The sequence below is a fragment of the Hippichthys cyanospilos genome, chromosome 15 (assembly GCF_059441005.1).
Source record: "Hippichthys cyanospilos isolate Australia breed blue-spotted pipefish chromosome 15, RoL_Hcya_1.0, whole genome shotgun sequence".
NCBI classification, from domain to species: Eukaryota; Metazoa; Chordata; class Actinopteri; order Syngnathiformes; family Syngnathidae; genus Hippichthys; species Hippichthys cyanospilos.
Genome location: NC_142383.1, coordinates 4,693,110 through 4,764,127, shown reverse-complemented (window position 1 = coordinate 4,764,127; position 71,018 = coordinate 4,693,110). Strand labels below are relative to the sequence as shown.

Below are 71,018 nucleotides of genomic sequence, written 5' to 3'. Positions count from 1 at the left end.
TGTGTTTTGCATGCTCTCCCAGTGCCTATGTGGGTTTTCTGTGGTTAATTCCGTTTCCATCTAGAGTCCAAAAGCATACAAGGTATACAAGCTACGTGTATCTAAACCCACATAATTCTCAAACCCTGAACCTGTAATATTCTATGAGCATACGTACATACATCTTAATTAGGCATGTGACTTTTTTCGACACACTCAATAGTTGAGGTAATATGGGGAAAGCAACCAGCAAACCAGTGCTTGACTTCTTGGTTTACTGTAGTGCAGATATTCCATAAGGAAAGAATTCAGAAAAAAAAAAATGGCAGTGGGTGTTTGGCAGTGGATGATAGTCAGATTTTAGTGCTTTTGGCACAGTTGATCTGATAACTGTGAAGTTTGTCATGGTGACGATGTGAAAGAGGTAGTGAATGAAAAAAAAGCGTTTGATGAAACGAAGAATTTATTCATCATTTAGGCAGACTGAGTGGCAGCCTGTGGAATTTTACAGTGGAGTAAGAGTTTGATAAGTGTGTACGTGTATGTCTGTGTGACACAACTGTGTTACTGCAGTTGTGAAGTCACAGCTGAAAGGTTTCTTTTCCTGTTACTTCAGCGTGAATCATAAAGAGGATGTGTCATTAAAGAACTTTCAAAAGACACCGATTTACATCAATTAGTGGCTCATGAGGATAAGCAGCTAAAGAAAATGGATGGATGGTTGGGGGCATTCTGCATTGGTTCATGTTATTGGTCAGACTATTGGACAATATTAAAGCCTCATATTCATAACCTCCAGTTAACAGTCAATCTTGAAAAAAATACAGATTTTTTTAATGTAAAAGCAGCCCTTAAAAATATATAAATATTGTTGTATTTCCTTTTTAGCTGCTGCAATAATTAGTTCATCTGTCTTCCAGTAACTCCAGATAATATAGGATATTTGAAACGTATATCAGTCTATAGCTGTGAAAAGATTTTAAATTTCAGATTAATATGATACTTTAGTGATTATTTGATGAAACCAAATTAAAAGAAGGGTTTGATTGTTTTATTATTTGGTTCAAAAACAGCAGGTGGAAATCCGATTTATTTTTTTACTCTTAAGTTGTTGAAATGATAATTATTTCGTGAATTTTATGTTAGACAAGATCTTTAAATAATTCATCGATGATGAAAACGATTAGCTGGCGAGTAACCTTTGCACGTCTATCTTATCCCAATGTATAGATTGTCATCCAAATAAAATGACTGTAACCCCTCAAATATAAGACACACCTGTGTATAAGACACACACATCATTTTGGGGACAAATTCTGGCATTTTTGGTGTTGCCATGTATGAGAAGCACCAACACTTTGGCAACAATGTCAAAACTATAGCATAACTAAACTCTTCCTATTTTCTCGTGTCCATATTCATAATTTATTTATTTGTTGAGCGTAAAGTTAAGTGTGTTTCAGATTCCTCACATTGTGAGCGGTCATTGAACGCCTCGCCAGTGTAACTGAATGCGCTGAAGCAGTTTTCTATTTAGGACACATCAGATAATAAAACACAGAATAAAAGCTACAGTAATGGCTGGGGCTGCCTTATGCATCCACTAGAACTAGATAACTCTGCGCTAAAGGGAATGTCGTTGGATAAAATACCTCTTGATAACTTTAAAAGACTGTTTAAAGTCTTTTTTTCTCAATTCCAGGATGAATCAAGAGCTTAAAAGAGCATAATTATGATTCTATTAAATATTAAACTTCTTTTAATTAAATTGCAGCCAAAAGTCTTCAAGTATACTGTTTTGTTTATTTAAATATATTTTCTGGATTTATTTTATTAAATTGCACTTTCTTTTAAAATAACACACAGTTTTTGCACCTTGTCCCCAAATAAATTACTTCTAAATTGGAGCATATACAGCATCAACATTTCAAAATTTCAAACAGGGTGTTATGAAAACTGTCATTGCAAAAAACATGTATAACTGAAATGCAGAGGGGAAAATGGAAGAATTTGTATGGCGATTAAGTCATGTACTTTTTTTTGCCTCCCAAAAATGAAAACCTGCAGTTTATGCGCATTACATTAGAAAATTGAATACTTGTAGATGTGCTTTTTAGTGCTGAAAATATGGTATACACTGTACATACTGGTGAATGTGTGGTAATCACACTTCTGCTTTAATATTGAGTAATATAATTTTTGTTAGATTATTTTTTTTATGTCTTTGGTTGATTGCAGTGAATTATTCAAACAGCTATAATCATAAAATTGTGGAAGGCATTCCAGAGGCTGCTCATCATCTTCAGCTCCTTTTTATATATATATATATATATATATATATATATATATATATATATATATATATATATATATATATATATATATATATATATATATACATATATATATATATATATATATATATATATATATATATATATATATATATATATATATATATATATATATATATATATATATATATATATATATATATATATATATATATATATATATATATATATATATTGTTTGGCTGTTTACATGAACATGTGTGATCGTCATTATCACCCAGACATCCTGTCCTCATCATATTTTGAACAAAACCACTTCCTCGTGTCAAAAAAATCACCTTGAGCCACATGTCACACTTCCTGTTACAAATGTCACATATGAGTCAGTGGTACAGTACAACTGCAATCTTGAATTTGATTATAATGTATCTGTTGACGGTAGGTACTTTGATGGTTAATGGTTCTTCTGATAAAAGACAACCACACAGTGGTCACAGAAATAAATTGACCAATTTACCCCTATTACAGTTGCAAACCTATGATAGTAACATTGGCATGGTTATATCTCACAAATAAATCCATGCCATAATCTTGTATTCTTAAATATATATGCCATTAAATTTGATGATGAGCTAAATCTTTGGATCTTTGGAATACACAAATACATGTGACACATTAATTAATTGTGCCACGCAATGCATTCAATGCAATGGAAAGAAATGTTATTTGTTTTAACTATATATTTACTATTGACACCTACAATTTGTTTGCGATTACATTAAGTGTCTTTTTTTTGTTTTGTTTTTTTTAATTAATCGTCTGATGAATCATTATCAGAACAGTAGTTTCTTTTACGAAAATTTTAAATCAGCCTAAAATAATCCGTATCGTTAGGGGCCTAAAAATAAGTCATTGCTTTTGAATTGTAGTTCAAGAAAATTGATTCAAACTCATGAAACTGGCCAGGACAAAAAATGATTTCTATTATTTTTCCTTGAAAGCAAATAGGATGAAATCTAAACGTGTCAGAGGTAGACAGCATCCAGATGGATTCAATTGGACTAATAATAACAAAAACAATAATAGTATCCAAGACCAGGCACGGCTCCATGATTTTTTCTCTCCCAGTGCAAAAAGGGGGCTTGACCAATACATAGTAGGGCTGAGAAAATAATGTATAAATATATTTTAAAATATTAAATCAAAGATTGGAGGATTTTTTTCTGTAGGCTACAGATATCCTCTAATCTTTGATTGAATTTGATTAATTTGTGACGTGGCTTTAGCCCTAGTGTAGCGCCACATCTGTCAAGAAAATATTGGAGCTCTTGTTTCAAAAAGGTTGTTGACGCCTGCATCGCAATAAATTGGTGATTAGTGACATCTAGTGGCATGCAAAACTTGTAGTCATGCCCATCACACGCGCTGCTGTTCAATCGTAGTACTTGTAGTCATGCCCATCACACGCGCTGCAGTTCAATCGTGGTGCATATTCAGTGATAAACAATATCAAGCCTACTCGGTGATGTGCTTATGTTAGTTAATGAACGTTAATGAAGTTAATGACATATTTTTATGCTCTGAACAATTAGCTCAACAGTCTTAAATTTCAATAAACTGTTTATATGTAAAACCATTTTTTTTCAAATTATGAAAATAGTATTTCACGAGGTGATGCAAAAAAGAGTAGTATCACTGAAAAACAGGGACAGCAAACCAAAAAAAAAAAAAAAAAACCCAAAAAACGACTGGCTGTTTTATACTTTATTGAGATGATAATATTAGCCAGAAGAGAGCAGCACACCCTTTAAAAGCATAAAATTGCAAATCGGCCTGCAACTGTAAGACCCTGTCGTATTTATTGTATAGATACAACACAACGTAAATCCTATTAAGTTTTACATTAGGCATAAATGTTGCGGTTGTAGAACTGCGCATCATAACGGCGTCTAATAATTAGATCGAAGTGAGTGACGTCACACTGACTTCAATCGTCTTGGAAATTATTTGAAACTTTCATAATATATTAAATAACTTGTACACGTGGCAGAAAGTATTTACTTTTATTTTGAAAATTAAACATTTTCGTGAGGTAAGAACTAAGGAGCGTTTGACACGGTTGGTAACATCCAATTGCTACGAATTGTAAACAAAAACAAATCTAAAAACAAAATTATTAAGTGTTGACCTATGAACGGAATTTTAAAGCCCCTTCATTGGCATTTTACAATATTTGATTTTGAACCTTTAACGTAACCTACTACCTGAACTGTATCATGTTTATAGTGACACGCCGTTAATTGCAATTTTTAAGTCATTATAATCATCTTTGACTAAGCGCTCTGGCTACTAAAAGCTCAGAATTTGTTGACAAGAATGAATAAGAATTGAGGTACATTCTTAAGATTTGTCTCTGCTGTCTATGGGGGATATACTGCACAGCTGGTGAACACTTGTACAAAACACTCAAACTCAAATCTAAGCGAAGTAAAACTTTATTTTACTCAAGATTGACTCTGGCACAGTGGGATGAGTTTTGTTATGTTGTTTTTTTTCCCCCTTTGTAGATTATTAGAAAACCTTGTTACATGATGCAGCTTCAAACAATAAAAAGGATTTTTAATGCAGTCCTTGAGAACCCTTACTGATCCTGTTTTTGTGGTTATCTGCCTCCAGTACACCTTTTTCAAATGATCAGAATTGCAGTCAGGCTTCTGCAATGCTTGCTGATGAGATGATCATTTGGATCAGGCGTGTTGGTAAGAGTAACCATCAAAAAGAGGCTGGATAGGATAGGTCATTGATCTCAATGACCAGGAATCAATGCCTTAAAAAAAAGAATAATAATGAGAATAATAATAATCAAATCATGTTGTTATTATTATTATTATTATTATTATTATTATTATTATTATTATTATTATTATTATTATTATTATTATTATTATTATTATTATTATTATTATTATTACGAGCATTTTGATTATTATTATTATTGTTGTTGTTGTTGTCCTCATTATTATTATTATTATTATTATTATTATTATTATTATTATTATTATTATTATTATTATTATCCCTCACCCATTTTCTAGAGCTGCTTATCCAGGGTTGCAGGCTTGCTTGCTCAGCTGGCTTCGGGCAGTAGGGACACCATGAACTGGTTGCCAGCCAATCGCAGTTTTATTATTTTTATTAATATTATTATTAGTATTATTATTATTATTATTATTATTATTATTATCCCTCACCCATTTTCTAGAGCTGCTTATCCAGGGTTGCAGGCTTGCTTGCTCAGCTGGCTTCGGGCAGTAGGGACACCATGAACTGGTTGCCAGCCAATCGCAGTTTTATTATTTTTATTAATATTATTATTAGTATTATTATTATTATTATTATTATTATTATTATTATTATTATTATTATTATTATTATTATTATTATTATTATTGTTGTTGTTGTTTATTCCTATTACTATAATTATTATGTATTTATTTGAATACTAAACTGTTTACATTTACTGTTTAGATCAAGTCTGATAATCAACCCAATTTATCTAGAAAGCAGGGGTGTCAAAACCCGGTCCTTGAAGGCTGCCACCCTGCATATGTTTTTGATGTTTCTGTCCTCCAAGACATCTGATTAAAATGTTGAGTTCATCATCAAGCTCAGGGGAAGTCTGTTAACGATCCTGATCATTTGAATTATGCATGTTGGAGGCAAAAAAAATTAAAAAGATGACGCAACCCTCCTGAACTGGGTTTGGAGATTGCTCTAGATAATTCAGTGTACACAAGTACAAGATTTATTTTGAGCATTATCATCGTCAACATGTCATTGCATTCATTTCACATTGATGACTCAGACCCGCGGTTTACTTGATTCTCTCATGGACAAACAAGAATACAAAATTTCAGCTGTCTTCAGACATCACAGCTCGTGCGGGGCGCTATCCGAAATGACAATGATTATGGCAAATCCTTTAAGGATTTGAACTCAATCAAAGGTGATACAGAAGGCCATATCAGTGCTGACGAGATGCCTTCTCAAGTCCCCCTCTTCCTCCTTCTGCTGATTGCAGCTATCAGCGTCTGTGTGGGCAAGACGTCTGCTGATAACGCTCCTCGCTACTCTTTCAAATGAGTGCATTTTCCACATGAACGAGATATGATGTCCCTAAGTAGTCATTGCAAAATGCGGTGAGGTTTGAACACATATTGCTGTAGAAATTTAAATTTTGGGTAGTGTCATGTCATATGTACTTTGACGTTACCATTGTGCATCTCCATTTGTTCCTATAATTTTTGTATACAAATGTTCTCATTTTTATTTTCAAAAAATACACTTGAGCATTCTACATACCCGTTGTTTTGAGTGCATGTTTACGGAAACAAAGTTTATATAAATTCTCTAATTGTGCTTGTTGTTTTTAATCGAACCTTATTTAATTTTGTCTATAGAACTTAGCAAAATCTTCTTTTAATTTTGTGTGTGTGCCAGGACGATTCTTTACAGAGGATATGGTTTCGGCTGCAGCTACTGAGTATTTTTGTTATACAGATATCCATCCATCCAATTTCTATAGCCGCTTTTCTTCATGCTGGTCGCAGGCTTGCTGGTGCCTATCCCAGCTGACTTTGGGCAGTAGGCGGGGAACACCCAAAACTGGTTGCCAGCCAATTGCAGGGCACACAGATATGAACAATCATTAATCCACACAATCACACCTAAAAGATCAATTAAAGTTTCAAATAGACCTGTCATGCATGTTTTTGGAGTGTGGGAGGAAGCCGGAGTGCCTCAGAGAGAACTCACACAGGCTCGGGGAGAACATGAAAACTCCACACAGTAAGGCTGGGGCCAGGTGGATTTGAACTTGGGTCCCTGAACTGTAAAGAGGACGTGCTAACCATTGCACCACAGAGTCACCCGTCATTCAGATATCCTACAAAAAGAACATGATGTATTCAGATAAAAATGAAAGGTTTTTTTTTTTTTGGGCTTGGTTATATTATAAACAGAGAAGACCGTACAGCACATCTCCTCTTAATTATCATTGAACTTTTACAAATATTTGATGATCAACATTTTTTACTTGAATTTGAACTGTGCTAAGCAGCACACTAAGAGGCACGGTGGAAGACTGTTTGGCATGTCTGCCTTGCATGCACAGGTTGTGATTACGGCTGGCCTTCCCGTGTGGTGTTTGCATCTCTTTGTGCCCTGAGACTCGCTGGCAACCATTTCAGGGAGGGCTTCGCCTAGTGCCCTTAGACACTGGGGATAAAGGCTACAATAGCACATTTCAGTCAGCATGGTTTGCTGAAAAGTGATCAGTAGAAAAAGCTACTGTGACGTGCAATATGCATCGAAGTGTACAGACTCATTCACAACTATCATGTCAGCCTATATGGAACATTCAAGCAAAGCTAGCTTGGGACTAATTAATGCCAGATGCAGCTATAACAGAGCTTAAGCCATCATCGGTAAACACTGGTTAGATGTGCCGCAAGTTCATGTCAGTGTAAGCGTGACTGAATAGTTCGTTGCACTTTCTTTTGGCCATTGAACACAATTTCAGAAAAACATTGGGAGTAACAGTGGCAGGAGAAGGAATAGTCAACCTGGCACCCATGGTACACTGTTGTAAAGGATTTCAAAATAAAAGCTGTCAAGGCATTCATGTCCTTATGTTATTTGGTAAGCTGATGTTTATTTTGTTAAGTTGGCCTTCAGCACGCATTCCCAGTTTGTTTTAGTGTCATGCAGCAGATCTACAACATGCTACTAGGCTACAAGTTCACAGTTGACATGCCTGGCTTTTTTTTCTTTTTCAAAGTTATTAAGCAATTAGTGTTTATTGTATAGGCATCAATCCATTTGTGTATTCCAAACTACACATCTGGTTTCAAAGCATTTTTTGTTTTGCACTAAAGTCTAGTGATGAGACTTCAACTCTTGTGTAGCATTTTGACCATTTTTGGATCATTTTCTTCCACATTATTCTCACAGTATTTTAGCTAGGAGAAGACACGCTCTGGTAGTGTGATAACTAAGTTAAACAACATTAAATAACGAGTTGGACATCTCTGACATATAAAAATGTATCCGATTCTAAGTTCGAAAGCAATGATAATGTAGCATTCGGACTACACCACACACACAGTCCAATGCCGCAAACTATCAATAGCAAGGTCTATTTAGGGATACAGTATTCCCATATATAGAGCACATGGGGTTATACGGTAAACGTGTTCATAAGGTGCATAACCACACATTAGGGGGGAACAAACAAGTACAGCAAATAAGTCAAACTTTGTTCCACTTCAGTTCAATCATTCATTCAGAAGGAGCACCTGATTATAAGGCACAATGTCAATTTTTGAAAAATCAAAAGGAATTTAAGTGCATCTAATCATCCCAAAAATAGGTTGTGTTGTAGTTTGTGTTGAAATTATTCTTCTTTCTTTCTACTAAAGTTGTTTTGAAAGAAGTAATACAAAGATAACACCGGAGAAATGTAATACATCACTATTCAGAGACAGCAATATTGTGATATACTGTAATTACTTGAAGCAATTAACAATTTGAAAAAGAAGAAGGAAATCAGAGTTGATGATGAACTGCATGCTCAGGTCAGAGAGATGAGTGTTCAAAAAGAATGACCTTTGAATGGCTAGATAGGCTGGAGAGCCTGGAGGGCCTGTAAGCTCCAATTCGAGAGTACACATCGACATCCGAGCAGGCACCCCATGACAGGTGGGGGCTCGGTGCAGCGGTGGGGATCACGGAAAGAGGAGGAGTCACAGAAGGAGGCGTCATCTGGAGTGGCATCGAGGCCTGGAGGGGTACTGGAAGGGGTGGCAGTGGGGTGGCGGCAACGGGTGTTGCTATGGCAACATTTGGAACAGGTGGAATGTTGTGCGAAACTTTGCCATTCGAAAGCCGTTCATATGAAGATGGCTGTTTGAAGGTGTACGTGGCCGTGTGGTAGAAGCTGTAATACTCCAGAGCGTGTCTTGCACTCGCCATTCTCAGCCTGCGGAACACAACATAGTTTAACGTGACCCATCCATTTTCTTGGACTCTTATTCCCACTAGGGTTAACTAACCCAGTTGTCTCAGTGGGCGAGGTACACACTGAGCTGGTTGTCAGCCCATTGAACACAAAGACAAGCAATCATTCACAGAGAATGGTTAATCTGTGTTCTGGTGCCCAATACATTTTAGCTACCAATAATGTTTTTGGGAATGTGGGAAGAAACTGGAGAAAACCCACACGGGCACGGAGAGAACATGCAAACTCCACAAACCTCAAAACTGTGAGGCACACAGACATACTAACTACTCTGTCACTTTACCATCCTAAATGTGACCCAATGTTTATTCATATTATTATTAGTAGAGGGAGTATGAAAGGAGTAAGTTCTATTATATATTTTATTGACACAAAATACATTGTTTTTATATAATCATTGGTCTAGTTAACCATATTACATAGGTCGCGCCACTCGCGGCATCCTTAGCAGGTGGCTAAAATGTTTTGTCGCCATTTTTCTGCTTCGGATACTTTGGTGAACAATATGTAGTGGTAGAAGGTGTGCCAAGCGTGGTTCATCACTAGAGGGCATCTACCCGCTGTCACTTAAATGTCACTTAAAAAAATCATAAAGAGACATAAGATAAGCACTTTTTCTTGTGCTATTAACAGACCTGGGAAATCCGTTGCCAAATCCATAAGTCATTGACGGAACACTTCTGCTCTTTCGGCATGTGCTTTATGATGCTTAATAAAAAAACATGAACTTAGATGGACAGTGTGGGCTGACGCCGATCGACGGATGTGAACCCACTTCAGCGGTGCTCAGTCTATGTATTTTTTTTCAAGGCTTCATGTTATAAAGTAGTATGTAAAATGCAGGCGTGCCTGCCGAACATGTGTGTTCTGTCAGCGACTTGTAGATTTGGTAACAGATTGCCAAGCTCTGGCAATTAGTACCTTTAGAAACAAGTTACATGCTCTCAACTGAAAATAACATCATGTGCTCTGTACATGGACTGTGCTCATGTGACATTAGCAGTCGTGATTCTTTGTTACCTGAGCCCAGAGAATATGTGATGTCATTGTCTGTCAACAGCATGAGCCAAAAATTGTTTAGGTATCATCTACATGAAACAATATTGTACATGAAACAATACTTTTTTTTACTTCTGAAAATGGCAAAATAAGTAGAATATGCCTTTACATCTTGTCTTTTGTTTCAACCTGCTCACATCAGCTCAGTCCCTTCTCGACTAATCTGCTAATATAGTCTCTCTTGTCTTTTTCAGGTGTTCCTTAATGACTTGTCAGTTTGCTTGTATTTTGTTCCCTGGTTTCTTTGTTTCTGTTCATTGATGATTTTTCTATTGTTGTCAGTTTTCCAGATATTATATTTTTTTTGTCATGAATTCACTACCAATTTTATTTATTTATTTATTTGTTTATTTATTCATGCATTGAATCGAGTCTCGTTGAATTTTGTTTTTTGCATTTTGATTCCTCCACACGTCTTGCTTTCCTTTTTTTTTTTAATTTATGAAAAAGTACTGGTTCGCACGTCCACCTCACAGTGAAGGGACCCCGGCTTGAATCCGGCTGGCTCCGACCTTCCTGTTTGGCGTGTGCCTGTTCTCCCCGAGGCACTTTGACTTCCTCCCACACTCCAAAAACATGCATTTCAGGTGTATTGGACATACCAAATACTCCTTAGGTATTGTAGGTGGTTGTTTTTTTCTGTGTGCCCTGCAATTGGGTGGCAACCAGTTCAGGGTGCCCCCTGCCTAATGCCCTAAATCAACTGGGATGGGCACCAGCAAGCCTGCGACCCTTGTGAGAATAAGCAACTATAAATAATGGATGGATGGAAGTACTGCAATTACTAATCCTCTTTGCTTTCCTGCACTTGGCTTCTCCAACACCATGAAAACCAGTTTGTGACAGAGAATGGTTCACAGGAGGCTAATCCAGTTTGTAGTCCACATTTCGCTCACCCAGCTCTAATGGGCTCCAGCTCTCCATGACCAATAACAGGATAAGTAGTACATGAAGAAAAAAGGACTGATGGTAGTTTTTGTTCAACTGTACTTATATTATTGTTGAATGGCTCATTTAGACATGACAAATTAGGCAATGAAGATTTGGCTCTAAATGATGTATACATACCTGTGTCGTGTTTGTAATAGTCTGTACAGAAGCAACAAGATGACAGCTCCAGCTAGCGTCACCAGAAGCATCACTACTCTGGCATCCAAACTCCAGCAGGATTTCCCAGCTGCTTCAGATGAGCTACAGGTCCTGGGGGGTTGTGCCGAATCCATCTCTTGTTTGGCACTGACAACTTCTTGGACTTGGGCAGGCTGGCTGGTGGTCAGCACAGCTGTTTTAGGATGGGGGACGATCTTGGAAGAAGTGCTGTTGGCGACATCAGCTCGAACCTGCATCACTACCAAGATTCATCAACAGAGTCAAGGGAGTGGAGTGGTACTCAGTTATAAATCATCCTGCCTGCAATGGTTAGCTTCATATGAGCAGTCAAATGAAATGTAAAACTTATTGCTAATGCCAATGACATCAAATAAAGGGAGGCGCAGATGCAACACCTGAAATGATTAAACAATTCACAAGAGATAAAAGGACATTTTGGGGTTAGTGCGCTCAAGAGATAAAGAAATATTAAAGATTCAAGATCTGTATTGAATTGATCTGACCTCTTTTTAATCCCACCTAAAATTCCTGATGATGTAAAAGCACATCAAAATGGCTTCAGTCAGTTTTTCCATCCCCAAACAACTCAACCCCCGTATATATATAAAATCATACAGAAAACATTTGACTAAGACACATGATCACTATTAGTCTCCTTATCTGACATCGACATATAGGGGTTTTGGCTTTTTTATTTTTTGTCATCTCCAAACCAATGTTAACCATAAAGTTTTACCCTTATGCATGACATTGAACCAGTGATGCTTAAATTATGCTAATCATAAAAAAAAAATAAAAAGGACAAATGAACAAATTGTACAAAAACACATCTTACCTTGGACACAAGAGCACACGGGTTGTGTGGGAGTGCAGTTTTCCAGTACTAAATACAGAATTCCAGGCATGTACAATTGGAGGGAAGCTAGTAAAAACAACAGGAAACGGTACACTTCCTTGACGGAGCACTGTGATGATTTCCTATCACCATGGTTACAGGAAACTACAGAAGGGTGTCTTTTTTCCTACAATATTTCTTTAGAGATTAATGTGCATATCATGTTAGTTAGTTAGATATTTTTATTAGATAACCAACATAGAGAGTAAACATGCTGTTACATGTATATTCCTAAATTATTACCGAAAATAAAGTAGAAAAGGCTGTTATAAGAGAAATACATATGCAGAAAATTCCATTTCAAAGGTCATTTGAATTAGGGGACAGCACACCAGATGCAGAGATCGAACACACAGTCTGACCTTTGTGATATTGCTTTATCTGGACCAAAGACCAAAACTAAACATATGTTCTTTCAAAGAGGAAGTAAACATCTGTTTTTATGCCACCAAAGCTCACAGTAACTGTGCCAATGCTAGTGTAGGTCAACAGATGCAAACAGATGGCAGGCGCTTTGAAAGGTTTGCCACTATCTGATTTAGCCAGTATTCAGGGAACAAATAAATGACACACTGGCACTAAAAAGGCCTGCTTCAATGCAAGTCCAGCTTTCATTTATCAGTCTAATAAGTTTTGACTCTGGACCAAGCCAAAAGGGAGCTACTCTTAGCTCGCACTCAATATCCCTGCTCACTACTTTCACAATCGTTTGATATCAAAGAGAGTAATATTAAAAGATCCGTTATCACAAGTCCAATTGTGGTTGAGGGGAGAGGTGACCCGCCCAGACAACCCAGCAGAAAATGGAGCAAGGAACAATGCTCGATCCTAAAACCATACACAAGAAAAATAAAGGATGTAATTTTGATCCTTATGATGCAAATTAGATCACATTTTGAGTAACATCCATTTCCATTTTTTTAAATAATTAGGTTATATCTCAAGGTGAAGTTTTTCAAGTGTAATTATGTGGGTCATTATTGCCAAGAAGTCTTTGTAACTGTCACATTTTGTCACATTAGTGTGTTTTCTGTTCAAATCCAAATTGATCTAGCAGGCAGCCAGTTCACATCCGGCTAATTCATATCAAATCGCAGAGAGGATTTTCCAAGGTAAATTTGACATCGTTCTTAATAATGATGAGAATATCTATTAGAACTAGATAATCGTTGTTTATTAAGAGAGAGGCTGTACAGTTGATGTCCAATGCTGATGAAAGAGATGTCTTTTACAAGAGCTGGAACTTCCATCCCAGTGCGAAACTGAAAAGGCTTTTCTTGATCCTTTGGCAGGAGACTCCGGTTTAAACCCTTGATGGTTTGATTTACTTCTGAGCACTTGATGGTGTCATCATGATCGCTCATTAGCTGTTGTGAAGGACCCTTTTGTTATGGTTTCCTGATGCTTCGCACTCATGATTGAATCAGTTTAATGTCCGTCACAATATCCAATCAGTGCAATGGTACATCCAGTGGCAATGATGGTCAATTATACTCACAACTGCTCATAAGGATGCACTAGAGGTTCCCTCAGATGGTGGTGAAAATGAGCATGGTGATGACGGTAATGATGGCTTGCATATGAGCGCAAAGGTAATGCTAATAGAGGAAAAAGAAAGGTGAGGAATAGAGTCACAATAAGAAGGATGATGATGGCAAACATTTCACTGGTGCACTAATGACCGTAGCTTCTTATGAGGATGCTGATGAGAATGGCTATAAAATATTTTAGGAATCCACATGACGAAGAGCCAAGAAAGCCGAAGTAGATGACTTGCTGTGGTGCGATGGCTGGAAGATGATAGCATACAAAAGATGCCAGAAAGACTTCCCCAACGACTTCAGATATGGAAATCTATTTATCAGCTTTTAATATGTAGAGTAAGCGTGGTCATTTTCAGATGTGGTAGTGAGCCGGTCTGGGAGGCTGGCTGAGACAGAACAGTATTGAAGGAGTTTCATGCGTACATTTTAAGCAGAATACTTTGTAAGGTGTTGGGCAAGTTACTTCAAACTTGTAATGCATTATTTATTACTTATTAGTGTCATTTAAAAGTAATTAGTTAAATTACAATATTACTCTATTTCAAAGATCAGTGATTCTAAATACAATAGGTTCTATGGTATTTAGGATGAATATTCTATTGAATATTCTATTGAATATTCATCGAACCATCTATTTTCTACTGTCGCTTAGCTTCACAGACTTGCTCATGCCCATCCCAGCTGGCTTCGGGCAGTAGGCGGGGGTACACTGTAAACTGCCAGCCAATTGCAGGCCACACATAGACAAAGAACCATTCACACACCCAATCACACTTAAGGACAATTTAGCATGTCCAATACACCTGCCATGCGTGTTTTTGGAGCGTGGGAGGAAGTGTGTCCGGAGAGAACCCACGCAGGCTTGGGGAGAACATGCAAACACAGAACCGACTTAGAACAGAACAACTTTATTGTCGTTGTACAGCAGGTATACAATGAAATTAGAAACATAAACATTTCTTTTGTGTCTTCAAATCGCCAACACTGATTGACTGACAGTATTTGTGTTTTTATAATTACAGAAAATCCAACCATGAACATGTTTGGTCCGGACAATTTCTTTGTTCACGGGGAACATTAACATATATTAAATAGGGAGAACTATTTTCAGTTACATGTATTCAAGTGTCTCAATGAGCTCGTAATTACTTAAACTGAATTGGAGCTGAAAACAGAAACTACACTGCTGACTGGTTGTCATTCGATCACAGGATAAATTGAGATACAAAGCTTCACATTTACATGTCACTAAGTGTAAAGTAAATCCACACTGCTTGTAAATAAATAAGATATGTGTATCATTTAATTACACGACATATATTTTTATTGGAGCACCTCTTTCAAAATATTTTGAAACACTATCAAATAAGAGCAATTGAAAAAATACTCCGTTGTTGAAGATGCCGAGTCAAATATTTTGTTATTTTTTTGAACAAGCATGCTGAACAATCGGTACAAAAACCACAGAATTGGTTTTACTATTCATTTCAAACTGCTTCTCTAACCACGTCTGTCAAAAAGACATGCCTTTTGGTTGGTATATAAAGGTAGAAGAGATCTCATTTATAAGCTATAGTTTATTTTACTTTTTTGTCTGAACAAAGTACACTCAGACCAAGTTGTCATAACATGCTGTTATCAGCCTGGAATGTTTGAACACTGTAACCACCTCAAACGCCTAAATGCAGATCACTAATGGTTTAATTGATGCACAGTCACTAATGGTTTAATTGATGCACAGAGTACACAAAGCCTTCCCTTCATTCTGGGCCGACGGACAATATCTGCCACCTCCATCAAGTGTGTTTTCGGATTGGTGATGTGCACATCCACGTGTATGTCTCCAGCCTTAGGCTTCGTACTGTCAGATTGACTTTCCACAGCAGACAGCACAAGGTCATCAGATGATGACCAGCTGCCGGGGCTGCCCTGCAGTCACTCCGCTGTCCATATTCATCCTCAGTGAGGTGCGCAGCCCTCACTCACCATTTTGGGATATCCAGTGCTCGGCTGCCAACCAGATGGATATCAGTTTCACAATGAACCGATTTTTTCGTCTTAGATCACTGTTCATTTCCCAATTACTTTAGCCTTACCTTCAAAAGCACTGGCTTGCTCTTAAGCCTCACCAATCAATCACAAACACATAAGATCAAGGGGTTGATTTACTTTCCGGCATTATTTTGTTTGGTTATCATTTTAACAATTATGCAATCGAACATTCATGGGAGTCAAGAACATAGTCAATCGTCAAAGTGGTTTGTTTATATTTGAGATATCTCTCAAAGTTCCCCGGTGCCGATCACGCTATGACCCTCTCCCCCTCTACTCTGTCAACAGAACTGAGCTTGAATGCTTAATAGAAAAGTCGAGGACAGAACGTCAGCAGACTCTTGATGGCAATCATCGGGTTGCTAGAGCGGAAATTGGTGCTGCTGTTTAATGCGTCTGTTTCAGAGAAAACACTCTCAAGCAATGACAAGCACCATCAGCTCACACTGAGTACAGATATACCCTCAGTCTTCCACATTTGCACAGAAGACTGCTTGCTGTTAGTAATTTCATGACACGTACAGAATCCTCTAAATGATGCCAGTATTTGTTATGTCTACCGAATCGTCTAAAATTAATGCCTGTGCTTTTGTTATATCCTCCAGGGTGTGGTACTAGCTCACCTCATTGATGGAGTGACATATTGAGAACCACGAACCATGAACCTTCTTCTTGCTTTTATGCTTAGTTTATCTACTTTAGTTTTCAACTAATGTATTCTTTAGCAATGTATATATCAGACAAAAATAACCCAAGCAAATAAAAAATGGATTTTAAATTGTGACTATTTATTAAAGAAGAAAATAAAAGAACAACCTGACCCTGTTAACTTGCCTCCTTTGTTAAATCGCTAAATGCGACTAATCTTACAATTAAAAGCTGAATCTCATACATTATATCATATATCATATATCATATCATATCATATATCATATCATATTATATCATATCATATATAATATGCATCAAAATGAACAAAATCAAATTGTTCCACTTTCAAGTTCATCAATGATGAAAGTTAACCCAGCAGAAAACCCATGTAGACAGTGTGTATAGACCATGAATTAAAATTGAATACCACGACTAATCTCCAATTCTCACTTGCATGATTTTCTTTTGTGTCTATGCTTGCTTGATTTTCCTTTCGGTGTGTGGCAGTGACTCGAGAAAGATGAGCTGTTGAAACTTGGGTCATTCCTCGCTCTGGCTTGTCCTTTCATAAACTCACAGAATAAGGAGAATGGTGGGAATGTAACAGCACTCTCTTCCTTATATTTGGACCCGACCATAATCCATTTTTCTTGAAGATAGAAGGGCAATTTCTCCACAATTTGACTCACTCCCCTAGCTGTCTCAAGGTAAGCTAAACCAGGTAAGTGTCCATCTTGCTTGGCAGCTTCTAATTCATTGAGGAGGTCTGAAAGCTCCTGGAGCCTGTGAGCATCTTTGCGGGAAATTTTGGGGAATTTTTCTATTCTGGAAAGCAAGGAGTTTTCAATAGCCTCTGGTACGCCGTAGACTTCTTCAAGTCTCGTCCATATCATTCCCAAACCAACAGAAGGGTGCTTTAGGTGGGCTGCATTTACTCTTGTTGCGTGTTGAGAAGATTCGGGGCCCAGCCACTTGATAAGGAGGTTGATTTCTTCATTTGGTGTTAGGCCAACGTCAGCGATGGTATTCTGGAATGTGACCTTCCAGCTAAGATAATTCTCTGGTTTATCATCAAATTTGGTCAGGCCTCCATTCACCAGCTGAATTTTCGCAAGGAACCTGGCAAGATCACTGGTTGCACTGTCAACAGTGTAGTGTTTTGGTTGGGGCAGGGCATGGAAAGCATCTTGCTGCATTACATTTTTTTGCAGTACCTGCCCTCTGTCTTGTGGCAAATGGTGAAATTGAGCGGGTTCTTGTTGGACATGAAGAAGTAATGGAGGGCTAGCTTGTTCCTCCTGGTATGGTGTGACATCATACCGCTGGGAAAAGGAATCACTTTCATTATGGTTAGGTTCCACTTCGCCATGTTTATTTATATATTCACTCACTTTCTGCTCTGGGGTGGTCTGAATAGGAAGGAACCCCAATACTTCTTCAGCTTGTTCTTCCATACTAAACAGGGCAACAACAGACTCCATAACATCCGCTTTGGCAGTAGCTGCATCAGCTTCTTTTTTCTGATGGAGAACACCGAGGCTCGCTTCCAAGCGGGCTTTTTCTATCTTAATGTTCATTTCTTCCTCAGCGTAGGCTAATCGAGCTCTCGCAGCTATGGCCTCAGCCTTAGCGAGTGCTGCTTCCATCCTGGCTCTGGATGAGGCAGATGACCTACTCAAAGAACCTGTTGAGGAGCTAACCGTCAGCTTTGTTGGGGATCTGGAGGATTTAGTTGGGTGGGAGAAGAGCGACCCGGTCTCCCCGTTGCTTTCACCACCGGCATCCATTTTCTCCATTTTGATTACAGAGTAAGGCTGCTGAAATTGAAATGTTTGCGTAATTGGCTTTCCTTGGTTTTATGCACTCACTCGAATTCCTGTTTTGTATTAGGAGTCACTGCCAGCTAAACTACCACTTGTTTTCCAAGGATCAGGCAATTGATCTATTTGGCTGGATTTATCATCAAAAAGTGTCAAACTGCAATTAAAGCACACAGAGGCATGTGGTAAGCATCAAAGCAAATTAACCAAACCAATACATGCACATGCAAACAATTTGTTAACATTCTTGTGAATTAACATTTAAAGTGACTAGTCATGTAACAACATGAAAATAATCTAAAATAGGTCATATTAAAGCTGCAAGATGTGTAAACTTACTCTTATGGACTCTTACCATACTCAAACAAAGGACCAAAGGAACAATGAACACAAATGCAATTAGAGGTTACATTTACCTTTAGTCTGTCATGAACACTCTCCAGATATTCAACTCTAATTATGGGTTGTCATGAAATTTCTTTCAATAACCTCAGGCAAAGCAATTTGCTCATAGAGGCGCCTGAAGTCCAATTCTTTGTGACATTGCCTTGAAATTGGGCTAATAAAGCTTTGTGACATGAAAATGTTTACCTCAGAATACGTGTCATTTACACTTGTGCTGTAAACAGATGTTTTGACAAAGGGCACTGGGTTTCCTCAGTGCAGTACAGTTCAAATTTCAATCCACTAGTATTGTGTGAGTGAAGACAACAGCGGCACAAAAATTAAAAAGAAAATATACTGTATATAGCATATATACCAGTAGTAGTGATAGTCCATCCATCCATACCATGTTGCCTAATTCGAGTTGTGTGTATCTTGAGCTGTTCCCAGCTGACGTGCAAGAGTGGGGGCACCCTTGATGCTTACCAGCTTGCTAATGTCCAGTTGTTATTTTAATACATAGCAATTGTGTTAAAGTCATTGAAATAAACTCACAGTCTTCTGAAATTTCTGCAGGTCCTTGGAATTATTCTCTACAACTATACAATTAACCTGATGGGAAAAAAAATGCACTGCAAAAACAAATCAATTTCGAGCTTAGCTTTTATACTTGTGTGCGTGTATGCGTGTGCTTGTGTGTGTCTGCGTGTGTGTGTGTGTGAGTGTGCCCTTGATTTTTGCCACAAGGTGGGAACCAAATCCTATATATGTTTGCATATATGTGCTATATTTGTTTTTAGTGCTGTTATGGTTTATTTTATTGAAACACTTTGTTTCTCAAAAAAACAATCTTTACCATTCTCACTTGCAAATGAAGTGTGGAGAAAGCAAATGGTAATTGTTGTTATTGCCCGCCAAGTTGTCTTCTCTGCAGGATATCGCAACAATCCTTTCAAACTTTGGGATGCAAATGTGCAATTAGTGTTGATCACTTTGTCAGTCAAGCTAAAAGATCAAGACAGCACAGAGAAACTACATCTGAATGTATAAACAAGAAGAGCTGGAAAAGAACAGGCACCATTCTTTCAAATGGCTTGTAAAATGATCTTTCAAGCTTGTCAACTTGGTCACAACTGGCAATAATATTCATTGATTAAACATATTTGTCATCATTGTATCTGAAAAAAGTGTCCCCCACATCACAGCATCCAAACTTATAGCTCTCTCAAATCTTACAATTTGATGACAGAAAGTAAAGTGTGCTTGGCAAAACATATACAGTGGTTTGAGTTTTGTTGCGTTTGCTTGTCCATGTCAGCGTCTCCTTTAGTTTGATTTAGTCTAGTAATGCTTCTGTACCGGGTCTCTTGTTGACACAATCAGCTCTAACCCCCGTGTCTTAACCAGGTGTTCCTTTTTGTCTCGTTAGTCTGCTTGTATTTAGTCCCCAGTTTCCCTTCAGTCTTTGAGGGCTTTTTTTTTTGTTTGTTTTCTTTTTCTTTCCAGCATACAGTGTATTTGAGTTCCTAGTTTTTGTTGCTGCTTTGTGTTTTCATTCTAAATGCCTAGTTTGCCTTTTTGTTTTATTTTTTGTGAGTAAATATACATTGTTTGAATTTATCCTTCACTTCTGCCTGGTGTTCCAGTTTCCTTGCATTTGGGTCCCCCACCCCCAGGCCAACCTGACTGTATGGGGGTGAATGACAACCTTTAAGCGAATATAATTCAATTTTTTCTATTTTAATAATGTTTTCAGCCGTTAACATTGCACTGAGAAAGATAACAAACAATTTCCAACATTTTAAATTGATCAGTGATAATGTGATTTATCAGGTTTAGACTCAATGTCAGCAATAATACACTGTGTATATATGAAGGATGAATGAACATATTTAAGAATCAGAAAAACTAAAAGAGATGGCAAGATGCAAAGTTAAAGAAGCACATTTGTCCCAGTGTAGAAATATTGCTTTGTGTTGGACAGACATTGACACTTCTCATACAAGATGCTTAAAAGTTTTCACACATTCCTTGTGTGTGTTTGTGTGTGTGTGTGTGTGTGTATGTGTGTGCGTGTGCGTGCGTGTGTGTGCGTGTGTGTGTGTGCGTGTGTGTGTGTGTATGTGTGTGGTTGTGAAAGGCCATAAAACAACTGGGTGCCTACATTGCCTCTGCAGGGCAAGTTTGACTGAACAATTCTAGTCTGGTGTTCGAAGTTCCGTTCAGCCAACCATTTACCAACACATGTATCCCAGTCAGAGAAATGGAAAGTTGAGCACTCTCAATCTGATTTAGTTTGAGAGACAGATTCCAACATAGGCTTCGTCCATTCCCTAACGGATTTACTCATATTAATTCTATTTAAATGAATTCAAAGCGAATACATTTCCAGATGCCATCACTGATTGTGATTCTTAAAAGAGGATCCCGATTCATGCCAGGGCACTGAGAAAGGAGTCCAAAGAGTTGAATAAGTTTGATTTGATGCCTAAATATTAGAAAATAATAACAGTAACTGATCAACAACAAGGGTTTTTTCGCTAATCATTTCTTCATGCCTTCTTCTTCTCGGTTTTGTTCGTCTTAAATCAGGCATTCGTATAAAATAAATAAGTGGGGTCAAGTTGCAAAAACCAAAAGCTCACAAGAAAAACTTTGTTTCAGACACTGCTGGTGATGAAAAATAACAACGAAAAATAAATTTAAAAAAATAATCAAAAATAAATAATACCTGTTCATTTTGTGTGATAGGTGCCAGCTGCGGTCCTCTCAAATACACCTCCGTATTCTTGTGTTTCACAAGGCCTTTGATCAGGTAATTGCCCCTCCGGCTCCCAGAGTTTGCATCTCCCATATGTTTCTATGGCAACCACCTCTCCAGCATCCATTTGGGTGTCCCCTCCACTGCCTTTCAAGATATGTTGTTTGTATAAAACTGAGAGTGACAGAGGGAAAGGGCATTTGGAGACACACCCTCACCCCTGTAAAAACAGCTTTTTAGATGGACTGGTGATATGCATGACATCATAAATAAAATAAATAAAATAAATAAAATAAATAAAATAAATAAATGAAATTGCCATTTTTTCCACAATCCATGCACACATAACATGATCATACTTACAATTTGCACCATGATCTCGTGTCACTGTCCTATATGTTCGTTTATTCCCCCTGCCTCTCATGAGCATAATCAAAATTTATCATTTGCATTTACATGCATTTACCTCTTTAGGAGTAATGAACCATACAATTATTTTCTACCACTTATGGGCATTTTGCAGGACAGAAACCATCCTTTGTGTGTTTTGAAAATTCACACGCATGGCTTTCCAAGGGAGAGTTTTTACAGGAGAAAATAAAAGGTACATATTTTCAGACCCATCTCTTTCATGCTGTGAATAAATGAGTATTGTAGATAAAAAAAAAACAAACAACAATAAAAACTCGTGGTCGCTATCTCAATAGAGATTTGAATGAAGGTATTCAGCCAAACTCAAAGTACATTTGATCATGTCAATTTTGAATCTGGCAACTAATATTTGGAAAAAAAAAAGTCAATATAACCCATGACCTATATAAAAAAAAATCTCAAAAAATCAATAAATACCCATATTATTTTTAATGCCTGTTTAATTAGAGTCTCACAGATGAACCCAGTACAACAAGTTTTCATAGGTTTAGTCTTAATATGATAGCTGCAGAATTAATAATGGTGACCTGATTTTTACAATGATTGTAGATTGCAGAGAAGTGCAGCTTGAATTGGACATTACAGAACAATATGAGGACCGTATAGCTTTATCAATGAACATACCTTATTTTATACCGGTTTGCATGGTGATGATGTCATATAGGCAATATAATTTTTTGTTTTAGGATCAGTCGCTGTCGAGGAATGGGGGATTTACGGTCTGCAGAAATGACACTTGATGATTTTCTTAAAAGCCCCCTGAAAGTCTTTGTTGAAGTAGGCGTAAATGATGGGATTGAGCAGTGAGTTGGAGTAGCCCAGCCAGTTGATGACGCCCGCCAGCCAGCGGGGCATGTAACACGATTCCTGGCAGAAAGGCATGACTAGGGCGACGATGAAGAAGGGCAGCCAGCACAGGATGAACGTGCCCATGATAATGCCCAGCGTCTTTACAGTCTTGCGCTCCCGAGCCAAGGCGATTTTCCTCTTGGCCTCGGTTGCCTTCTCGTGCCTGCTCTCGAACAACGGCACGGCGCTCGGAGTGTTTGGGAGCGGGAGGTTTCCTTTGAGGCCGCTGTGAACCTCGATGATCTCCAGAGATTCTCCGTCTTCGGCGTGCTTCACCGCGCCGTTGACGCACGGCACCGGCCGCGGCTCCACGCTTCTTTTCCAGCTTTTAGTCTGCGCCTCTCTAGGGGTCTTTTTGTGGAAGAGCGCCGGGGATACAGCCGAGCTGGAATCGGCCACTTTCTTTTTTTCGCTCTTCCGCACAGTTCTCCTAATGCGGAACCTGGCCGCCTTAAATATCCGCCCGTAGAGAACCAGCATGAGAATGAGCGGGATATAGAATGCACCGAAGGTGGAGTAAATGGTGTACCAGAGGTCTTGCCTGATTTTACACTGCTTTGGGTTCTTCCTGTCTTCCTCCACGCTATTCGGCTGAGAGCGCATGATCAGCATAGGAGGCACCGAAATGGAGAACCCAACCAACCAAGTGACGCTGATCAAGACCGCTGCTCTCCGAGGCGTCCTCTTCTTCATGTAGTCTATAGGTTCGGTAATGGCCCAGTATCGGTCCAGCGCGATGGCGCACAGATGCAATATGGACGAGGTGCAGCATAAAACATCCAAAGAGATGAAGATGTCGCAAGGAATTTGTCCGAGAGTCCACCTGTTTAAGACTTGGTAAAGCGCCGCCATGGGCAGAACCAGCACCGAAACCATCAAGTCGGTGACGGCGAGAGAACCGATCAAATAGTTGGCCACATTCTGCAAAGAGCGCTCCAAGGCGATGGCCGCCACGACGCACGCGTTCCCAAAAATTGCGCACAAGATGAGCGCGCAAAGGAGAAAGGAGGTGAGTACTTGATAACTAAATATCACCTCATCGTCCTCGCCTGCTTTGGTGGTTTTGTTAAAAGGGAGCTCTAATTGAGACAGGACTGTCGTGTTGTTTGCGTCCTCCATGCCGGTTTGACATCTATTTAGTGATGCTCCCGGTTGGCACAGAGCGCACTGTCCCACTTTGAAGCGCACATAGCGGACGACTCCACTGATTGAGGCTCACGGCTTAGCGAGATGGCGCTTATTTATACCAGTGCGTCACTGTGGGTGAGGGTGCAAAGAGAAAGCTTAGACCCCTGAATATACTTGCTTTTGTACATATCAGTAGTGATAGTTTGCAGGGATTATGTTGTCCATTAAGAAGTTCTTGTCTTCCTAATTATTACTAAAAAAAGAGGTAAAATATTATGATTGGATTGAATGCAAATATTTACACAAAGTACCTGATTATCCCTGTATGTCTGTGTCTTTCGTCTAAACATAAAATGCCTCCAAATCTCAAAATGGATAGATAGACAGATAGATAGACAGATAGATAGATAGATAGATAGATAGATAGATAGATAGATAGATAGATAGATAGATAGATAGATAGATAGATAGATAGATAGATAGATAGATAGATAGATAGATAGATAGATAGATAGATAGATAGATGATAAATAAAATATATGACACGTATTACGTGTTTATAAGTCTAGGATGTTGGTAAATTAGTTTAAAAAAATCTCACTGGGCTTTTTTGTCCCATTGGTATTTTATAATAATAATAATAATAATAATAATAATAATAATAATAATAATAATAATAATAATAATAATAATAATATAAACGTGCAAGGGAAGTGAAAATGATCTCCAAACGTCTACAATACATATAGAAATCAGTGTAATTTAGCATGCATATACAGCACATATTAATAGAATTCTGCAGTACTAGATGGTTAATTCACGAGAAATTGTACAACGCAACCTACCTAGTTGACAATTGGTCCAGCACTGGCTTGTTGTGAATGGAAAGTGTAAAAATGAAACTAGATGGGCTATAATCTATAGATAATTGTGTAATGAACCGCTGGGATGCCATTTCATCTTTTTGCTACCATTCCTATACCCACAGCCATATTTCTTACAAGCTGTGGGCTGCAATGTCGCAACAGGGGTGTAAGGGTTGGTATTATTTTTAAAAACAATTTTTAACAATTATCCATTGACGTGACTGTTTATACGCTAATTATATATTTTGTCTTATTCGTGTTGCCGTAGCGCGTTGCGCTTTACAGGAAGTGTTCCTAGTGTTTTTGTGGCACAATTTTTGCTTTACATTTTCTTTTTGTACGAACGAGGCGAGGAAACGTCTTCATGTATCGACACATTTTACTAACGATGCCAGTTTTGTGGACATTACTTTTCCTCCCACGCCATCTGGGTAAAACTTTTTTTTTTTTTTTTTTTACTGTAATGGAGTATGCTGTTATTTAATTATTTATTTATGTATTTATTTATTAATTTATTTTAGCTTTGAGTTGATAAGTTGAAGTTACCTCCTACAAAGCAACTCAAGAGATTTAATACAGGGTAGTTGCTAAAATGTGACTTCAATTGCACATTTGTAATGTTTTTCAGCACTGACATAACTGGTAGGAAACAAAGTGAGAAAAAACAGCAATGCTTCGCTGCAGGAAATGCCGGAAGGTTGTCATCGAATGTTTACAAGAGGTAATACATAACTTAAACTTTGTATATTAAGTTCTCGATGCATCTCTACTAGTTGTACAACGCAGAATGGCGCTATGATAAATCTAAAATCGAAACACGGTACAATGACTCACAAACGATTAATTGCAGTCTAAAATGTGTCTACTGCATTAAAAATAATACACTCAAAGATTGCCATTATCTTGCTTGGAATAAAGACTGGTGTTGTGACTGATAATGGCATCGAGAATTGCAGGGAATTGTAATTGGACAATTTAGAGTAATTCAAATGTGTTTCTGTAATTTAGAATAATGTTGACATCACAAAAATCGGGTCACGTTAAAAATGTCCTACTTATTGTATGTTTCCAGATTGAGTTCACAGATGAAAGTTCAAAGGCAGCTTGCAGCATTTGGCACATGGATGTTGACACACTTCCAGAGTGGATATTGAACTCATTGCACCTGGTACAATGCACAAGTCAACGTGGCGAAGACTGATTATTAACTGACGTGAACATAAAACGCCAGAACTCCTTAAATTGTGTTTCTCCAAGTTATTGTTTTCTTCTTAGGCCCAGTGGACTGCAGGGAGGCTGAACTGTAGGAACTGCGGGTTTCGTCTGGGAGGCTTCAATTTCATCCGTCGAAATGACTGTCCTTGTGGCCGGGATGCCACTGTCCACTTCAGCAAATGTCGTGTAGACCTTGACCACAAGCAGAACCATCTCATAGTCCAGCCAAGATGGTCGAGGCCAGACATGAGACTGCTACTGACAGAGAGCTCTCAGGATAAACGAGAGAGGCCCAAATTGAATAGAAAAGACAGTTTACAGCTCAACACTGTTGCTGACATGTACCTGCTCGATCCCGGTGAAGCCTCACAAGTCACACCCAAAGGTGAAATGCACAGTTCTTTATTTCATCTCATAGGAGGAAGTACTGCTTGGAGGAAGACTCTTATTTGTTTCTGGTTTACAGAAGACTTTACATTCAGGTCTGCAGTCCTTCCTGTGTTGTATCCTATTGACCAAGACGTTGAAACCACCATCAATGCTGTCACTGGTTGCTCATCTGTCTCTGCTGCAAGACCGGTACCTCTGGAATGTCAGATGGTGCAAAGTGAGGAAGATGAAGATTCCTCTGCTGAAAATGCCCAAGAGGAGATTTCACCATCCCTCAGAGGAGCTCCCATTCCTTATAATACTGCTGAGGAGGAAGAGGAGATTATGGTATGTTACCATTACTTGTGAATTATCAAATTATTTACCATGCAAGAAGCTTGGCTTACACTGATTTTGTTGCCCACTAAATCCTGTGGGGGAAATAACAAGCTATCAAAACAATTGCAAAGAAAAACAAAAAAAATAACATTTTGTGACTTGTCATACGCACGACTTGTCATATACAGTAGGTCAAAGCAATCACCCACTAATATTTATATTATTAGAATATTATAATACAATTTATAATAAATATACTATTGTATATATATTAATATTTATTATATCTTGGTTGGACTGGTTGTGGCTCGTTTCTTTTTATGACAAAGAAAACAGCAACACCATTTATTCATTTAAAGGGGAAGTCAAACCCAATGTTTTTTTTTTTTTTTTTTTTTTTTTAACAATAATATATTCCATGCAGCTTCACCTGTCTAAAATCAGTTTTCTGATTAATTTTGCGATTGTAAAATATGAATTAAAGGGATACTAAATGTATTTAGGTATTTCCAGCAGTAAAAAAAATATATTTTGTCTATAAATAATTTGTAACTCAACTATTTTTCATGCTAATTTGCTTTCAGTTAATACTTTTAAAAACAAACATTGGCAATTTCTGTCGATTAAAAATGTCGTCACGTACTCAGGTCACAACCACTCACCGATCAGCTTGTGAACAGCTTGCAAAACCAGAAAACATTTGAGCTGCGATGGTCGTTATCTGAGCTTTTAGCGTGTGTTATTTCACTCAACAGCAAGTAGAAACATGTGTTTAAATGTATTAATTGTACATGAAAAGAAATGTAGTCATCAAATTAATTATGGACAAAATATTAAGTTTTTTACTGCTGAAAATTGCAAATACGTCTAGTATCCCGCAAAGTAGCAAAATTCAACATTTTTTTTAAACCCTTCCTGGGGGGTGGTCATTTTGCCACTTGGCTTTGACTGAAAATGACATAATTTGCTCAGGGCTCAGATAATGACCAATCACTGCTCAGCTTGCAAATGTCACATGACCTGAAAAGTGTAGCGGCTTTTGTAGTGACTGTGAGATGGTAAAATTGTATATGTTGACGGGTGAAGACTGGATGTTGGGACGGGACTTTCCACCGGCCCAGAAAAATAAACTGTCCGAAGGGGAAATCCATGAGTTTTTTTTGACTTTATGATTCTGAGCCAAAGATTAAAAGAAATAAAAATGGTGGGGTGTATCAGGAAAGGCATCTGAAATTGTAAACTCTTGAACAAATCTTGTAAGTAGACGTCCTGTGACGACACCTCATCGTACATTAGACACAAATACCTGTTCCAATATTACAATGACAACTTGGTAGTACGTAGTAGTTTTATTAGTTGCAGTACTTTGATGATCCTAATGGGTTTGTGCAACCCTATTCAGCCTGGATCCTTGCTGGCCTCCACAGCTTCACACAGACAAAGAAAGCGAGAGAAGAACCATCTAAAAAGCCAGCGGCGGAAGCAGAGGCGGCGTGAAAAATGGCTGCTGAATCAGGTAAGGGACATGTTTATACTCATGTTACATATCACACTATTGTTCCTTGCTTAAGAATGTAATGTTGTGTTTGCAAATTTCTCCTTTGTGGGACTATCATTATTAACCTATAAAATGTATTTTATCTTATCATTTCTGAGCAGAAACATATTTTACTGTTTAGTATTTGGCTTGACAAATCTCTGATGTCAAAACAGTCCAAATATTTTTTTCGGATGACAGGTTCAATAATCTACTACTAGAGAGATAGTTGGTCCTCACACAACCCACTGTATTTTGATGTGTGCCTGTTAAGAACAAATGTATGTAGTCATTATTATAAATGAACCAAAATGATGACATCACAAGTAGGTGCAACTCAGGGCAGTTCCCTTACATTTTCAGAAATAGGTAAAAATTTACAGTCGTACCTTGATATACCCTATTTTTTTATTAATGTGCATTAGGTATGAGCAGCTTCTTATTGTTGCACAACTATTTCATGATCTAGACCAGGGGTCACCAATGAGGTGCCCGCGACGATCAAATGAGTGGCTCGCAGGCCCATAAGGCCAACAGCTCACAAGTGATCATACAGCATGATTTTCTAGGAATGTTAAAAACAACTATATTTCACTTCATTTACATATTTACGACAGTTGTTCCTTAATTATTGTGAGAAATCATGAACATGATCGGTGTCTTCACATAAACTGGAGCCTTTCGTATTACTCAGTACCAAAGAAGTAGCACTCACTTTCACAAAAGTTGGTGACCCCTGATCTAGACAATTAGTCATACATAATTACAAAACATAAACATTAACAAAGAGCATGGAAATAAGACTTTAACACTGGCCAACTGACTGATGCATGATGTCACTTGGCCATACCCCATTAAAAGCACACCAACATTCAAATGCACTATGGTGTGTGTGTGTATAAACTTTTTTGTTACAGTATACTTTGTAAGCCATTTTTTTCTTGACATAACTCTTTTAACATACTTTTATTTTTGCACTTCATCAATACAGTCCTTTTTTTTTTAAATGAAAAATTGATTTGGCATCTGACTAAATTAAGTTTCGAGCATGGTCACATAAAGAATTAATCTTGTAAGTCAACATACCGCCGTAGTTATGTTGAGAGTAAATAAAATATCCCATGGTAAGTATTGTTGTGTGTGTCCAGGCAAGCATTTTGAGTGATTTGATCCTCAACGGCGATAAAGAGGAGGAGGGAGACAGGCAAGGCCTCACGTGTGCAGTGTGTCTCGACGTCTACTTCCACCCTTACAGCTGCCAACCTTGCAGTCACGTCTTCTGCGAGCCGTGTCTCCGCAGACTCGCAAAGGACCGAGAGGAAAACACGCCCTGCCCTCTCTGCCGCGCCATCATCTCACACACAAAATTTCACACAGGTAAGCCAGTACTTCCATGTATATCTGATACATACTACTCGTAAATCGACTCTACATACTATGGTACCTCAATTTATGAGTACTCCAACCTTTGCCATTTTTTTTTTTTTTTTAGCTGTGACTCATAGATGTATATCTACTTTTATAAAATAGAAATTTATAATATTTATACTTTTATAAAAGCAGGTTAAGAAGCACATGTGACTGACTTGCTAAAAGGTCTACTTGTTGGCAAATGTTCATGTTTAAATGACAAGAATAGATACTTTGGTCAAAAATAATGATTTGACATTTCTGCAAAAATACCCTCTTTACGGTTTATATTTGCATTTCCTAGCAGTCAAAAGGTTTAAAATGTAGTCGAAGCATATGACAACAAGTAATTAGTAAATAACGTGAATCATAGTATGTGTAGCTAGTGTGTCTCGGCTTAACTTTCCATGAGTACATCGCCTCTAACGTTACTTCACAAAATATTTTTATAAATGAACAACACAACTAAGAAATGTTGAAAATAATAACGTGACCCTCCAGCACTAAATTGAACAGAAGACTGATGTTTATACAGCGATCCCTCACTACTTCGCGCCTCGCCTATTGCGCCCTCAGTGCATCGTGGATATTTTGGGGGGGAGAAAAAAAAAATATTGCTGAGAAACATGCCAGATGGGCAAGTTATCGATAAATGCACTTGTCACTGGCACTCCTTGGAAGTTGAACTACTACTGCACATATTTACTTTAATCTTAAATGAGTAAACCCTGTACAGTAAATGTACTGGTATGTCCTCTCTTTTCCGTGTCTTCCGTGTCTAGTCACGTGCCTATACGTTTAGCACTTCCTCGGATGTCTGACTAGAGCGAATAACAAGAAGCTTACCGAACATGATCAAAACGCAGAGTTTACGCTTACAATTCCAATTTATTACAAAAGGCAAGAGGATCCAAAAGCTTGCTTTCGTCTCTCCTGTGTCTCTCCTGTAACTGCCTGTGTGTGCTCAGCTCAGCACTCACTCACACGTTACAAACGTGCTGGTAAGCACATTGATTGACAGCTTGGTCTCTGGGAGCCGGTCACGGTATTTTGCTGTTTTCACTTATCCCGGGTTCTGGTCCCAATTAACCGCAAAAAACAAGGGATCACTGTATGGGCATGTTGTTGTCATCATGGGATCTGGATACTAGCAAATGTTCGTTCATCCATCCTTTATCTGGAACAATTACTCTCAACAAGTATGTTTTTGATAATTATATGTAGTTCCAGGATTTAGTTCTTTAATGAGCATTTCTACTTTTAATATAATATAGTCATGCATTTAATTGAGTTGTCACAAACGCGAGGGTGTTAAACGCTCCTTTGTTTACATGTGAATCGAGCTCATTCTACCCTAAGAAATCTGACAGTATAGCTATTTAGTGTTTACTAAGGACAACATGCCATCAGTGCCAAGTGAACCACATGCGTGTGTGAGAAGTTCATTTTATTCTGTATCGTGGGATGAAAACAATGAAGATGAAAAAGATCATCGCGATTGTACCCCCTCGCCCATAACGCATGCAGCACATAGGGGAAGTGACTAGTAAATACTGGACATTATACATAAAGTGTCAATGGTTTTTTGGGGGGGATTTTGATGAATACAAATGTATTTTGTGGCTTTTTTAATATAAAGGATCTATGATAAAATATTAATAAACTCGTCACAGGCCTCACCAAATGCCAAGTTGTATGATACAAAATTCTAAAAAACAGTACAGTGGGCCCCCGGGTTACGAACTTGATCCGTTCAGCGGCTACGCTCGTATCTCGAATTGCTCGTATAGCGGGCAATCCAAACCCATGTTAATTCGTGAATGCGTGCAACGCGCAGAAGCCTTAGGTGAAATCATCACGCTGTATACATATATTAATATTGAGTGACATAATCTGCTGTACAGTTGCATTAAATAACAAATACAAAGGAAAAATGACTTTTACCTTTGGAAAGACGTGACTTGGGCTGAGATAAGCAGAGATGAGCAGAGATGAATGCTCGAAGTCAATACGGTAAATCAGATATGCTATTGGTCTTACAGTGTCACAGTAACTTTTTCAGTCAGGGTTTTCTCTACTTCCTTCCATCCCAACCAGCTGTGCCATCAAGCTAGATAAAGGCGTTCGGCCAATAGCATATCGGCACTTCTGTGATTGACGTGTGACGCCGGCCAATAGCATCTCCGTGAGTGAGACCGGGTGACCTTAATCGACCAATAGCATATTGGCGTCTCCTTGACTGACTGATAATTATTCGCACTTTTTTTTTAAACGGTTGGAATGTATTGACATCTTATTGATTAAAACACATTTAAACCTGTGACGATTTTTTGTCCTGCAATCGGCACACTTAATTTCATGTCAGCTGTTTTTCCCGACGTGAATTGAGCTGGGTGGAGGCGGAGAGGAGGTTGTGTGTGTTGTATTGACTAGGCACCACACTTATAGCTTGTTCGAGCGTCAGTTCACTGTTGGTTTCAACTCACAGAATTGCAACAATGGCTCTGTCCCAATGCATGCCGGGAGGTCGCTGACTAACATGACATGCAGTTTGGTCAAGCAACCATTATATAGCACTGCAATATCACCCGTAACAGGGTGCAGTGATTAACGTTTAGAGATAATACGGCAACGCAGCTAGGCTATTGCTCTTACAGTGTTACAGTAACTCTTTCAGTCAGGGTGCAAATCACGCAGATACTAAAACATCATCCTCTTATTTCTTTCTTTACCGCTGCTAGTAATTTTAGAAGCTATGTCTAACAGATAAAGTTTGCAAAGTCTTCACAACATTCCGTTTTTCACTAATTTTCTCTCCTTCCTTCCATCCTGTCCCATCAAGCTAGATAAGGCGTTCGGCCAATAGCATATCGGCATTTCTGTGATTGACGTGTGACGCCGGCCAATAGCATCTCCGTGAGTGAGACCGGGTGACCTTAATCGACCAATAGCATATTGGCGTCTCCTTGACTGACTGATAATTATTCGCACTTTTTTTTAAACGGTTGGAATGTATTGACAATTAATTAAAAAAAAAACACACATTTAAACCAATGACAATTCTTTGTCCTGCAATCGGCACATTTAATTTCATGTCAGCTGTTTTTCCCTTTAGCTGTACAAACACTACACTTAAATGGTAATTATATTTAGACACCGTGAGTGAGACAGTCAGTGTGAGGTTGTAAGACCAATAGCGTTCACGTTACCGTTTAAGTGTCTGTTCATGATTGTAGATGACGCAACTGCTGAATATGTGGACGCAGTTAGGCGAGAACATTTCTACATACTCAATGGCTGGTTTGTCGGGATGCTCGTAAGGCGAGAGGTTTGCTCGTAAGCGGAGGACAAAAATCTCCCTGATCCACGCTCGTAAGGCGAATTGTTCGCAAATCAGGGTGCTCGTAAGCCGGGGGCTGACTGTATTTCCCAATATTACATCATTAAAAACAATTGATGTTCTTAATTCTTTCCAGTGGTCTTTCAACACTTCCTGAATGTCTGAGGTCAATATCTTCCTGAAGTACTGGTTGCACCATGTACAAACACATGATAAACATGTTTTTCTAAAAGTTAGGGCTATCATCCTGTGAACATTCAAATTGCTGTAAATGTTTTAGGTAGCTTTGTGTATTATATAAAGGGAATTAAATGCACCCAAATATAGGTAATGATCAGAATTTATGAGACACTTCCAAGTTTGGGATCCACAAATTTTGTCAACAGTTTGTGTTGTGCTCTAAGCTATTCACTTTTGCGAAAAATAGGGCTAAGTTTCGGTGCTCCACTCCATTTCCCTACAGATCACCTAATATTTCAATTTTTTCTCTCTACACGCAGCAGATTTGCTTTTAGTGTTGACATATAGACTTCCCAGTGTTCTTTTAAATTCATTGATTTTTTTTTTTTAAAGTTTTTTAAGCTTCCTATCGGGCTGAGTACTGCTCTTATTTAAGGCAATTGGAATACATTTTTTACATGTTAGAAATTTTATTGTATGTATTGTATGAAATGTACACCAAAGAAATATTAATTGACGAATACGATTTTTTTCCCCAAAAAGATAGCTGAATATTGATAAGGTTGTGTACATGCTTCAGTCCTTCACTCTGCCACTAGTGCATTCCATTCATTTCATTAAGAATGTTTTTTTTTTGAGACGTGAGAGATTTGAGTTAGTAGCTTTGCCAAATGTTGAAATGAGACTCGTAAGTCAAGTTAGCTCTGTGCTCCTACTTGCTTCCTACTTGTCAGAGCTCAACCGGAAAGTTGAAGACTCCTTCCCGAGAGTGTACCGCGCCCGCGAGCAGCACTTCAAAAATGCCTCATGTGTACAATGGCCTCTGCCCAGCTGCTGCAAACCATTCCCAAACTTGTGGGGTGAGTAACTGTCATATTGTGTGTATGCATTCTCTTACTCTCTCTATATGTATATGTGCTAGTATTTTACCATTCATTTCTTCAACTGGAAAATCAAGACATCACGTCACAGGTTATTTGAAAGTTGCTGGGTTGCTTCTATTACATATTTTGCTATTTGGTATAAAAACATGGTGACTCGAAAAACAAATGTCAACAAAAGACCAAATAACATATCCACTTGATAATGACTGATACTTTATAAATTTTTGAAATTCAACATTTTTTTAACCTGAATTTGAACTGTGAGATTTTAGATAGCTCTCTCCCCATGAATCATTTTTCAGTGAGATAACGTGACGTCAAACCCACAGAAGACAAATTTGACTTAGCCATGTAATCCAATTGTTCTTGGGGGCACTCGAGCACTGTTAACTGTGTTAAACACTGGTAACAGGCCTGCAATTAAGTCATTTTGGAGTGCCCTGAATTGGCTGAAAGGGTTAGGGACAATTTGCTGTTGTTAACATTGTGAGTCGCAACGTTCAATTCACTCCGGGAGGGAGCAACAGTTTGTGCAGTAGAAAATCAAGTCGCCACGATAGCAACATGCGTCCAGGAAGAACTTCAAAATTAAAGCTTAGCAAGGGGGTGGAGTGCATAAATTATTTGGTATGGTAAGGTTTACTTTGAAGCATTGGCATGATTTCTCGGCACGTTTCAACACGCACTTTCATACAACATTCTCCTGCATATTCCATTGCATTCGTGGCACAACAATCAAACAGAATTAAACAAAATATCTCGTGCTGTGAAGGGACGAGATATCTTGTGGCGTTCTTATCTCGCGAGAACTCGTCATACAAAATCTTTTCCCATCCCTAATTTGTAATGTAAAATTTGACACCAAATCATTTTTGCACAACTGTATCTAGGAACCCAACAGCTTTTTTTTTCCTGAAACACTGACAATTTTCATAATGCATCAAGTATGGTAACAGCCTATGATAGTCGGGATTTTTCAACACGAAGCAGACAAATATAGTATCACACCTTGACATTATACATTAAGTGTAGTAAGAGGTAAGGTTGGTCACGGAGAGCAAATATAGAGGCGACTTGGAGAAATGTAGCATGCAGTGGTTCTTACCGTTATGCACAAACCAATGCTGAAGGGTGCATGATAAGACGAGCGCTAAAAAGGAATTGTCACAAGAAGGTCCTGGGTTCAAAGCTGAGCTACCCTAATGAATCACTTTGGGTGCCCCATTGTCATCTGATCTTTTTTCTTTCAGGATATAGGAGGCATGCAGGAAGGGCTCGCTGGAGTTGGCACTTTGCCCATGTCGGCTTCGCGCCGCAGACTTTCAACATCTCTGACATCTGTGGCTGGTTTTTTGACATTGGACTGGCCATAGTGAACAACTATTCAGCTGGCTTTGTTGTTGCTCTTTATATCTTTGTACTACTTGTGTATTTAACACTTACACTTTAAAATGGAACTTTTCCATTTTTCTTTTGTGAAAAGTGTTCCTTCTGTTAACTGCATAGTTGAATGCTGGCTAGAGTTAAATCCTAAATTTTACTGTGTATTTTTTCATAAATAGTGGCAAGGTTGACGAGCATGGCATTTGTTGATCCAGTAATTCCCAACCAGTGTTCATGGCACATTATTGTGCTGTGTGAGAATCAAGACTTTTTTTTTCCCTATGTGAAATATGTGCCTTGACTCAATAATGGTTCTGAAACACTGTTAGACATTTTGTGAATACAAAAGTATAGAATGCAATATTTGTTGTGTGTTGATGTCATACAAATTTTGCAATACAGTTGATCTTGTCTCTGGGTTTTATTTTAGTGTAGACAAAATCAGCCATAATTAATCATGGAAGATGCATAGGAATTTTAAAGAAAACATAAAATTTTCTGCACTAATGATTACACTGTAAACATTTAAAACTATGCTTCTAATTTTAAATAATTGGTAATAATAGATTTTTTAGCCCCGCACAGGTGTGAATATGTGACGCTTAAATATTTCAGACTCAATTTGAAATTAGTATAAACACAGATAGTTGTGTTTATAAAAACACACAATTCTGGTCAAAGTATAGTACTGATTCACCTCCTATACTTAAGTAAATGTATAAAAAAATACAGACTTGGGAATAATGAGTACAAAACAAGGAACTACAGTTTTTTTTTTGTTTTTTTACAAATATATACAGGGTATGTGATAGCTTGGCACAAAAACACACCTTTAACTTACATAACTTTTATTAACTTGCATTATTTGTAGCGACAAAGGGGGAAAGTAAATTAAACCAAAATATTTAAAAATAACTGTTTAAATATTACAATTTGTGCATTTTTGATCAGACAGATATTTTAAACTTTTTTTTTTATTTGGAGATGGAGGTTGAAAAATATGGCGTGCCTATTATGACAAAATAGTTATGTAAATGTAGATGGTGAAATAACATATCAGGAATATTTCATTCCATTCAGGTAGATCACCTCAATCAAAATTGAAGGGCTAAATCTGTAGTCTGGGATTGACATAAATATTTTGCGACATTTCTGACACACCTCACATACCTGAAACTGGTACTTGTACTGTTGGCCTACGCAGCTGATCTATATCACTTGATCTATAGGGATTATTACATTCATTTTGTAACAATTGTTTTCACATACAATTGAAACCTTTAAAAACATATTTTTCCACTATTTTGTCCACTGGAAATGACATCCCCTGTGCTCAGGTATAGCTCATCTGTTTTCTGGGTTTCGACATGAACCGTGATTGGTTTTTACGTGCACCCTGATTACATCCAATGTAATTTTCAGCTCGCAAATGACTATGTATTTTAGTAGGTAGTTATGTACATGAAAATAATTTATTTATATTAATTAAAGACAGGAGGGTGGTAGAGTGGTTAGCACTTCTGCCTCATAGTTCAGAGTGCCAACGTTCAATTCCAGCTCGCTTTGACCTCCCTGTGTTTGAGTTTGCATGTTGCACCCATGCATGTGTGGGTTTTTTCTGGGCTCTCTGGCTTCCTCCAACATTCCAAAAACATGCCTGATAGAAATCACCGGTGTCAAACTCAATGCCGCGGGGCCAGATCCGGCCCACCACATTGTTTTATGTGGTCCTTGAAAGCAAATCAAGTCAATTCCCATGACCCCTCACTAAACCCATTTTCAGAATTTTACCTACTCATGTGTAATAAAAAGTAAAGTTGAGAGTTTTCTGTATATTTTGGTTAGATTTGTTGCAATAACTACAATGATATTTCAACAAACTCTTGTCCTTCTGCTTTCAAAACTACTAAGGCATTGATTTGTTAAAATCAAGTCAATTAAAAAAAAAGATTTTGGTTTCCTCATCTTATCGGCCCAGTAAGGGAAGTCGTGATTACAAGATGACCCGTGATAAAAATGAGTTTGACACCCCTGCTCCAAATTGTCCTTAGGTGTGATTGGCATTGTGAATGGCTGTTCATCCCTGTGTGCCCTGCAATTGCCTGACAACTAGTTCAACTAGTTCAGAATGTCCCCTGCCTACTACCCGTAGAAATCTGGGATAGACACCAGCGACCCTGGTGAGGATGAGTGGCTAGAGAATGGATGGATAATTATAGACAACATATCACGATTTTACTGTGAAGGAAAAACAAACTTTCCCTTTAGAATGACAATTTACTGGGAAAGAACAATCCCACGAAACGGTTAACTCGTGTGGCAAGCTACAAATATAATGCAGACTTTTGATCATTCAGCAATGATTCGGGTTTCTTCTGTCTGTGAAGCATTTGAAGGGTTAACACAAAGTCAGGCGGGAGGGTGACGACTTGTTTCCCTCCTCACACGTGAGCGTGCGGCGGAAGACGTCGGAGCCTCCCCCTCGGCCTTCACGAGCGGCTGAAGGTGACTCTCCCCTCGGCAGTGGGATGCAGAGGAAGCTGCTGCACCGTCCTCATCCGGGGAACAAATATTCGCCTCGGCCGGGGCTCCACACGTTAACTGCGCTTCTCTGAATCGGTGGTGTCTTTGTGATTTGCTGAGAGGACACAGCAAGCCTCCAGAAGAAGACGGGCGCTCTCTGCATGCATGAGTTCTGCACCGTGCGGGCGGAAAAAGCGCCCCAGATCTGCAGGCAGCGTCTTGCCCATCACGAGAGGGGGGGCAGACTGATTCCGAGCACCGGGAGAACACCGTGGACGGGAGCAGGATGGTGAGTTTCTTCCGCGACGAAATGCTGTCTCGCTTGAGCTCATTTCAGGGTGTGCAGGTGCAACACAAATCATTGTTGCCAGTCGTTCAAAAAAAAAACAAAAAACTAAGCACGCAAACAGTATCCGAGCTTGTCCGCTATAGGAAAATAAGAAGTCGTTGATTTTTGTTCAGACTGTGCAGGAATTCAACACCCTGGTGGCGCTGTACCGGGAACAGGTCATTTCTGTCGGGGAAATGTCAGCAGACTGTCCATCTTTGCGGGCTCAGATGCATTACACGCGAGCTAAAGGATGTTCCATGGCCCGGGCTGCGCACCGAGACCTCGCCCTCATTGCTGTGTCTGGGTAAGCAGGACAGTCACTTCCATAACATTTTTTTGGGCAATGCACGAAACTGTACAATATTCATGTTTGTTACTATATAATGGTAGTTTACAAGCAGAAAATAAAAGGGCAACTGCGACAATAACATTTTTGGAAAATCACAGTATATGGATAAGCCTATCGGAAATGACATAAAACACATTTGTCTCTGATGAAAATTAAAAGGTTTTAGCGTCAACCATGGGTATCTATTGATCTATTTTCTTAAATACTTGGCTTTTTTTCGGGTCACATGTAGGTGGGTAGCCGCCAGTCAGTCACAGGGTACACATGCATTTACACTCACAGTTACACACATATGGACAATTTCCCATTGACCTAAAACGCATGTTGATGAAAGTGAGCGGAAGCCATTGAAGCTTCAGAGGTCATCTGGATGTTGTGGAGGCATCCTATGGGCCGATACACCATATGCAATGCTTGGGCCTCTCTCCAGCTTGCACCCTGATCTGTCAATTCCTCTCATAAGGTCACTTTGGTCAGCTGAATATCAGCACTTATATATTTGGTCTGTATGTAAAATTGTTGTGAGCACAAACATTCACAATCTGTGGTGGTTTAAAGTGGGTTTTGATGTAGACTTATAAAAAAATTGGGTCTGTCAGCAAAGTCAGAAGACAAGCACTGGATTATGGATTCTTAGCCTGATTCGTCACATTCACTTGTCTGCAATAATCTACCAAATTTGTCAACCTGTTTGAGCAATGTGATTTATGATATGTTTTTTTAATTCCTGAAAATAATTTATTGTAACAAAGGCAATGATGAGTATTTCCATAACCCAAACTAGGCATTTCGTGCCACTTGGTAAACCTTTAGCTCCAAAATAGACCGTGAAAGTTTACGCCCATTACTTTTGTCCAATTAATGTATCCTTTGGATATCTAATCTGAACCAGTGCAAACATGACCTATCCTGATATTACAGCAACTAGCAGTCAGAACCAGAGGTCACAGCTGTATGAATGTCAGCCAATATGAAGAAATGTGCTATTTTATTGATTTTTACCTAGCCTTCTTCTATTGTCTGCACATGTTTTTCCTTGTTAATTATTCTCCATACAATCAATACTTTACACACGTGCGTTATCATTAATACAAACATACTGTGTTATTATTTTTAGGGAATATCTTTTTACATCTTCTGTTTTACTGACTGTGTGTCTCTTTATTAAATGTCCACCCTTCATTTGTCGCCCGCAGCCCAGAGGATGGAGAGATCCACCCTGAGATATGTCGTCTCTTCATCCAGCTGCAGTGTTGCCTGGAGATGTTCATCACGGAGATGCTAAAGTCCATGTGCCTGCTGGGGGTGCTGCAGCTTCATAGAAAAAGTACAGTCATTATAAAAGGCAATATAGCATGGCAATATCAGATCATAAGGCAGATGATGCCCCTTAATGCAAACTCACAAAAGCTGTAATGGTGATCAAAATATATTGTGTAAAAAATAATAACAAAAATAAAACGCTCCTAAACCCTTTAAATTCATCATATTAATTGTGGTAGTTGACAATATGAATGCAGTTTTCTTTTTTGCCTTGAGATATTCCTGGTGTGTTGGTGATGAGTGCAGAGACAGACACTTGTTTAATTTGTACATTTTCCAGTGATCCAGGAATCATTTACAATTCCACAGGAGCAATATATATATATATATATATATATATATATATATATATATATATATATATATATATATATATATATATATATATATATATATATATATATATATATATATATAAAATTTTTTTAATTATTAATATTTTGAGCATTTAAGTTTAATTTGGAGCCATGCTATGTGCTTCCTGTGTGATGTCATAGCTAAAGTGCTAACGACGTCCTAACAATGCCAACGTCAGACGCGACAGCCCAAAGTGGTAGAGTATGTTCCATATCTGTTTTTATGTGAACATGTACAATGTTAGCTGGAGCTAATTGTGAGAGTCTCCATTTTACGGAGCTCTCGAGGATTGAGATGTGGATGGACCGGGTTGACGCGCCTTTCTTGTTCTAAATGGTAGTGTGTATCAAACAATTGACATTTGACAGTAGCACCTGTTGTGTCCAGGAATTCATTTTCAGCGGCAGTGAGTATGACATCCGTATCTGCATATTCAAAACATAAACCATAATTGAAAATAGTGCAAATAAACAATTTTCCCAAACAACATTTGAAATTAAAACTTACCTATCATTTGCCCTTCCGGTTCAATCCTCCCTCACCTCACCTGGAAACGTGGCACTTATATAAGCTATAGCGCCATCCCAAATATACATGCTAGAAATGTTGCATTTGGCCCTTACACCAATGTCAATTTTATGTTTTTCAGTTCTACGGTGTAAATTGTTGGTGGGAAGTTGGATGAAATGAGTAAAGACGTATTAATACATTTTAAAAATGCATCACAAACTGTAAGAAATACGTGAGGCATCACTGGTTGCGATAACGTATTTCATTATAGCCTTGCTGGCGCGAGCGCTGGTGTCTTGTGTCTCATGCCAACAATGTCGCCTTTCATCTCTTGATTTTTCTCTTGTTAATATAGACAATAATTTTCTGCTGAGGCGTTTCATAAGCTGAATTTTTCATAACAAGCGGCATTCGGAAGTGGAGGTACCGCTTAATCAGTGCTTATTTATATTTTGCCAAGCCCCTCAGAGGAAAGAGACCCCCCCCCCCCCCCCCCCCACTCGACGCACTGATTATAAATAAAAATATTAACTATAACAATTGTATAAGTATACATAAGCTTTTCTCCTTTTTAACATTAACAAAAGAAAAAAGGCAATATAAATCAACTTTAAACTACTGTTAATTATTTTTTGCAGCGTTAATACGAGCTACAGCTTAGTCTAAAACTGAAAGAAAAAAACAAGTGCATTAAAGTGCCTGAAATCTTATGTTGCATACGCCCCGCAAGGAACAGACTCAGAACCGAAGATGGACTTCAGAGTGGATGAAAGCTCTGACGTGCCCATCCTCGAGGACCGTTCTTCTTCGCCCATTGACTATCCTCATGATCCGTGGCTGGTTGGAGTCCATATTGAAAACATAGAAAGGTATGCAGACTTTTCAAAGTAACTTTCCAGTAATGGTATATAATGGTTGTCTTTTAATGTGTGTGTAAAATTATAAAATAAAAATGCAGATTTGTGTCTTTGTATTGGCAGAGATATGCAGGAGATGAGAAATCTGCTCAGCAAACTCAGGGACACAATGCCTTTGCCACTGAAAAATCAAGGTGTGTAACAATCGTGATAGTTTTTTAAAACTACTCCTGATGCAATTACAATCTATCATGTATTAAGTTTGTTGTATAATGATTTGTTGTACTATAATGATCTTGTGAAATATAAGCGTTTGCTTCTTATGCAACGCAAAAAATTCTCACCAAACAATTCAGTTCTATTTTTTGTAGAGCAAGGAATAATAACACATACACTGTGATTCAACGGGCGTTATAAACAAGATTCATTACCTTGCCATGTACAAGCATTTCTGCATGATTGGCAAAGTAACATTTCTTCAATGCCTTTCACTATTATGTCCAAAAACAGCTAAACGCTGGTTTCATTGCACAACACTTTCTGGTGTTTTTTTTTTTTTTTTAATGAAATAAGTCTTCTGTCATGCCGCTCGGCACCGTAAAAATGAAGAAATAGGAAGAAGACTGAAGATTGTTGTAACATGTTATAAACAGTTATCACAAGTTCTAAACAGCCAGTACTTGCCAGAAATTCCGATGGCTCCTTTGGCATTCCCTTTAGCCTCTTGGCAATCTCTCTGGTGAGTTTTCCCTGTCTTTTTGATTATTTGTGGTCTGTTTTTTTGTCACTGCTGTTTTTTTTTAGCCTTTTTCTGACTGATATCTTGGAACAATGACTTCCATCTGATGCTACAGAAGCACTCTGCAGACAATGGCTTCTGCGATAAAATGGGAATACAAAAAAGTAGCAGAACAATCAGAATTTTTCAGGGGTTTAATCTGGTCCACTTTAAGTATGTGTTGTAGAACTTGGTTGTTCTTTTTTGCCTGTAGTCCCAGCAAAGAAGTGAAATCTGGGCAGTGCTCTTTTCTCAACCCACCTTTCAGCCCCCCAAAAAGAAAATGTATTTATTTTCTCCATTTTCTGAAGAAAGATTTTGGTGGCCTAAAAATCTCAGCGGTTATGAATGGGTGTGCACACTTTTGCAACTATGTTTTTGAAGCTATGTGTTTACTTTCCCAGTCATAAATGTATTTATATATTAAAAAAAAAAAAAAATTGACCCACCTGGACAAAGAAGCAGTCAGATTCACGCGTCTGGACAATTTACAGCCTTCAAATAATTTAACATGTATGTTATGCGTATCATTTTGGAGATGTCACTGTGCTATACTGTATGTAATGCCTTAACCGGAGTGCTGCTTATGTGTCACAGATGACAGCAGCTTGTTGAATCTGACTCCACACCCGCTGGTCCGCCAAAGGAAGAGACGCTTCCCCGGACTCTGCTGCATGGTGTCTGGTTAACAGCTCAAACTCAAATCACCATGCACTGTACATCGATACTTTTGTTATTGTTTTATCCTTACACAGTACACTGGATTCACCTGGTCGGCAGGCATTCTTCCAGCGTTTAATAATGAGTGGCTATGTCTTTCCACAAACTGCAGGTTTAGGTTCAGGTATCAGAGTTAAGTCTTTCGTTTTGTTTTCAGGATGTTAGATGGCATCACTTTCCTTTGCATTTATCACTATTTTTAAGTATATTGAATTAAATTGTATATATTTGGGCTATGCACAAGCATAATTTATTGTTTTCCCCACTGTGCTTGTGTCCTGTCATAACGTGCCACAATATGAAGTGTTTTCGTCCCTGATACTATATGTTTCACAGCAGTTGCACAACGGACAAAATGGTAAATTGGTGTCATGTTGCATACTCATAACTGGTTCCAAATATGTATATCATTTTTGAGTGGGTGAATGGGAATTGCAGCTAGTATTTGATGTCGCGGCATGGTGGAGGAGTGGTTAGCTCAACCGTCTTGCAGTTCTGAGGTTCAGGTTCATTCCCTGTGTGGAGTTTGCATGTCCTCCCCGTGCCCGTTTGGGTTTTCTCCCACGATCCCAAATACAAGCACTGTAAGTATATTGGACACTGCAAATTGCCCTCAGATATGTTTGTCAGTGTTAATAATCATCTGTCTCTGTGATTGGCTGCCAACTAGTTCAGGGTGCACCCTGCCTACTGCCCAAAGACAGCTGGGATGGGCGCCAGCTAGCCTGCAATCATTATGAGGACAAGCGGCTCAGAAAATGAATGGATGGATTTGATGAGTTTAAATGTTTTTTTCTTTTGAGATGTTGTTTGTCTTTGATTTCACCCTTATAGTGTCGATGCATGGTTGTATTGGTTGCTCGGTGCTTTACAATCGACTATGACATGTCTCAAACTGCAAGATTTATTAGCATGACATTTAGTTTTAATGATCTCCACTGTTGTCCTTTCCATCAGCAGTCCAAGATCAGATTCTCCAGTTAAAAAAAAAAAGGCAAAATCTCTCAAAAAACTGGCTTCATCCAACCTCTGTGTTTATATTCTCGCACATACACACCAAATGCTAATTGTCCAAGTATATCATAAATAACGATTCAATTACGTCATGATAATTTTCTATACTGTGTGTATGAATTGATCACTGCCTCCTCTAGTGGACAATAGTAGACCTTGCAGTTGTTGTGATCAACAGCATGCCAAACAGTCTTTCACGGTTTTACATTTTTTGGGGAGGGGGAACGGCTCTCTCTTTCGCACAGATTGAACACAATTTCTCTTAAAAGACAAAAATCACTTGCAACATTGATCTGTTATACTAAAGTCGTTTCCCCACTGAATGTAAAAGCAACGTATTGCAAACCCTGCCATTTGTAAAGTTTGTGTTTACGTGAAACATTTCTTTTTATGTGTATTTTTTTCACAGCATGTAATGTGTAGTTGGTGTCCTATGTAGGCAAGCAACAGCTATGTATGTACAGCTTAATTTTATAATGTGAATAAAGTTTTCTATCCAGTTGGGGAGGTATTTCTTACCTTGACATATGGTTAACTAATATTAACTAGATTGTCATTTACACAAATTTACACAAATTGACAAATATGTGCAATTTACAGTTTTCAATATATATACTGTTATAAACATCCGTGTTCGTTTCTTTTCAAAACTCTAAATTGAACATATTTGCCAATTTGTGTGCATTTATTTGTGTGTATGAAATTAGTGTTTTTAAACCCTAGGACTTCAATGACATCATTTTTATTTCTACTTAAATACAGTAAGCTAATCAAGCAACATCTAATTCCCAAAGCATTTCATATAATGTATTTTTGTCTTTTTGACGTTTAATTTGGTTCCCATTGATTTAATAACTAGCAATCATTACTAAAATACAAATGTAATGCTTGCACTCACCAGTGTGGATTCTGCACAGATGTTTGAAAATAAAATCCATTATTCTTTCTTTCCTTGCGTAAACGTCAACGGCTATTTTGAGCAATTTGTCTGTGCATTTAAGGTCCATCAGCAAGTCGTTTTCTACGGACATGGAGGCTAATGCTAAAAGCAGGCCCTGTCCCATTGTTTTTTTGCCACGAAATTTAACACTCTTCAATACAGAGACAGGTGTCCCCGAACATTTTAAAAAATAGTGTAGCTTTTAAGTGCCCAGCTGATATTTGGTGTCTTGACGCTCCATTACTGAAGCAATTCAAGTTGACAAACCCAATATGACCCAGCAATATAACTTGGAGCGTTTCTCAGAAGCTGTTTGCCACATGATTCCCTCATAGTTCCTTTTATGAAAATGATGGACAAAAACGTTTAGCGGCTGTGACAGACTAGCAAACGTAGAGGTCAGCTGGCCAATGCTCACAATATCCAGTTATTCTTGGAATGTCCATCATGAAAATGGTGTGCCAAGTATACCTGGAACCAGATCCCATTCTTCTCCTCATTCTGTCACCATGGGTTAAAAAAACAACAAAACAAAACAAGAGACAAGAGTGAGGCAATCAATGTGTGCATGCAAGTAGATGGAAATTCTTAAACTAGTGTTGCAATAATTAAATGATTTGAACTTTTGGTGCTTTATTTTTGTGACACAGCTGAATAATAATTTGTCAAAAAGCCCTCAAAGTCATCACTATCTGACACCTCAAATAGCTCCTTCCATTAAACACCTCGACATCCTCTCCTGCTTCCTTGCCAATTGTTCAAACATCCGCGTTACTCTTCCAGGGCTAGCCATCTTCGGACCCATCTAATTTGTTTGAAATGGAGGTCTTCGGAGACGATTTGCTGATCATCTTACTTGGGATGTTCTTTACTCAAGGTACAGCTGTTGTGAGATGACAGCGCGGAAGGTTGCCCTTCGCTGTTTCTCCCTCCCCCCACCTGCCGACATCCATGACGGCCCGTTCAAGCACACGTCCAATAAGTCAATCAGCATTTTCCCTTTTATAATACGTCAATGTCCGCTGCAAAAATGATCCACGCACCCTCGTTGAAATCAAAGAGGCAATTACGCTACAATTGACAAAATTGCATTTTTATGATATTATGTGAAAACACTTTATAATAGATGCATACTATATCAAATTAAAGGTAAATATAATCATTTTAAGACTTGTAAATGACATGAAAGTACCTATTTTGCATTTAAATTAATGTTATTCAAACATGGATATGTGGAAGAAATTGATCTGGTTTGGGGTTATGCAGGAATAAGCCGATATGGGGGTTGAAAATAAAGAAAAAAAAAACTCGACTTGTACTCAGCTATTGAATAAAAAAGGTTTCATCCAAATGTTTAGGGATGGAAAAACTCTAGTATAATATAATATAAATCAGGCATGCATGCCAATTCAAGGCCCTCCTGTGGCTCACTTGCTCCCAGATTAATTAATAACCACCTGTACAAGACGCATCACTGTTTTTGAGTGGATGTGATGATAACAGAGGTTTAAAAGACCAGGCCGCAAACTCCTTCCCAATTTTCAAAGACTCTTTATCTGGACTTTAAAAACATCTGCCTTGATATTTACCCATTTGATGCTAGACAGGTCACAACTCTTTCAGAAAAACATTCCAACTATTCCAGGTCACATGCGTTTGGGTTTCACACACACACACACACACACACACACACACACACACACACACACACACACACACACACACACACACACACACACACACACACACACACACGCACACCCACGCACACGCACACCCACGCACACGCACACACACTTCCTTGTGAAAATGGATGGATGCACATGCATTTGTCACCATCTCAGAAAGAAAAGCAAATTTTTCTTTTTCTCTCAAAAGACATCTTGTTCACAAAAATGGCACAGCAAATTGAAAATGATTTTTTTTAGTTTAATGCAGTATATGGTACCACTTTAGTAAAATCAATCAATCAATAAATAAATAACAACGTGTGTGAAAAAGTGCCAGAATTTAAAACAGGTTTCTTGTACATTAACTACTCATAACACTTTTCATAATTAACAAATATGTCATGAAAAGAAAGGAATTCAATATAATGTGAGTGTAAAATTGTGCAAGTGCAGAAGGGAAAGTAAAAGTCAACACAACACATCTGGAGCACATCTTGCAGATGGGAAACCCCTCTTCGTTTTACTTCCCGTAATTTGAAGGGACAAATGGTTTATGTTACTTGGTGTTCAGAATTTTGTTATCAAAAAAAGTGCACCAGTTTAAGCCTTTTTCAAATGCTGAAAGAGACGTTTGCCCAAAACAAGCTGGATTACTGGAGAAATTCCAGAGGGAGGTTTTATATATAAGTGTCTGTCAACACAAACTTCAGTACAGATGTAGCTCTGCCTGCAGTGCAGACAACATCCCAAAATTATTCTGAGACGGCAGCCCTCTGTGTGGTGAGTCAAACTAGTCAAACCATCTCTGTTTTATGCATTGTATTGCAGTGGCAACACGATTTCCTTTTCTCTAAAATAGCAACAAATGCATTTTAGATTGTTGTATAAGTTGTATTCTGTTGCTATGATTTTTATCTACACTTATTACAATTGTTGTGGCTGTTTTTTTGTCACATTATTAATATAATTATTAGATGTACCAGTGCTGTATGCATGCATTTTCCTTTAATACCTCAGAGTCTGGTTTGGAAGCCTAAAGATGGACTCTTCCAAAAGTTTGCTGCTGCTGCTCCTTCTCCTCTGTTTGGTATCTGCTGGACTATCCTGTTTTTGTGATCGTTACCCCTGGAGCTCATGGTCTGTCTGCTCCCGCACATGCAACCATGGCACACAGAGAAGACAGAGGCAAGGCACAGATGTTGATATATATATATATATATATATATATATATATATATATATATATATATATATATATATTTATTTATAAAATTGTTTTTTTATATCCTTTTGACAGGACAATTCAATATGATGATTATTACTGGAAGAACAGCTGTCATCAGCTGTGCAAGACACATGACAAGAGAGCTTGTAACGTGCAGGCTTGTCCAATAAATTGCTTGCTGACAGAGTTTGGGCCCTGGTCTGACTGCTCACCCTGTGCCAAAAAACAGGCAAGGCAAATTGCTAGACCTCCAGAAAAAACTCCTTTGCTAGCACATTTCAGTTTTAAAGTTTGAATACAACAACACATATCGATATATTTAAAATAAAATTGGTTCATTTCTCTCTCCAACAATCAAAACTCCAAATGGCTTTTCTGTTTATGTTAATGTCATAGTTACGGACAAGGGCTATCCTAACACCATCCCAGTTTGGTGGTGCGCCATGCAGTGTGGAACTGACGGAGGAGAGGCCCTGTTATCCTGCCACAGAGTGCAAGTTGGTAGCAATTGATTGCAGAGACAACTTCAAATGTGACAATGGTAAAGGCAGTGGGCATTTAGTTGAGAATACAAAAAACTACCCACAATCACGTTGCGTGAAAATGGGAGAGCTGTGAGAGTTGTTGGTCCGATGAATGGTAAATTTAGTTTTCAAAAACACTCAAAAAACATCTTTGATAAAGGTACTGTTCATTCTTGCTAAGGAATTTGCTTGGCACAGAAGTAACTCAAGTTTAGTCTACCGCATCAATGGAAAGCGCCCAGCTGTGACTGCAACAACAACAAACAATAGCAACAAATATGCTAATCTAGATTCTTATAGTAAAAGTAAACTCAAGAAAACACCACTCTTGAGCAAGTTGGCAAAGGACAGGATATACAATGTTTTATTTGAATGTTATTTTCTAATCGTTTTCAAGTGACAAAGCGCCAATTCTCCTGATGGTGGAAACAAAAGTACGCAGACAGTATTTGACATTTGTCTCAAATACAGCATAGCCTAAATGGTTACAGCTCCATCTGTTAAATATAATTTTAAGGTGCCACTTTTTTGTTGTCCTTTTATCTGCCACAATAATACAATACAATACAATACAATTTTTTTAAAGAGAAACTGTTTGAGATTTATGCTCAGAACTTTTCAGATAATATAAAAAATGTGATTAAATCAATCAAGATACAGAATTTAATGAATTTATCTCTTTTTGTTTTTTATCAATCTCTAGACAGAACTAAAAACCCATATCTATAATTACAGCAAAAACATTGTTAAAATTTGTCTTGACAGTTTCATTGATTTAAGTATAATGCCTTTTCTAGTTGAGTGAACACCATTACTGGATCTGAAAAAATATGAAAAAAATCATTTGAATGATAAAATATTGAATGAATTTCACTTTAAAATTGTACCAATTGTCTTACTAAAATTCATAATAGAAATGTGGACTTGATATGTGCTAAAGACTTTCACGAACACAATATATAATATCAAACACACCAGTTGCAAACACCAATAAAAAATAATCATGTTCAAAAAACAAAACAACAAAAAAACTATAACGAAAAATCCAAAACAATTAGAGCCGCTCGTGTGTGGTTATATATAGTGTGTCTCCGTTTCAGGACGCTGCATCAATGCCACACTAACTTGCAACAAACAGAATGACTGTGAAGATAACTCTGATGAGAGAGACTGCGGGGACTTCAAGGTTGTGTGTCCAGCTGAGAAGAGAGTGGCTCCTGGCGCTGACCTGGTGGGGAACGGGTGAGAGAAAAGTCAATTCATCACTGCTCATATTATTGTGAATTGGTTTTGCATTTCTTTCTGCCGTTTCCATAAATCTGTCGTCCTCACAAAAATACATGTATGAATACTGGTGTTGAAACTCAAACCCAATGTTGTAACCTTGATTCTTCCTGACAGATGGGAAAGGCCAGGGAGATCTCATAAATAAATCCTGACAACTCATTTTTATCAGGATTTTTTTTTTTGTTTGCATGACCCTTTCTATCATATCTGAAACAATCTTGTTATCAGTCCATGTTAAACCTTTTTCACTTTTCAACACCCACTGACGTATTTTGGAAGGTTTGATGCATTGGCGAATGAACCCAGAGGGGCAGTTCTGAACAACATGTTTATGGGAGGAAGTTGTATCATCAAGAGGCCTCGGAGCACACTGCTTTACCATCGAATACCTCACAATTTTGAGAACTTTGACATGAAGGTAACTTCAAATACTCTCTCTCTCTCTGTATATATATATATATATATATATATATATATATATATATATATATATATATATATATATATATATATATATATATATATATATATATATATATATATATATATATATATATATATATATATATATATGCATATATTCTTACTCCTGCAAAGACCAGTAACATTAAAACAAAGCATACATAAAAGTATGCTGTCTTAGAAACAGCAGAGACAAGAATATTTACAAAGTTGTTCATTTTGTTAATTTTGTGGTCATAAAGGCTGGTGTGATTGAAGACTTCAGCACGGATCCTAGCCCTCTGCACACTGAATCTATTAATGTGAAAAGCTCCGTTTCCACTGAGAAGGACAGTACCAAAAAGATCTTTGTCTTTGGTTTGTTTTTCCATCCTTTTTCGTCACATATGAAATCAAAGGATGAATTTGAAGCTTCAAAGAAAACTGTGAGTGAGCAACCCAGTGCAAATATTTACGCCAACGTCAGAATGATTTCGTCACCAATGACACAAACTTCATAAATTAGCCATAACTTAAAAACACATATTCACTCGCATTCACACACAACTGTATGTATGTATGTATGTATGTATGTATGTATGTATGTATGTATGTATGTATTTATGTATGTATGTATGTATGTACTGTATACATGGTGACTGAAAGTAATCGCTGTTTTAAAGTACTTAATATATTCATGCTATTATTTGTTTATATAATTTTAGGCGTGTTAAGCTGAATTTCAGGAAATTGATATTATTATGAAAAGGAAATTATTGTTTACAAAAATTGAATGTTCATTGTTAACTGAATGTTGAATGTTAATTGTTTGATCTATTAAGCATACTCAAATTGATTGATTAACAGTATATGATATATTTTCTCCCGTCAGGATTCCATGTTTTTCCGAGTGCACCAGGTTCTGCCAGTGTCCACATTCAAAGTCCGGAACCCAAGCGATTTGGTCTTGTCTGGACCTTTCCTCAAGTTCCTCAACGCTCTTCCGGTTGAATATAACTATCCTCTCTATAGAAACATCTTTCAACTCTATGGAACTCACTACTATAGCTCAGGGACACTAGGAGGCCTCTATGACCTGCTCTACCAGTACAACCGAGAGGAGCTTACCAGTTCAGGTAAAGTAAACATAGGGGACAGTATTAACTTTTCGTTCTTGGCACTTTCTGGAACTACAAGATTTGAAGACTCATTGCCCATAAAGGTTTGTTGTGTCTCAAGGTTATTGCAACAATTGATTGTGGTCCTCGCCATTACATGGATAGTTATACATTGTATGTAGAAATGAATGAAGAAGTATTTTTTTTTAAATTATTTTATATATTTTGGTGAACATGTATTATGTGTATTTTAGATCAAATATTTATTAAGCTGTAGAAATTTGGATCATTCAGCAGCAATGGTGGATACAAAAAAAAAGTCGTTTCTCCCCAAAAAATGTTTGCCAAATGGTGTCTTTGTCCTTTTCAGTAGACTTCTACACTAGCAGAGACTGTTAATATGAATAAAAATACTTGCGTGTTAATAACATCATGACATTAAAAATGGAGAATCATAGTCTTCGAAAGACAGAAATGGAATTGATGTAACTAGTTTGATTTGATATTTTTGTGTTTATTCTTAAAGTCAAGTAAATTTATTGTAGGGTAACACTGGGAAGTCTTGTGTGTCTGCTTGTATAAATTCTAATTACCAAAAATACTTCTCTGCTGTTTAGATAAAATGGTAAATTAAGCCGTAGCAAGAAATATCTATCAAATTGGAAAAATACTAGATGGGTGGTGTTCATTTTGCACCATGACATGCTTCTGTTTCCTTCCAACAGGTGAAACAGAGGAGCATGTTAAAGGCTGCCTGGGCCGGGAGACCAAATGGACAATCGTCCTCACTCAACAGAGAGCTCTACCGATGTGCTCTGACAACAAAATGACTGAAAAATATCAAGGTTCTACCATACACAAAAAACGTTGTTTATGATGTCTGGTAAAAAGTGTTATCAATACGGTTTTTCTATTTTTCTGAGCCAGGCTCATACATTCAGGCGGCAGAGAAGTCTTACTCTGCGGTGAAGGGCGGACGGGCCCGAGAGGCAGCATCTCTGGCCTGGCAGAGGCAAGGCCACGTTCCTGATCGAAACGCCTACAAGAACTGGGCCGAGTCCGTCCTTGATAATCCGGCTGTCGTTGACTTCAAGGTAAAATTGAAGATTCAAACACATTAATTCAAAGGAACTAAGCTGGTGATAAATGAGGAACTTTACATTTGTGATTATCCAGTTGCAGTCAATTATAGATTTAGTGCGTGGGATCCCCTGTGCAGCTACCAAGAGGAGACACCTGAGCAAAGCCTTGCTGCAGTACTTGCAAGAGTTTGACACTTGCAAGTGTGCTCCTTGTCCCAACAATGCCAGAGCGTTTCTCTCTGGTACTGAGTGCAAGTGTGCCTGCCAGACTGGTACATTTGGGCAAAATTGTGAGCAGCGAGCTCCTGACTACACCTCAGGTATGGTTTACCATTGCAGAATACACATAACCCGACATATTATCATTAGCTCAATATATACCGATCCAACACATGTCCTATGCACTTAAAATCGGTTGGAGTAGAAATAACCCAAATTTGGTCAAAAAGAGACAGGTACAGCTAATTGGATTTTTCTTTCATTCCTAAAATTTGGAAATATATAACCCAGAAAGCTAAGTGGGCCTCTTTTTGACCATTTTGGATTACTTTTGATCCGAACATTTTTAGAGTGTACCTGAAAAAAGAAGTTTTCCAAAGATGTTTTTCACGACAATCTTCTTAATTAAAAAAAAAAAAAAAATACAAGTTAATCTATCCATCCATTATCTACTGCTTTATCTTGAGTCAAGTCGCGGGGGCAGCAGCTTCAGCTATGAAGCCCATATTTACCTATATCCAGCCACTTCATCCAGCTGCTCCTGGGAGAGCACCAGCCACACTGAGCACAACTCTGTCAGAAAATATCAGATTTAGAGTATAGCGTATCCAACTCTGAGAGACATACTCTCTTTAGTGCATCCTCTCGAGGCCTCCTCCCAGTGGGACATGATTGGATCACTTCACTATGGAGGCGTCTTGGAGGCATCTCAAAAGATGCCCAAGCCACCTCAACTGGCTCCTCTCAAAGTGGGGGAGCAATGACTTTACTCTGAATCCCAGCTAGATGACTGAGCTTTTCATCCTATCTCTAAGAGCGAGTGCAGACATGCTGTGGAGAAAACTTATTTCAAACGCTTGTACCCGGGATCTTGTTCTTTTGGTCATGACCATAAGTGAGGGTAGGAACATAGTTCGACTGGTAAATAGAGAATTTCGGCTTTTGGTTCAGCACCTTCTTTCGTGGTAAAGACAAATAGACCTATAGAGAGTCTGCATCATAGTAAACAATGCATCGAAGCCCCTGTTCTTCAGATGGCAGATGTTGGACCAGAGGTTCCTCAAAGTCATTGTTTTCCATGGCCTCACTGAACTCCTCCCAAACCCAGGTTTTTACCACGGTTTTTGCCATGGACCCCCGAAGCCGTATTCAGTTTGGCCAGTCGGTATCTGGCAGCTGCCTCCAGAGTCCCACAGGCAAGCACACCCTCATGATATGTTAGGGTCTGCTAAATCGGCATCCTCCTATATAATCATAACCAACACAACACCAAGTGGTGATCATTTGAAAGTTCCGCCCTTTTCTTTGTCCAAAACATGTAGCTGCAAACTTGATGACTTGACCACAAAGTCAATCATCAAACTGCGGCCCAAGATGTCTTGGTGCCAAGTGCACATATGGTCACCCTTATGTTTGAACATTAGTACATTGAACATCATTATAGACAATTCATGACAATCACAGAATTCCAGCAACTAAACACTGCTCAGATTCAGAGTGGGGTGGGTGTTACTCACAATTTTGCCCCCCCAGGTCCTCACTGACAATGCTCACGTGAGCATTGAAATTCCCCAGCAGAATGAGGGAGTCTTTAGAGCGATCACTCTCTGGCACATCCTCCAGTGATTCCAAAAATGGTTGGTACCCAGAGCTGTGTTTTGTTGCATAGGCACAAAATAAACAATTCCTTTGTTCAGATTTTAAATCACATCCTGCTTGAGATATATTTAAAAAACAGAAGAGGAGAAGAAATGATTATACTGAGCTAGAGAAATTCTCTCTTCTGCAGAAGATGGATTGTTCTCTCTGAGGTTGTGTTTTGTCTCTAGTTGATACTGTAACTCTGACACGTCTCCTTAAATGGCCTTATAGCATCGTATAGTTTTTTCAAGGGTCTCGATAATCTTAGGGGGCAACAGGTCCAAGGTGAGGGACTAGACAAAGCACGGCTCAAATGAATTCCAATAACAATATTAGAGGTTTTTTTCCCTCACTGGCGCAGATATGAAACTAGATTTTGATGGTGAAATCCTATAGGCTAGGCCTGCACACATGACCCCCAGGAAATACGGCCTTAATAGGCAATGTCGGAAATGGGAATATTGTAATTCTCTTTTCTCTGAATACTTTATTCTCTTTCTTTATTTCAAATAGTACCTCTGCTGCAGGTCTATAAACACATGTTTTTTAAAATCCTACAGAGGAAGTTGACGGTTCCTGGAGCTGTTGGGGGCTGTGGAGTCGCTGTGATGCTTCCATGAAGAGACATAGAAGAAGGAGATGTGACAACCCTGCTCCCTTGAGAGGAGGCCAGCCCTGCAACGGTCCTGACAGTGATGAGGAAACATGTCACATCTCCCTTTTCAAAAAGTAAGAAAAGTTCAAATGAGAATGGCTACCTGCTACACACCAATTGTTAATTTCACTATATTAGTCATTTTATAGTTCTCATGATTCATATGAATATTTCATTCACATCCAGGCAGGAAACATGTGATAATGATGATGACTTCACTACGGGATTGAGGGAAGAGCTTCCACCTGGGGTGCAGGGTTGTCTCAGGCCAAAGGCTCCTGAAAACAGTTTCCTCAGGGTAAAGCCCAAATTATTCATGATGATTTGGGAGAGTCTGCTCGATGCCATGGAAAATGGATGTAATGGAAAATATACTCTTTATTGTTTGCCTAGTATATAAATAATTGGGTATCTGGTGACTTGCGCAAAATAACTGAAATTATACAAACCCATTTTCTTCCCCTTCAGTTACTGATTCCTAAAGATCTAAAATTTAACAATGTAATCCTGTCATCTTGATTTCTGCCAAATTATGACATCATAGTTTAGTTGATTTACAATACCCTTCCAATTTCAAGTTTCTATGCTCTTTGGCAGTTGGGCTGAAGATCCAAAATTTCTAAGAGACTTCTGTATAATTCGGTCTTGGGATCAATATCATTATTAAGCTAATGTCAACCAAAGCTGTAAGATCACCACGTGAGCAATGCATTTTCAGCTAAATGTTACATACTTGAATGTTCATTGAATTGTCACGGAGGGATCAGAGGCTGTTTTTGAATAAATTAATATTTTAGTGATGATGAAACGAAAGAGTTGTATTCTCTCATTAAAACCTTTATATGTTTTTATGCCCAGAAAGCAAAAGAGTACTATAACTTTGGTGAAGATGAAGAGTTCCAGTGCTTTACAGGATTTGACCTGGAGGGTTTCCAATTTGTCAATTGTCTTCCTGATGGAACTTGGAGCCAAACAAAAGCAAGCTGCCTTAGTAGGTTTAACATTCTTGGAATTATTTATTATCCTTTTGTCTTTCTTTCTTATATCTTGTTCTCATCTACTTTTAGGAAAGATATGTCTTCCCCCTGATATTCCTGATGACATGACGCTGTTCCCCAGCAAAGAAGAGTACAATGTTGGTGATTCAGTGGGTTTGAACTGTGTTGAGGCGGGTTTGTTGCCGCTGCCTCGAGGATTTTACCGGTGCAGCAAAAGTCTCACTTGGGAACCTCCAATACCAGCAGGATTGCACTGCACTGATGGTAAACCCATATAGTTTCAAAACCTATGTCTTAAACTCATTTATCAAATATTGTCTGGTAGTCATGTCATATTATCAGTTTATATTCTATTGAAGTGTTTAACATTCTGTCAGTCTTACACGTTTGTTTTCCATTTTCATCACTTTATAGAGGAACCCTTTGAACCTGACTCTCAATGTGGTCCAGGCAAGAAACGTCAAGGCTCTCAGTGTGTCTGTATACAGCGGGAGAACTGCCTGTAAGTTGTTTTTTTTTTTTTACAAAAATGTTTTTATTTGGCACACTGTGACTATACATAGAGTAACAAATGTGTGTTTGCGTGTGTACATGTGCACCCAGATCCGAACCAGAGATTCTCTGTATCCTGAACATTGACATCAACGTCACAGTGCCAATGTCCCTCTGTTCCTTCCAAGCTGGCCGTTGCCATGGTGATCCACTCTTTTTTGTCAGTGAAGGTGCTTGCGACACAGTCGATCCTGAAAAACTGGAGTGGGCCAGGTTCCGAGCCAAGTTTGCCTCAATAAGTTCTGTAAAAGAACCGTGTGATCTTGACATGTGTTATGAATGGGAGAGCTGTTCAAGTAAGTGTTGCTGGATTTGTTTTTTTCTTGCAAAATCCACAAGTTCTTTCAATGTCTGTCCACATGATTTCAGCATCCAAAAAATGTGACTGCGTTGCTGCTCGGGAGTGTCCCCAAGTGGACAAGCACAAGTTTTGTCTGTTGCTGACCAGGACGAGGACGCGCAGCGTGAACCTTTGCTCCATGGCTGCTCTCAAGTGTGCCAACTATCAGTTTGAGATCCTCAATGAGGGTGTCTGTGAATCTAGATGATCCGCTATTGCATTATTACGACCAGACGCATTTGTCAAACATTGCTTCACTGCTGAAAATCCTGTACTAAAAAAATTGTGGTTATTATAATTACACTACGCTCAGTTGTTGAGTTTACATTCGGTTGAACTTCTAAAAGTAACTTCGATTTAGTTTATTGCACTACAAAGTACAACTAAAGCTAAAAATGAATAAATAATTAAACTATAGACTTCTGAGATTGCTCACTAATTTTAAAGCTCTATGTGAAATCCTTACATGATGATGATCATTCTTTAAAACTTTGTGCTGATTTAAAAGAATATTTTTCTTGAGGGCGGACCAATATAACTTCTCCAATTGTGATATGATACCCATACTGCAATTGAGAATACTGTGTTATATCGACAACAATCTGATACAATAGCAGCAGGTATAACAGATGTTTGATTCAACCTTTTTAACAAACCCATACCGGTAAGAGTACTCGCTCTTGTGTAGTCACCAAAACCAATCCAAAGTACCAGTATGACTAGTATTTTTGATACATACATTTGCCCTGAAAACAGTGACCAAAAAATGAACAAAGACGTGCATATTCCAATATAAAAAAATGGCTATTTTTCTACTCTAAATCCTACTTCCTCATTATAAACCCCCCTACGAGAGTGCAACCGATACTGGTATTACCCATCGTCATGACTACAGATACCTTGAAATAAGGCCTCACATCAGCATCATACAACATCTACTTCAACCCTATTATACAGAATTTTAAGAGATTTGATCATCATGCTATTCAAACAAAGAACAATAGCAACAAAAATTATGAGAAAAAGCATTTTGCAAAATTAACATTTGGATGTCAGATTCAGGCACTGCTGGATAGAACAGCAAGAGCAGAGTCTGGAATAGACTGCTTGTATAATATATGGGTGCTCTTATTGGATATTTTGTATGTAGACTAATATAATTCGGCTGTCTGATATCTGACCAATATCCATATCAAATTGGAACACCCCTGTATTTTATCCACAAATATTGATTTTAAGACTTCAGTGTGTCCGCCATCAGTTTAAATCACGTGGAGAATACTTTAAAAGTATTTATTGGAATTTGACTTTGTGGACAGAAAGCGCTCACATGGACAACCTATTGATACTCTACTACTCTTTTTCATCTTTAGAAACTATGCACTGTTAAGTCATATAGTACAGTATTAAAGTACTTTTTGACATAATATACCACTGATACACTTTTGTTCACTTTTTAATGTGATTGAAAGTCACTTTATGGTAAACACTTGCTTGATTATAATACAGCTTAAGTATAGTAGAGACTGAAAGACATGTTTGATAATGTGTTACAATGAGTGCATAAACATGTATGAATGTCGTTTTTACCAAAAGTTGCAATTCGCAAGGACATAATAAATAAGACTTCAGTGATGTGTTGGGCTACTATGTTGATGAACATTTTTTGAAAGTCATTTCAACTAGTGTTGTGACTCCAATCAAAGCTTTTAATTCTTTCCATCGTTACTAGAAAAGACTTCTAGTACCACTGTGTAAGAAGGCACATTGATTCAAGCCATTTCCTCAGATGTTCTAGACAAATAAGAAGAACCATAGAAAAGCCCTTTTGGTTTTATCACCTGTAAGATAATGAGAATTTTATTTTATTCTATTTTTTCAACCTGACCTCTTTGGGTGCATGGTCATTCAAAATGGAGAATCGGTTTACTGGCAACAAAGAAGTCTGATATGCTGTACTCCATTCATGTATTTTGTGATGACTATTTTTCGGAAATGCGACTAGGGAGAATGAGATTTGATAAATGATAGAAAAAATAAACTAAATGAAGGAAAATTAGCTATTTTTATTGGGACATGCATCAATGTTGATCACAGTAAGCTTTTCCCCCGCACACCTCCTGAACCCCACTTGGCACTCAGTCATCGTCATGGAAGCACTGCCAACACTTGAGGTAACACACAGAGGGGCAGAATCTTCTGGGCATTCGGATGCATTCTGGCATTGACATCTTCCAGCTAATTCTGGAAAAAAAGGAAAAGTGTTATAATTTACATTTATATGAGAAGATTTTGTAGATTTTCATTCCCCAGTTGTACAGAAATGTGGAAAACAGCTGTTTGGAAATAAAGCAAGAACAATACTAACGCTTTCAGTGCCAAGTGTTTTCACGAAAGGCAATGAGCATTTTCACTCAGCTTTAGAGGCCAACAAACTATTGTGTGCTATGTCCCTGCGAACGTGTGGTACCATACTAACACTTAAGTTCTAGTTTTCATTGAGAAAAAAAATATGTTTCAAGCTTATTCCATTCTTTAGAATTTTTTTTTTTTTTTTTTTTTTTTTACTATAAGCCACAACTTTTGTTATTGTTCATGAGCCCTGTGGCTTATAGTCCAGTGGGACGTCTCAAAAAGGTTTTTATTTATTTATTTGCATATTGTTTGCTAGCCACCAGGAGACAATCCACCGGTATAGCAAATCTGTGTATCTCTTCAAGGTGTCAATCAATCGGACTATGAAATCCAACTGAAAAAATGTGAATCAATGTTTATGCTCCAAAAGAGTCTTAATAATATATTAGTAGAAATATAGAATAATGTATAAATTGAATAAATTCTATTATAAAGGTTTGTCTAGTGTAAATTATATATATATATATATATATATATATATATATATATATATATATATATATATATATATATATATATATATATATATATATATATATATATATATATATATATATATATATATATATATATATATATATATATATATATATATATGTTTGTATATACATGTATGATTAGAAATAGGAATTATGTGCAATGTGTTTCTAAAGTCACAAAAGTAGAGACAGTATTGATTTTGGTTTTGAACTGATATTTAACTCTGCAGTACTATGTTATGTTGAAAATATTCATCTATCTTTTATAAAAATGTTGGATCTAAACATGCAGGCAAGTTCAGTTTGTTGAATATAGGGTTTTGCTGGCTTATAGTTCAAAAATACGGTAACTATTAACCATTAATAGTGAAAAATCGCATTTGACAATAATTCTCTTCAATGGCACACAACTTAAGTATTTTCAAAGAGGAGAATTTTCATCTGAGGCACAGAAAGCGTTAAAAAAAATGAATTAAATTACAAAACAATTACAATAAAATGTATACAATATACAATATACAATAAAAATTACAATACAATACAACAATACAAAAAATTCTGTCATCTCATCATCTTTACTTTTATTGATGACTTTTCCCATCAGTACATCAAATTAGATGTATGCATCCAATTAAAGTCTTACTCTTAAAATTTATATTTGTGAATTTTGTTTGTCATTCAACAACAACAGCAGCAACAGAACTTTGTAACAATGATAACTATAATAGTTTTAAAATAATCCTGACTCACGCTGACAATTTGTTCCAGGGGTAGTCCCTTCTGGCCAGTCACACTCGCTATCATTGACCAGTGTAAAACTGCGGCCCAAACATTGCAGAGCTCCAAGCTGACAAACACCAAGCACCCGAGACTGGCTGGAGCTAACCCTGGCACACAACTCTAGAGAAGTCCTTCAAAATGTTATGGAGAAACCAGTAAATTATTTCAATTAGATTTTGAATTTTTCAACTCACAGAACACATCAGGATACTCACGGGCACTGGAATGGCATTTTACACACACACTCATTTTTTCCAACATTCTCCCAAAGTTTACACTTCAGGCCTTCATTAGGAGTAGGAGCTGTGGGGCCTAAGAAAGAATGAAAGCGGTAAAATAACTTAAATAATGAATGAGATACTGGATTAAGGTAAATAAAGTGGTTACTAAAGATGTAATGAGACATTGAAGAATCGGATCTTGCGAGATTTGATTGTTTGGAAGTTTTTTTTTTTTTTTGTCTGGAAGCATGTTGCATCAACAACTGACTAGAGTCTTACTACTACACAAACCATTGCTCCACAAGTGAGTCATGAGGGGCAATTCTCGATAGAAAAGACACTTTTTTTTAAAAATTCACTTGCCAATTCAGAAAAATAAATACTGTACATTAAACACAAATAATTCCAAGGACATTTTACTGTATAGTGACTGTTGACAGAATTTGTTTCAACCTCAAGCATAAATTAGCTGCTTGCTCAAAGGGCTCCAATACCCACTAAAGAAGTCGGATTCCTTTTCAGAGGCAGATTCTGAGCCCCTTTCACACAAAGAGTCCAGTAACTCTGAGTTTCTGGTCTTGGGGGTTCCGAAGTTACTTGGCACAAGTTTGCGTTCATACCGAGGGACAGCGGATGGGGTAGCTTTTTCAAATTGGACTGATTAGGCAGGGGGGGAAATTTGCACTCCCCCCTCCTCTCTAACAAGTGACGCTAACTAAAATGGTGAATGATAAACAGGATGATGGATTAAAGAAGCTGCCACACTCTGCATTGAGAATGGAGACTAATAAGCTTTTTCTTTATTTATTTGGAGCTCTGTTAGCTTGATACTGTCACGTTCTGTTGGAGTTTGTGTTGTTATGCATTTAATGTGGGCTTTCTGTTCATTTCTGTTTTGGGTTCTTGCTGCGTTTCCCTCGCGTCTGTCTGTTAAGTGGAAATTGTTCCGTTTGTCATCCGTGTGTTCCAGCTCCTGTCTCGCCTCCAGTCAGATTCCCTCCATCTCTCGTTCCGTCCAGCTGTTTCATGTCTGCCAAATTATTGTCCTGTGTATTTAAGTCCCAGTTTTGTTACTGCTAATTTTGTTAAACTATGGAGTATTAGAAAAGATCTCAGGTGGAGTTGAAAAATGAAACTGACCTTATATGTTCACATTTGCATTCTAGCTTGTTAACTTAAGCCTGCTTAGTAAAAAAAAAAAAAAAAAAAAAAAAAAACAACATTTTGAAAAAGGGAAAAAACATGTTTGCCATGATCTTACATTGCAAATTTTGCTAAAATTCTGTCTCGTTCTTAAGTAGTCAATCTTGTGAGGCATGTGCAATGTGTGTCTCATCCTACTCTTAATTGTAATGACTAAATAAAAATACAGAACAAAGGGAAAGGTTAAATACATTACAAGAAATGTTAAACTAAAGCAAAAGGCAGAATGGATCCGTGAGTGGTTCTCAGTGAAGTTAGTCACAAAGCACATATAAACCAATCTCACTGATTTCACATTCGGGTCATTGAATGCAAATTACTCCTCAGTTTAGGATAATTAAAGTCTTTCAATTTTGCTTTTCTATTTTTTGTTTGTTTTATTTGTTTTTTGTCTTGATGTGCATTTGGCTGCAGTGAACTTCAACTCTCAAAATTGGATGGATCGACATGCAAATGTGTGGAGCAATGTTTTTATCACCTTTTCTACAGTGAGCTGAGGAAGGAGAAGGAGACCATTGTAAACTGGGAGTACATATGACGTCTGAAACATCACCAGTCAGCATCAGTCCCTCAGGGCACGTCAATGATATCCTGTCTCCAATCTCATAGTCCACTTTAATGGGCGTGGCCATAATGTCATTGTTGAGATGGGGACTGTTACATGTTGAACCTGTGAAATGAAGTTAAGAAAGCGAATTACAGAAACGCTGATTTAACATTTGATGTAACATTGGTTATGTTACATGGAAATCTGTTGGAGCGATGTGTGAATATAAACACTATAAGCATGTTGACTTATAAAACAGGAGCATAAGTGAATAATGTCTCTGAGTTTTACTGGGGCTGAACCGATCCAGACCTTTTATGTTGTCTGTTAATTTTTTCTTATGCCTTCAAGTGTTTTATTATAATAGTAGAAAGATGTAATTTACATTGTTTCGCCAATGGCAGAATCAAACAAATCTCCCGGGTAGAAGTCAAGTTTTTTTTTTTTTTCCTTTCGCAACCCCCATGTTAGGGTGGTCAACTTCTAGCCACATAACTCAAAACAGAATATTTTTTTCCACATATCTATTTGAATAGCATTAATTCAAATGCAAAATAAGTCATATGTCATTTACAAGGCTTAAAATGATTTTATATACCTCTAATTTGATAAAATATGCTTCCATTTTAAAGTGTGTGCACAGAACATCACAAAAATGTACTTTCATCAAGCACAGCCCAATTGCCTCTTTGTTGTCATCAGCGAGGCTGAGTGAATATTTTTTTTCAGTGGACTTTGACACATTATGAAAAGGAAAAGACAGCTTGAGTTGTCTCCTTCATCCGTTCGCTTGTCTCCATCAGCCTTCAGGCATTCCCTTGAACAAGACGGCATGAATGCCGACAGGTAGGGGGAAAAAACAGCGAAGGGCAAGCTTCCACGCTCTGATCTTACAGCAGTGATCACTTGAGTAAAGAAAGCTTGGGGTAATATCCCAAGTAAGATGATCAGCAAGTTGTCTCCCAAGACCTCCATTTCAAACAAATTGGATGGGTCCGAAGATGGTGACCCAAGGATGAAGGAGATAATGTCCGTTAAGTTAAATGGGAGGAGCTATTTGGCATGTGAGGGTTTTTTGACAAATTAATATTCAGCTGTTTCAAAAAAGGAAAGCATTGAAACTTCAAATCATTTTATTGTTGCCACATCAGTTTCAGCATTTGCATCTACGCATCTATGTACATTGCCTTGCAGTCTTGTCTTGTTTCCATCCCACCCCATCTCCACCATAAGCAGTATGTCACCCGGTATATGGTGTAGAAATGCCTCTAAAAGTATCGTTATTTTGTCATTTTAATAACACACACCATGTGTTAATTGAAAAGTCATGATCTACTTAGGCCACTAAAGTCAGGGGCAGACTTATACTTGCGTTTTTGTAAAATTCACCCAAAATGAAAAAAAATTTTCTTAAAAGCGAGGTCGACTTTTACGTGGAGAAATACAATACCTGCAAGATTGAATTAGTGTTTTTATTATATATTTTATATACCAGAAGCACCTAATGAAGTTTCTTGATAGTGTGTCATGTTGTTTGAAGATGACACTTACTTTTACAAACCATTGCTCCAATCTTCCAGGTTTGACTTTCAGTACATTCAGCCATAGAGTTCCCACTGAGATAAAAGCCATCTATGCAAGAGTACTGCACTGTGTTCCCAGCCAAATAAAAATCACTTGGGTCCTGAAAAAGACACATACAAAAGTACAATAATTACATTCTATGTTTTTATACACCATAAATAAACCGTAAACTGTAGTCTTTTCAGCAGTGTGAACAGACAGTAGAAGGCAGTTTTAGATTGTTCACACAAAACTCACCTGGATGAAACCATTTCTGAGGTTTGGAGGAGGCCCGCAATTCTTTGGTGGAGTCACAGACAAGCTGAAACACTGTGGTTCCATCATCCTGCACACAAGGTTTTGGCAGAAGACCCAAATTAACATCTTAATGAATTTTGGAAATAGATCAGATCAGAACTGATTTATGTAGTGTGTGTCCTTACTTTAAATACTGTATGTTTGCATCCTCACAGGACAACTGTTCAACAGGCTCCCCGGAGCAGTGTTGGCCTCCTCTGATGGGGCTAGGGTTGTTACAAGTGCGGGACCTTGATCTTTGACCCCCAGAACAAGAGCTCCAGGATGACCAACAGCTCCAGCCTCCATGAATCACCCCTGCAAAAAGAATGGATTATCACTTAATATCTGCATTGGGGGACAAGGGGATATTGTGTGAGCTGGAATTAGTGTCTTCATTACCTGATTGTTCTCCAATCACACTTCCATGCTCACATGCTTGTCCTGAGGTCCCAGGACGACAGATGCACCGACACTCCGAACCAGCAAGGACTGCCTGGCCATTGTTTTGGCAGGGTTGGCAATGACATGGGTGCTCCTCTGCCAAGTATTCTTCAATAGCTCTTTTCAGGTGGAGCTTTTTTAATCCTGCACACTGCACCTCCTTTACTAGCTCATACAGAGGACGTAGCTGGAAAAAAACATTCAAGGCAACCAATGTACAATACATTGCATAACACAAAACCATGTCAATTGTCAGTGCTTGCTGTCATACCTTCATGTCAATGACGTCAGGAAAATCTTTGACAGAGGAAGCCCAGTTGTTATAGGCCTCCCCATTTCGTTCTGGATTTTCAAGATCTAGAACTTTCAAGACATCTGAAAACGATGGATCACCCCCAAATGTTTTCACCTTAATGGGCATCTTGTTCACCCCTCTTTCTGTTGGAAGAACACACAACTTGACAATGTCTAATTCTTCACAAAGATTTACATCCTGACACGACGTTATGATACTCACACTCACCTTCACCAAATGATAAAGACTTGGAGAAACTTTCACAGACGAGTTTAACTTTTTTCCGGAACAGTCGTCGCTTAACCTTTCGCCAGCAGTGTTTATAGTCAATCTGCGTTGCACCTTCACACAATTTTGAGTAAAACACCACGTTAAATCATTTCTTTCTGTTATTTTATCACAATTCAAACAAGTTACAACATTTTTGCAAAACACATCATACTTTCGATATACAGTGTATAACCTCGTTTTTCGTGGTTAATTGGGACCCGACCACCCAACCCCCCCACCTCCCACCCCGCGTTAAGTGAAAACTGCGAAGTAGCCCCCAAATTTCATCTCTCCCCTTTCCATTCTTTGAAGTCTGGCGGCAGCCGCGGTGATATTTGCGACGCCCGGAAGTCTAATTAAAGTCAAATCTGTAGATAATCAAACATGATAACAATCAGAGTTTACACTTTAAATACTTGTACCATTTTATTATAATAGAAATATGGGTAAGAGATTTCCAATGGTGTTGTGAAGGTCTTTGCCTCTCTGTCTTGGAGGAGCAACAGCCTGCGTGTTTCCGAATGAGATCGGCAAGTCCAGGTCTGAAAAACAAGCAAGAGTTGGGGCAGGAGTAGATTACAACTCCTGCTGTCATTGGTCCATGGGCGCGCCAGGAGCCAATCGCGTGCCTTATAGAAGTGCTAATCTCTCTCTTGAAATAAAGTTTGAGTGTCTTGCATGTCATTTTAAGGTTTTCTATAAAACACGCAATTGACTCCCGGCTCGACCATCAACCAATGAGGGCAGGAGATGTAATTTACTCCCACCCCAACTCCTACTTGTAATTAAGGCCTGGATCCGCCGGTCTCCTTCGTAAAACACGCAGGCTGTTGCTCCTCCAAGATAGAGGAGCAAAAACCTTTGCCGGACTGGAGTGAAAATGCCCATTTCTACGGTCACCCATCTGCAAAAAAAACTAAAAGGAAGACAGCTTCACCCATGCACTGCACCTTGCCCTAAACTTGTGCTGGGCCCAAGAAGGTTCTTACTTGATGAAGAAAACGACTCGCGGTCTAACTCCAACAGGCCTTGGTATTCGCCTCCAAGAGATCCTTCAGAGAGATAGTGTGTGCCGTATGTTTGCAGAAGTCGACGGTAGGCAGCATAGTTGTATGTGAATGGAAGTGAGATTAAAGCCTTCCAGAATTCTTCAGCCAGGGTCAGATACTGAGGGGCGGAGTTTTGGAACTGGGCCAGCTCCACTTTATTCTTTAGAATCAAGAGTCTGTGATTCTTTTTGTTAATGTGATAGAAGGAGAATGTAATGAAAAAAAGAAAAGCAAGATCACGATATAATATCTGTACTTTTCAGAAAAGTACCATCATTATAAAGCATTTTTATTGCAAATGATCTTTCATGTCTTACCTTTGTTTCAGTGACCTCTTTATGAAAGCTGCGACGGTCGTGTCCTGTTAAAGAATTGGTCTGGATGTGTTGCATGTAGGACCAAGAGCTTTCATAGGATTCATCACTTTCCTCATTGTCGACTTTCACCTGCAAAACCAGAACGGAAGTACCGGTAACATTTTGACAATATGAGAACAATTTAGTAATAAAGTGTGATGTTCTGACTATGAAAATTCACCTTGAAAATACTGTTGCCCCAGTTTTTCCCCAAATTGCAGGCACATGATTGGCAGTGACTACTTTGAATTTATTTCACTCACCTCAAAGTTGTACCTGAGGATATTCTGTGGCAGTCGATAATATATTTTATGGTCACCACTGAACACTTTCCTGCATTGCCCTCCAAAACTCAACGTATTGATCACACCTGCCCGCAGCTTCCCTGTCAGCACATCATACCTGGCAAAAATAAAATTACATCAGATTTATAAACATATCTACAATATGAAGCCAAATTTAGTATAAGTTTTCATTAGGACAGAAAATGAATAATGTCCCCACAAAGAAAGTTATCTATACATTTAATTAAAAAAAAAACCTCACTCCCCATCAAAAAAAAAAGAAAAAAAGAAAAATCAACCTCAAGTAATAAGGACAATAGCAGTAATTAAATGTTAAAGACACAAAATAATAGTTTGGGTGGTTAATTAAACAATTGTCTTTTGCTCAGTTTACATGAGCATGCGTCTAATGAAATTTAATACAGTGTTCCCTCACTACAATGCAGTTCACCTTTTGCGGCATCGCTATTCCCTGCTTTTTTTTTTTTGTGTGTGTGCAATTTTTTTCATCTACATTACATAATAAAGTAATTCACTCTTACGGTGAATTAAAAATTCTGTATCCATTTACAGTATTATCTGCTATGACTTTGCTGTGCATCAATGTAATTTTCACACTCATTGTTTTACAGCGATACTGCAGAATAGTTGGTCTAGCAGGAGTAGTTTGAGATACTCACCCTCTACCAGTAAAGTCAGAGTTGGGTGGGGTTTTATCAAGATCACATACAAACTGACTGTTGTCTTGATTACAGACCCTCTCATCCAAACCATCTTCACAATCCTGATCTCCGTTGCACACCAGAGACCGACTTATGCATTGACCTTTAATGAGAAGATTTGAGAATGTAAACTGGCAACATTTGGACAAAATGGTGAAATGATAAAAAAATATATGAATAAATAAATAAAAAAGAAATCCATTTTGACTCAATGAAAAAATGCTCTTGTCGGCTTATGCTTCACTTACCCGATGTGCATCGGAATCTATCTCCACAACCCATTTCTAGAGGACACGCCTTTTGAGGCACACAAGGTTGAGATTCTGCGGGTTCTCCTGAACATGGCGCACCCCCGAATTGGGCATACACCTCCACAGTTCGAGTGCGCACCTAATAAATAAAATGTTCAGATCCGTTATGGAGCTAACACTCCTCTCTACCTGCACCTGTCTATAAAAAATATCAAAATAAAGAATAACTCCACCACTCTATGCTAGACTCTCTTTGGGCAGAAAAATAAGACACAAAGAGTGGCAATTGCTGTAACTATGTTGAAAATCTGAGAAATGTGTTATTATAATAAGGTTACATTTCGGGCTCACCATTTGCTACAGTTTGATGGGTTACCTTTGTTTTGGTACAGCCATCACATTCGGACCACTCTCCAAAAGACCCCCACCTGCAGTTTATTGGCTGCTGACAGCTAAAGCAAGTGCAGTGATTAATGTCATACATTGCAAGGCTTTTATGCATGAATGAGAGCCTGTCACATTACTAGCTGTGAAAACAGCTAATACACAAAATGAATTATTGTTGACAACTTAATGAAAGCTGCAGAAGATGCCCATTGAGTATCGTACATTCATTCACCCATTTTTTAGAGGCATTGATCCACCGAACAGTCTGAGGGTAGTAGGCAGGAAATACCTTCAACTAGTTGCCAGCCAATTGCAGGGCGCACAGGGACAAACCATTCACACACCCAATCACACCTAAGGACAATTTAGAGCAGTGGTTCTCAAATGAGGGTACTAGTACCGCTGGGGCTACACGATGGAACTTCAAGGGGTACTCAAGATTTTAAATAGAACAAACAAACAAACTTGTAAATATCATTTAAAATTATTATTGTATTAATGTATTATTTCAGGAAATAAAACAAACTTTATGTTCAGGTAGATATTCAACTGAATTATTGTAAAAAGCCAGATTCTCCCCCATACTGTTTGACCCAACTTGTCACGTGCCACCTCTCGTTACCTGTCAAGTTAATGATTTATTTTGGTGAATACGTCTCGACTATGATCCCAAAAGAGGACACTTTAAGTTGAATACTTTTCTGGGGACAAATATTTATTCATAATCATTTCTTTTTGAGAACAGGTCTGACACTTTCCTTTGATTATTTTTGGGAGACAAATATTTATTAATAATTAAGTTAATGATTTATTTTTGTGAACAGATCTCTACTGTAACTCCAAAACAGAATGCTTTGTGTTTTTTCTATTTTTCTGTGGACAAATATTTATGACTATTATTTTAAACAGGTGGGACACTTTATATTGATTGTTTTTTTTTGTGGAACAATGTTTATCAATAATGAATTACTTTGTCATTCCAGATTTCATCTATGATCCAAAAGAGGACATTTTGTGTTTATTTTTTTTGTGGACCAATGCAAATGAATTTTGAAACGGTCCAAAGTTTAATTAATCAGACACTAATGGCATTTTTTTTTTTAAACCCCAAAATGCTTTGCACTGGTTAAGGGTACTTCACTGAAAAGGTGTTTCACAGTGGGTACATCGCTGATAAAAGGTTGAGAACCACTGATTAAGAGAGTCCAATACACCTACCATGCATGTTTTTGGAATGTGTGTGGACACCAGAGTGCTTGGAGAAGACACAGGCATGGGAAGAACATGCAAACTCTACATAGTTGGGAGGCAGTTGGAATGCTAACCACTCTTCCACCCGCCGCCCGAGTATCGCACAGTATAAATAAAAAAAAATCACTAAGTGGTTAGTTGTTTTAAAAGCCATAAATACAATTGAGTTGGGGTGAGCAAATATCGGGACATAGTGTTAGACCACCATGTGCAGTTACTTATATTACCGAACGAGAAGAAGGAACTCAAGCAGTAATGCCAAAGAAGGCAAGGCTGCAACCAACTCCAACTGTTAACATAAAACAAAAACAAGCATTACTTGACTACACTTCTGTTATTCAGTCATCTGAGCTCAAAATCTGATATATACAGTAATTAACCATGAAGTCTACAACATAACACAACGTTGAACTTTTTTTAGATTTACCTTCATGATGCAGATTTTTAGATGCTTGTTTGGTCCAGCGTTGTAACTCTCCTACATAAAACCACAGCAAAGGAAGGTCTCTCAACAGAAGTCCATATTTTGGAATTCCCCCCACTGACAAATCAGAACAAGCACTTTGCAAATACCCAAGATTACACTGTGCGCCAGGTCTATTTTCCAAGAATTCAGTTGAAATTCTATTAAACTTCTTATGAGTGTGTCTAAAAGCTAATGAATTCAGTGTCCTCTTCAAAACTGTTTCTATATTTGGATCCTGATGAAAGACATATGCTGAATTCTACTCTGTTAGAGTGCTTCATTATAGGTAATGTTGCATAACCATTGTTTATTTTGAAAGGGACATCAGCAACTGAGTGTGCTGGAACAGAACAAAGGTCAACACATCCTATTTGATCAACGATTTGTTTATATTGTTGAATTAAAACATTCAAAACAAGTATGCTTTTTTTCCACATTTAAAGCAATTAAGACAACAATGCATGCGTAAACACATACTTAATGCACCAATAAAGTCTTATCTGGCCTTTATTATAATTTTTGAACAAAATTGGCATGATGCTTGGTCTGTGTCATCTACACATTATGCATGAACTTGTTGCACATATTGTAAAGTTGCAAAACCTGAACAGAATATGGAATTCCATCCCCCCCTTATATTCAGTTGTAATTTTTCTCACACATTGGTGAAAACTTTCTACAAGCTTCTGTGTGAGTTTTGGATGTTTGTCAAGAGGGAGGTCAAG

At 38.0% G+C, this 71,018-nt stretch overlaps 7 protein-coding genes across 12 annotated transcripts; 3 read left to right on the top strand and 4 right to left on the bottom strand.

The window, feature by feature from the left end:
• Nucleotides 1–6,055: 6,055 nt before the first annotated feature.
• LOC148411430 (uncharacterized) lies at nt 6,056–12,415 on the bottom strand. The gene is made up of 3 exons (XM_088435302.1): nt 12,356–12,415; nt 11,479–11,758; nt 6,056–9,312 (listed from the first exon to the last, which is right to left on the bottom strand). Exons 2-3 carry the CDS (start codon nt 11,754–11,756, stop codon nt 8,910–8,912), a joined length of 681 nt encoding a protein of 226 aa, XP_088291428.1. The 5' UTR covers nt 11,757–11,758; nt 12,356–12,415; the 3' UTR covers nt 6,056–8,909.
• Nucleotides 12,416–16,778: 4,363 nt separating this feature from the next.
• LOC148411429 (uncharacterized) lies at nt 16,779–19,378 on the bottom strand. Of its 3 annotated transcripts, none has more exons than XM_088435289.1 (2): nt 19,243–19,378; nt 16,779–18,639 (listed from the first exon to the last, which is right to left on the bottom strand). In XM_088435289.1, exon 2 carries the CDS (start codon nt 18,456–18,458, stop codon nt 17,109–17,111), a length of 1,350 nt encoding a protein of 449 aa, XP_088291415.1. In that variant the 5' UTR covers nt 18,459–18,639; nt 19,243–19,378; the 3' UTR covers nt 16,779–17,108. The 3 variants fall into 3 exon arrangements, with proteins under 3 accessions (XP_088291415.1, XP_088291413.1, XP_088291414.1); XM_088435287.1 differs by lacking the exon at nt 19,243–19,378 and adding an exon at nt 18,899–19,007; XM_088435288.1 differs by lacking the exon at nt 19,243–19,378 and adding an exon at nt 18,822–18,899.
• Nucleotides 19,379–22,481: 3,103 nt separating this feature from the next.
• htr1ab (5-hydroxytryptamine (serotonin) receptor 1A b) lies at nt 22,482–24,100 on the bottom strand. Its single transcript, XM_088435916.1, has one exon. It carries the CDS (start codon nt 24,025–24,027, stop codon nt 22,774–22,776), a length of 1,254 nt encoding a protein of 417 aa, XP_088292042.1. The 5' UTR covers nt 24,028–24,100; the 3' UTR covers nt 22,482–22,773.
• Nucleotides 22,960–35,920, top strand: rnf180b (ring finger protein 180b). 3 transcript variants are annotated; one of them, XM_088435914.1, is made up of 9 exons: nt 22,960–23,917; nt 25,531–25,623; nt 25,975–26,070; nt 26,178–26,502; nt 26,584–26,834; nt 28,228–28,341; nt 29,511–29,739; nt 34,027–34,152; nt 35,427–35,920. In XM_088435914.1, the coding sequence occupies exons 2-9, from the start codon at nt 25,573–25,575 to the stop codon at nt 35,624–35,626; spliced, it is 1,392 nt and encodes a 463-aa protein (XP_088292040.1). In that variant the 5' UTR covers nt 22,960–23,917; nt 25,531–25,572; the 3' UTR covers nt 35,627–35,920. The 3 variants fall into 3 exon arrangements, with proteins under 3 accessions (XP_088292040.1, XP_088292041.1, XP_088292038.1); XM_088435915.1 differs by lacking the exon at nt 22,960–23,917 and adding an exon at nt 25,175–25,333 and having other exon boundaries at nt 26,587–26,834; XM_088435912.1 differs by lacking the exon at nt 22,960–23,917 and adding an exon at nt 25,175–25,333.
• A 2,024-nt stretch (nt 35,921–37,944) lies between these two features.
• Nucleotides 37,945–44,820, top strand: rgs7bpb (regulator of G protein signaling 7 binding protein b). Its single transcript, XM_088435633.1, is given in 7 exon segments — nt 37,945–38,316; nt 38,318–38,371; nt 38,545–38,717; nt 39,959–40,089; nt 41,683–41,821; nt 41,933–42,003; nt 43,185–44,820. Coding segments are annotated over 7 exon segments (729 nt in total). The 5' UTR covers nt 37,945–38,247; the 3' UTR covers nt 43,277–44,820.
• Nucleotides 44,821–47,632: 2,812 nt separating this feature from the next.
• c6.2 (complement component 6, duplicate 2) lies at nt 47,633–58,663 on the top strand. Its single transcript, XM_088435629.1, has 18 exons — nt 47,633–47,711; nt 47,949–48,116; nt 48,229–48,385; nt 48,553–48,697; nt 49,781–49,922; nt 50,247–50,385; nt 50,672–50,854; nt 51,301–51,544; nt 52,252–52,371; nt 52,454–52,620; nt 52,703–52,928; nt 55,029–55,197; nt 55,310–55,421; nt 55,982–56,114; nt 56,191–56,385; nt 56,536–56,623; nt 56,725–56,969; nt 57,043–58,663. The coding sequence occupies exons 2-18, from the start codon at nt 47,971–47,973 to the stop codon at nt 57,219–57,221; spliced, it is 2,790 nt and encodes a 929-aa protein (XP_088291755.1). The 5' UTR covers nt 47,633–47,711; nt 47,949–47,970; the 3' UTR covers nt 57,222–58,663.
• A 396-nt stretch (nt 58,664–59,059) lies between these two features.
• On the bottom strand, nt 59,060–70,580 carry LOC148411424 (complement component C7-like). 2 transcript variants are annotated; one of them, XM_088435631.1, is made up of 19 exons: nt 70,401–70,580; nt 70,255–70,305; nt 70,055–70,116; nt 68,566–68,641; nt 68,187–68,328; nt 67,897–68,041; nt 67,196–67,334; nt 66,894–67,022; nt 66,517–66,760; nt 65,486–65,599; nt 65,234–65,400; nt 64,921–65,149; nt 64,665–64,836; nt 64,480–64,567; nt 64,210–64,342; nt 62,590–62,781; nt 60,903–60,999; nt 60,658–60,818; nt 59,060–59,257 (listed from the first exon to the last, which is right to left on the bottom strand). In XM_088435631.1, exons 2-19 carry the CDS (start codon nt 70,258–70,260, stop codon nt 59,070–59,072), a joined length of 2,484 nt encoding a protein of 827 aa, XP_088291757.1. In that variant the 5' UTR covers nt 70,261–70,305; nt 70,401–70,580; the 3' UTR covers nt 59,060–59,069. The 2 variants fall into 2 exon arrangements, with proteins under 2 accessions (XP_088291757.1, XP_088291756.1); XM_088435630.1 differs by having other exon boundaries at nt 70,255–70,580.
• Nucleotides 70,581–71,018: the final 438 nt, after the last annotated feature.

Excerpts from the sequence above, each read along its gene's own strand:
- LOC148411430 (XM_088435302.1), bottom strand. The coding sequence starts at position 11,756 with ATGCAGGTTCGAGCTGATGTCGCCAACAGCACTTCTTCCAAGATCGTC. Across the intron at positions 9,313-11,478 it reads CTATTACAAACACGACACAG|GCTGAGAATGGCGAGTGCAA; the intron begins GTATGTATACAT and ends TGTGTTCCGCAG.
- LOC148411429 (XM_088435289.1), bottom strand. The coding sequence starts at position 18,458 with ATGGAGAAAATGGATGCCGGTGGTGAAAGCAACGGGGAGACCGGGTCG.
- htr1ab (XM_088435916.1), bottom strand. The coding sequence starts at position 24,027 with ATGGAGGACGCAAACAACACGACAGTCCTGTCTCAATTAGAGCTCCCT.
- rnf180b (XM_088435914.1), top strand. The coding sequence starts at position 25,573 with ATGCTTCGCTGCAGGAAATGCCGGAAGGTTGTCATCGAATGTTTACAA. Across the intron at positions 25,624-25,974 it reads TCATCGAATGTTTACAAGAG|ATTGAGTTCACAGATGAAAG; the intron begins GTAATACATAAC and ends GTATGTTTCCAG. Across the intron at positions 26,835-28,227 it reads AGGAGGAAGAGGAGATTATG|CCTGGATCCTTGCTGGCCTC; the intron begins GTATGTTACCAT and ends AACCCTATTCAG.
- c6.2 (XM_088435629.1), top strand. The coding sequence starts at position 47,971 with ATGGACTCTTCCAAAAGTTTGCTGCTGCTGCTCCTTCTCCTCTGTTTG. Across the intron at positions 49,923-50,246 it reads GCTGACCTGGTGGGGAACGG|GTTTGATGCATTGGCGAATG; the intron begins GTGAGAGAAAAG and ends GTATTTTGGAAG. Across the intron at positions 56,386-56,535 it reads AGGATTGCACTGCACTGATG|AGGAACCCTTTGAACCTGAC; the intron begins GTAAACCCATAT and ends ATCACTTTATAG.
- LOC148411424 (XM_088435630.1), bottom strand. Across the intron at positions 67,335-67,896 it reads TCTGACTTTACTGGTAGAGG|GTATGATGTGCTGACAGGGA; the intron begins GTGAGTATCTCA and ends TATTTTTGCCAG. Across the intron at positions 61,000-62,589 it reads CTCAGCTCACTGTAGAAAAG|GCCCCACAGCTCCTACTCCT; the intron begins GTGATAAAAACA and ends ATTCTTTCTTAG.